Below are 69,128 nucleotides of genomic sequence, written 5' to 3'. Positions count from 1 at the left end.
GCGCCTGCTGCACTGGCCGATGCCGCCGCTGGCCCTGCCGCCCTCAAAGAGCCATGGCGGCTAGGGGAGAGGAGGCTGCTCCGGTCCGCGCTGCGCGGGAAAGTGCTGCGCGCACACACACTCACATACACTGACACAACTCTTGGGGAAGGACACACAATGAGGTGGCACCACCCCCGCTCCGCCTTTATATTGGAGCCGCCTCAAGCAAAACAAGATCCGGTTGTGATGTGTCCTTCCGCTAACAGTCACCTGTCTCTCGCCAGTGGCCCCTGGATTGTAGCCTTCTTTCTGTGCTTCTCTCCTACCATTCTGCTACAGAGTAAACACAGGAACCGTTGACAAAAAATACGGCTCCAAGACAGACGGGAGCCGCGGGGACTATATAGTCTACATCCGCGGTCGCCTCCCCGTCCGGAGAGGCAGCATCACGTGACCGGAGCAGCTGAGGACGCTGCCCCCTCCCCTCCCGTGGGGAGTGCTGGCGCGCGCTGTTGGAAGGGTGTTCAACCGCCAGCAAGACGAGGCGCGCGCACAGGAAGCATCACGCAGCTCGCCACGTGGGAGAGGGGGCGCTCATTGGCTCGGGGCTGGCTGTTCCCGTGCCCTGTGAGCTGCCATTGGACAGGGCCCGGAGCGGACCGATGCTGGGGCGGGGGAGGGGAGGGGGCGAGGAGAAGCTCGGGGAGGGGAAATGGAGTTGGGGTACGGCAGGAGGTGGCTCTTGCCGCCCACTTGTACATCTCGAAGCAGTATGTGTGCCTTTCCCTTTGATTTTCAGCATCCCCTTTTGTTCTCCGCGCAAAGCCCTGCTGGGGTCAAGCCCAGCCGGCCGCTGCTGGTGGGAGCGCCTGCCCTGGAGCGCTGAGGCGGCTGGCTGCCCTGGCCTCCTGCTCCCGCAGATAATGTGTCGGCCCAGGGCAGTGGCACCTTCCCCCCCGAACTGCCCTACACGTGGAGACCTCAGATTATGGCTGATACGGGGCATGGGTTGTGTGCGTATGTACGAGGGTGCCTGCGTCACTGGCCGGAGCCTGTTTGCCTTGCAGCAGCCATGGTGCAGTATCGGCATGGAGTGGTTCTTGCAGAGCTTCACTCTGCTGCTGCGCATCTCAGAGCACGAGTCTTAGCTACTGCCTTCAACCTATGCAGGAGTTGAACACGAAGTTGGTTTTTCTCCAGCTCAGGCTCTTCAGCCATGACGTTTCATGCTAATACAGTTGCTTTGCTGTGCAGGCATTACTCAGATTGATGTGGGTATTAATAGATCACCTACACATAGCCTCACAGCGGTAAAGGACAGTGTCACCTTGGAAATTTACAGTTTCACATTGGATTTTGCTTGATCTAAATCAACTTGCTGCTAGGAAAGAAAGTAGCCTCCTTCCCCCATCCTGATCCTGGCTCTACAGTTCCACCAGTTGGTCTGTGAGCTCTCTGTCCGTCTCAGTCAGCTAATCCAGCAGGGAATTCAAGGACGTCAATAGTTTGCTGCTGCTTTCAGTCCCTTCATCATTCTGCTCAGGTCAGACAAGTGTCATCCATCTCTGGTGAGCTGGGAGGATCAGTACATGTGTGCTTCCTCACTGTGTCCGAGTTATCCAGCTTCAAACAGTTTTCCATATAGCCAATGTCACAGTGTGCCATCAACTCTGAGCTGCAGTGAGTCCTTGCTTGTTCAAACATCAGCATCCTGCAGGTCAAATTGCTCTTGGCTACTTCTGTTAGAGGCTCTACCATTCTCCAGTTAGTGTTTGTGTAAAGCCTCCAGAGCCTTCACTGAGTTTGCTCAGGTGGAACTGCCTGAAACTCACTAAACGACTGATCATTTGCAAGGACAGGCGTGACCCAGTTTCTGCTTTTAACAGTCTGGTGTTACCATCGTCACTACAAAGCAGTGTATGTCACTCCACATCTGTTGACTGAACATTAGCTGCTGAATGAAAAGGGCAATTTTTCTTCCAAGTTAAGTTTGTTGTTGTTGTTGTGGGGGTTGGGTTTTTTTGGGGGGTGTTTGCTTGTTGGTTTGTTTGTGGTTTTTTGTTTGTTGGTTGGTTGGTTTGTGTTGTTTTTTCCTTCTAGAAGCAAGCACAGGTTTTGGAGTGACTCATTTTGAAATGGAGGAGGCAGAGAAGAATGTCCTCCAACGCCTGAAAGCACTGCAGTAGCAACCAGGCGATCTAAGATGACTGTTCTGATAAACAGACCATAAAGCAGGCAGGTCTTCCTTCAAAGCAAAATGTGGAGGGTTGCAGCAGCATTTAAGGAAACCAAGTGGGTGATTGGGTGATTGGACAGCATCTCCATGTCCTCGCTGGCTAAGGGAGAGTGCTCTCATCCCCTGCTGTGCCTGCTTGCCCCTCCTTTTAAGCAAAAAGGGTGATTGTACAGCCCTAATCCTAGCTAAATAAACAGAAATGCTATACACACCCAATCCTTCATCTTGAAAAGATAATTATAGATTTCTTTGAAAGGACTCTGGGTATGTGTGAGCAAGAATCGGGGAGGCAAAACTGAAATAGGCAGGGAGGAACTTAACCCAGATCTGCCTGCTTCCTAGCTGCCTGCTTTCCATTTTGTGTGTCATCTTAGGTGGGAGTTTGTCTGTCACAAGGCAGATGTTTTGTAAAAGCCCCAGCCCATAAAATGAAATCAGGAAGCCAGGAAGCAACCATTTAGTGAACAGCATATTTTCCCCTTTCCCTGAAGGACTGCAGAAACACTGCTGGTAGAGAATTTCATGGGCTACATCCTCAATTCCTTTGTAAATCATCTGTCTAAATTTGTCCAGATTATGTCAGAAGTCTCTCCTTTGTGGCTAGGGTTCCTGACTGAGGAAGGAACAATTCCTTGGGAGTTTTTGTACCAAAAAATTCACTAGAATCTTCTAAGCAGAGAGCTACTTACTGACTCAAAAGGGTCTAAAAATACGTCCTTTGTATATATTTGTGGCTCAGAGATTGAGAGAAGCCTGGCAGCTCTGAAGAAAACAGCACACACACGAAATGGGGCTTCTAAGGATTAAATGGTGTGCACGGACAATGAGCTGCTGCTGACACATTAACAGCTTCAGCACCGTGGATGTTTTTTGCCTGCCCTGGGTACCATACCAAGGCAAAGAGAGCTCCTGTGACAAGATCCATCCTGATCCATAAGTGAAGGACCAGCTGCAGGCAAAATGAGCACCTCCTGCAGAGCTTGCTGCAGGACAGAGGCCGAGGTGACCTCGTTGGCATGAGCTGCCCTGATAAATACAGCACTGCAGAAAGCCACCTCCAGCCAAACAGCAGCACAGGGAGGTGGAAAACTAATGCTTCATTCACCTTCCTCTGTCATTAAGATGGAAGATCAGTACATGAGCTTTATTTCTCTTTTGCTGTTGTTTTGGGGTTTGGGGTTTTTTTAAGCTAACATTGCAAAGGGAAAGAGGTTTTCTTCTTCCACCATCGGGTTGACAGGAGATAAACATACTGAATGCGGTGCTGTTAAGTACACAAAAGACAGGGAGGATGCAAATGTCTCCATAGTAACATCTCCTCCCACAGTCTAGACTGTCTGTATAGGATGCTCTCAGCGACTGTCAGTGGTAGGGGGGCAGACGCCCCTCTGTGGGCCTCTGTAGCAGGGGACTGAGGAGTAGGGGAGGGAGGAGTAGGGAAGTATGGATTACTGGGGCCAGGAAGGGGACTAGGAAGAGTAACAGAGATGGAGATTCTCTCCTGGGGTGTTGGGAAAGCTTCAGCCAGGCAGAAAATTGGGCAGACAGTGCATTGGGAGAACACTGGGCACCAGGCTTTGGGCCACAGATGAGCCTCAGTACCACAGAGAAGAGGCAGATGGACTTTTGGCTAGCCCTGGACCCTAGGCATTGCCTGCTCTGCAAAAGGAGTGAGGACAAGACCCCAAGTTTATTTTGTGGTAATTTCTGTCCTTTGAACCTTCCATCAGAAAGGACAGGAAGCCTCACCCTGCACTTCAATGAGTAAAGCATTTCCAGAGACCAGCAAGTGTTCTTCCTGCAGACAAGAGTGGCTAGGGAAAGGACAACAAAGGAAGGAGGCAAAGCAGCTAGACAGTGTGAGCAATTTAGGGGGAGAATTACCTACAGCTTTTATGGCACAGGCTAATTCACAGTTCTCAGTTGCTTCTCTCCTCGTGGGGCCCAAACAGCTATCCCAAAGATCTTCTCTGCCAGATTCTCATCATAAGCTCTTCAGGGATTCCTTTACAGCCATTCAATCTTAAAACTAGATTGAAAGGCAAATGTATGTGATTAAAGATCAGGCTGGGAGGTAGTGGTGTCCCTCTTTTATTGCATACAAACAGAAAAATGTTAGCCATATGCTCTGCCTCGTTTGTTTTGGACTAGCACACCAAATGGCTTCTCTAATAAATCCCTCATTGCTTTACCCCTCCTCTCACTGTTTTCTGCTCCCATGCTGTTAGCTAAACACCTCTGATAGTTGAAATGAGACTTGTTATTAATACATAAAAATAAAGAAAAGATTAAATCTGAAATTTCCATTTGCAACCTACAGGTCAATTATTTCAGGCAGATAAGGAAGCAACCCTGGCCATCCACCTACATTTTTCTTACTGAACAAACATGGGCATGCCAAGCACACGCCGACGGCTCACAGCGTAGGGCTCTCCAGGGGCTTAGTTACTCAGAATCAGGCAGGCTGTGGCCAGCTGCCACAGCTGAGAACATTGTGCAGATCTGGGAAGAGGGAGGTGAGGTTTTAGCTTGTAACCTGCCCAAGCATGAATGTTCTGAGCAAAGCTACAAGGGGCTGAAAATTATGTTCAGCAAAAAGTATGCGTGAAGGGAGGGGGCGGCGGTGGCGCAGACTTTTGTTCAGGCTCTCAGGGGATTTTTGTTTGTTTTCTCATCATCCAGCTTTGTTTCATGATTGCTTGGACATGATGATCTTAAAGGTCTTTTCCACCCAGAATGATTCTGTGATTCTATGGTGATAAAAAGACTGAGTGTTAGCACCCGTGGGAGCAGTTTAGCACACAGAGCCTTCCAGCTGTCCAAGCAGCAGAAGAACAGATACATATCTTGTGGCAACTGTTGTTCCTCATGGAGCTGTAGTTAAGGTGGATCCCGCTGCAGACTGTGTTCTGTTCTTATCTGTGCACTATCAGCATCTGCTGGAGTCACACTTGTGCCTCCCTGTGCAAAAGGATGAAGATGGGAATGGCAATGTGCATTCCTTCTTTTGCCAGCAGTGTAAAGCTAGCAAGAGCTGTGGCCTGGTACAGATACAGCTTATGAGACTGCAGGATCTCAGACAGCCACAGACACTGGGGGTGAGGTCACATCTGGCCACCACTTCAGTGTATTTCTGACTGTCTCAATGCCCTCTAAACTTATCAGAGTGAGAACTCCTTGCTCTACCAGTCCAGCAGCAACTGCAGTGCTCTCCTGAACTGGCAGCTGAACTAGCAGCTTTGTCAGAAGAAGGTGGAAAAGTTCTTTTGAGATTGAGTTATTGCAGAAAGGGCAATTGAGTTATTCAGTGAGAGGGGATGCACAACGTAAGGCTGATAATGCCAGACTATGTCCTGTGTGTGAAAGGATCAACATGAGCCCTCAGTGTGCACTCACAGCCCAGGCCAGTTGTGTCCTGGGCTGCATCAAAAGAATCATGGCAGCAGATTGAGAGAGGTGACTCTGCCACTCTGCTCTGCTCTGGTGAGACCTCACCTGAAGTACTGTGTCCAGCTCTGGAGTCCTCAACATAAGAAGGACATAAACCTGTCAGAGCAGGTGCAGATGAGGGCCACAAAGATGATCAGAGGGCTGGAGCACCTCTCCTGTGAAGAAAGGCTGAGTTAGGGTTGTTCATCCTGGAGAAGAGAAGGCTCTGGGGAGACCTTACTGCAGCCTTTCAGTACTTGAAGGGGGCCTATAAGAAAGATGGGGACCAACTTTTTAGCAGGGCAATAGTACAAGGGGTGATGGTTTCAAACCAAAAGAGGGGAGACTTAGACTAGATAGGAGGAAAGTTTTTTTACAATGAGGCTGGTGAAACACTGGCACAGGCTGCCCAGAGTGGTGGCAGACTCCCCATCCCTGTAGGTTGTGTGGAGCTCTGAGCAACCTCATCTTGTTAAAGATGGATGTCCTTGCTTACTGCATGGAGTTGGACTAGATGATCTTCAAAGGCCTCTTCCAACCCAAACCATTCCCTGATTCTGTGATTGTTTTTAGCTTCAGAGTGTCTGGACGAGGACAGCAAGAGAAGCTGTGACAGGATGTACTCTGTTAATGAAACAATCCTGGGGACATCATGTGTGTGAGAGAGAGATCCCTAATGCTAGCAGGCAGCTTCAGCAGGCACACTGACAAACCAGGGAGTTCAGATGATGCTCTCAAACTCATTTGAGGATAAATCAACTGCTGATGTGCTGTAGCTCCCCAGGTCCCTAAGGAGGAATGCTGCAGACATTATTCAGTAGTATTTCTCCACTCCTTGCAGGCAGCAGCTGCTTTGTGGCTGGAATTTACCAGCAGACTTTGCTCTGCTTTAGTAAATACTTACTTACAGAGGAGAGAGGAATTCGTGCCGGATGGTGACGTGGTTGTGATACTGAGTTTACAGCTTTTTCCTGCATGACTGGCTTTTTCCCTCCTAGGGCATTTGGCCAACAATCCCAGAGAGACTTTTTTTCAGAAGACTTTGAGGCTGCTCTGCTCCCTTTTCTCTTGCAGGGGCTTCTGGGTGGCCTCAGCAGAGCTTCCTCAGATGCGTTACAGGGCGACTGGGCACAGGCAAGCTGGATTAAATTCTTAAAGAAGAATTTGTCATCAAAGTATTGAATTGAGTAGGTGCTGTGGCTTCTCAATCTGCTGCCCCTCTTACTGTGGTGCTTGGTGTGGGAGGTTTGCAGTTCTCTTAACAGGAGGAGTTGTTTGTGCTTCACTGTTGAGAGAGCTGGTTTGAGACTAAAGCCAGGTCTGTCTGAGGACCAGCCTCTTCTGTTGGGGAGGTACTGCTGGCCTGCTCTTTCAGCACCCAGAGGGTGAGACTTTGTTGAGAGCTTGTCCTTAACAGCTTTCCCTTCTTACATAAGGGAAAAAAAAGGAGAAAGTTCCCTTATCCAAATCACTACCCCATTGTTCAAGAGAAGGCACAGGGCTAGATGCTTTCTCCTGCCTCTCTCTCAGCCACAGGCAGTGATTTTAGAAAAGAGAAGGTTTGTGCCTTGGTCCCATGCTTGCCTCAGCAAAACCCAACCTCTCCTTGAATGGCAGGTAGCTGGGACCTTTGCCAACATGCTCTCTAACAAGCAACATGGGAGCTGCAGCTCGGTGGCCTGTGGGATTACTGCATCTTATACTACCTTTGCTTCAGCACATCTCAGGCCTTCTCACATCTCACCACTGCTATAAACAACCAGGAGTTGAACATAATTCAGGTATTATCTAGAGAAGTGACTGTAGTTATTATGTCCAAAGCCATAACTATCCTCTGTGCTAAACAAATGCCAGAATTTGAAGGCAACAAAGGTCTCTTTGCCATACTTTTTCCCAGAAGATTCCTTCTTGCCTTTCAAAGCAGGCAAAGAGCCTGCCAGGGCACGATGACTTTTGAAGCAACATCTGTCACAGGACAGATAAAGAGCCCAACACAGTCCATCACCTGGCATCTATGCCCTTGTGTCTCTTGCCAACTAGGTCCTTGCCCTTTGCAATGCTGAGCAGAATGAGCCAAGAGAGTCTTGCAGAACTGGAGTCATTGTGGTGGGATGTCTGATGGGGTGCTCTAGGAGCCCTGTGCTTCTGTGGAACAGTGACCAGTCTACCACAGTGAGAGGCTGGGGAAGGGGTGGGTGTGCCCTGAACTGAGGGGACTGTTGCCTAAAGAAGGACAATCCAGAAGAAGAGCAAAACCTCAAGCAATTTTAGCCCATTACTTGTATGGAGTCTTTCATGAAGACTGTGGTTAGAAGTGATATGTATATATCATCTGAGAAGCTTAGCACTGAGTGCTAATAGTCAGATCAAAGAGCAACTTAGCCACTGGAGTCAGGGAAATTGACCCAGGGCAGCAAAACAAAACCCAATTTGTCTTTTAGTATGTTTGAAGTGAATTTGTTCAGAACTGACTTCTGCATGAGTACTTAGGAAAGTTTACAATCATCAGAAGTTTGTGTTCCACGAGCCAGACTGTCTCCCACTCTCCTGCTGTCTGTGAGATGACAGGAACACTTTCTATCTACAGAATGATTTTAGGTGTTCCCTGCCTTACCCACTGGTCTCACCACCCTCTTTTGCCTCACCATTTGCAAGATTATTCCACATACTATAAAGATGTTGTTAAGTCTGCTCACCACCATGTTTCTGCCTCTCTGCCTTTTGAATAATGCTGTCCTTCTCATGCCAGTCAAACTTCTACACTGTGCAGGGGACACACCTGTTGCAGGAGAGATGTTTTAAGGTGTTGAATCTTAACAAACAAAAAAAGAAGGGGGAATGAGGGGAGAGAAAAAAGGGAGGGAGAGAATGTTGCTTTAATCCCTCAGATCATAGAAAGATTTGCTTCACAGGAATAATGAAGATAAAAATCCATGTACCTCAGATGGTTCCCCAGCTGTCTGAACTGTGGCAGTTGTCCTAGCATTGGATTTCACTACTGGGTTTCACTGTCAGGACAGAGAATTTCCCACTTTCTGCTTGCTGAACCGTGAGTAAAGCCAAACATTTCAGGATCCACTCCCAGATTCAGAGCGCCATGCTGCAGCCACCAAATCACACCCAGTGCAGGGGGGGCAACATAGACCCTATTACCATGGACCAGTACACAAAGGACTACCAGGAGAATGGAGACTCCCTTTTTACAAGGAGTCCCATGGAAAAGACAGAGTGATGGGGACAAGCTGCTGCTGGGGAAATTCCCATTGGAGTCCAGAAAGAATGCTTCCCCATGAGAACAGCCAGGCATTGGAATCATCTCCCAAGGGAAGCAGTGGAGTCCCCTCTGTTGGACAGTTTGAAAACTCAGCTTGACAGGGTGCTGGGTCAGCTCATTTCAACTACACCATCACCTAGAAAGGTTGGACCAGATGATCCTTAGGGTCCCTTCCAACCTGTTGTTCTCTGATTTATATTTTAACTCACCTGGAAGAGAAACTCCTCCCTTGGAACAGGCTCCTCTCTCCCCCCCCTCTCTTTTTTCCCCTTAAGAGTGAATTTAAAAAGCAGCAGCTGTTTCAGGCTCTCCTGGAGTTTAAAATGCACCTTAAAAAAAAACCCAGAGGTGATTAAGGGTAAATAAAAACCCCAAACAAGCAACCATTCATCATACAGTGGATCACTTCAGCGTGACAATCTCACATTTGCAGTGCATTCCCCCTCCCTCCACCAGCCCAGGATTAACCAGGCTGGAATTTATTGCATAAAAAAAATGAAAAGATGCAAAAATAATGAAGTGAAAGCTTGGCTACAGAGTGAGTTTGGCTACATTCATTTCCAGGACAGTGCTGTGGTTATGTAACGAAGCACACAAAAGGTTTTGCTTTCCAAAATTCCCTTTCCTCCTAAGCTGATTGTTCCTTAGGCTAAGAACAAAAGAAAATGCTGAGTCCTTGCAGCCTGGAGAACCATTTAGGCTCTCCTTTGTAGCAACCTTTTCCATACTTGAGCTGATGATTGTGACTCCCCTCAATTATGTCTTCTTTACATTAAATAACCCCCTATCATTTGATCTTTCCTCTTTATTCATGCCCAGACAGCTTTTATGCAAAGCTCCAACCCACTGGATACATTAAACATCTACTGCAAGCTCTAAGCTTTCCAAGGGCATTAACTTGAGAAGGCACTACCTGGCACAGGTTCTCTGAAGCAGCTCCTTTTAGCTGTTCCCATAAGACCCTGTGTGACATGAAGCGTACTTGGATCTCATCTGATCTGTTTCTAGCACAGAACAGACTAAAGGAAAAAAACAAAACAAAACCAAAACAGAAGAAAACAACACAAGAAAAAATTGAATGCAGGCTCCCTTTGTGTCATATGTCCTCCAAAATAGTCACATGTTAATTGCTGAGTCCTCGTGAAAACAAGTCTCACAGGACAATGTTGTCACCATAGCGTGTCTTCCCAGATGAAGCAGCCTGGGACTGATCAAAAGTGGCACCACTTCATGCTTTACTCGACATCCAACACTGCTGCCCCACCTTCCCAAGCAGGCACATAAAACTGGGTCCTGCTGCAAAGAAATTCAGTACACCAGACACAGGCCCCTGGCACCACGGCTTCCTTGCTGCCTCAAGGCTGATGCCTAGATAAGAGAGGAGTGCATTTGGCAGGGGAGAGGATTGGCACGTAGAAACCAACATGTGACTGAGCAAGGGCAGGGGTGTCTGCACAGGAAGGCTTGATTTCAAGAGACATGGAAGCCTGTGCAGTCTGGGGAGCTGCATGAAAAGCAGGCGCCTGCCCGGGCACGCAGGCTCCAGAGAAAGGATGGGAGGCTCAGCACCAGTTACACATCATCTTGTGACTGCTGCAAAGGCTGCCAGGAGACAGCAGGCTGCAGTCCCCAGCTGATTGCTCTCTCAAGACAAGCTGCGGAGCACTGAATGCCCAGAGCCGCCATGGGAAAGCAAATGAAGCAGCAAGGAGCACGTCAGTCCCCAAGCACTGGTGTGGCACAGAATTATGCCAGCATAGAAGTGATGCCAAGACAAAAGCGGAGAGACTCTCTTTTGTTTATAAACACAGCAGAATCAACCAGGTTACTGTGGAAAGTCCTTTTATTTCATAATTTCACACACTCTGTCACAGACCATGCACATAAGACTTTCCCCTTTGCAAATCCACAGCCTCCAGGCCTGGGAGAGATGGGGCATCACCATCTCTTCACTTCTCACTGTGAGTACCCACGTGCTAAGAGTGAGGGGCCTGATGGCAGCTCACCAGGAGGCAGAATACAGCCTCTTGTTTCCATACTTACTTTTAAACACAGGATAACAGAACCATCTGACTTGAAGGATTAGCACTGGAGCTCAGCAGCAGTGAAACCCCACAGCTGAGCAAGCTGGTCCTCTCCCTGTGGTTACAGGCAACAAGAAATCGATCTCCTGGGAAGCTCACAAGAGCTAAGCTGTAGCAGAACACACTGAGGCATTCTTGGAGCCCAGGCAGCAACCAATCTAATGCATGCTCTGGGCCTCTTACAATCAATTTGTCTCTGAGCTGCTCTGCCAGGAAGGTAGCCAGGAGCTGCCCTTTTACATTCAGCTTTAGTTCCTCCTGCTCTGTGCTACAGCTTTGACTAGGAAGGAGCCTGCCTGTAGGCAGGACAGCCCTCCAAGCTGTACATCAACATGTGTACTGCATCTAATACTGAAAAGTGCCAGTTGGTTTGCCACTCTGCAAGTCTGTTTGACCCACAGGTTGGGTACAGCAATAGTGTAAGTTTCCTGCATACCTGCCCTACTCCTTCTTCCCTGCCTCTATTGCCCCTGATCGTGCTCTTGAAATACTCCCTAGTTGCAATGTCTCTGTGACCCATTACATCTTTGGCCTTTGCCAAGGCTGCCACTGCCAGGGCAGCTGTTGCCCACTGGGGTGGCTGCCTGTAGAAAGTGAACATTTGCCTCCTGAGATGAGGTTTGTGGCTAGCTCAGAGGAGGGCAAATCTGACGGGAGAAAAACGATGGAAGTGATTCAAGTGAAGTGGAGCAAAGTCTACAGAAAAGACAAAAAGGCAGCTTCAGTCTCCGTTTGATGAGCTCAATAGCAGCAAGAAATGGCCATAAAATATTAATGAGTTAGGTTGCCAGGAAGAAGTAAAAGCATCCACATAAAAAAATTCTATATACAGATATGTGTGTGGCAACTGCTCTCAACCCAGCTCAGGCAGTGGCTTCCTCCTGTTTGTGTCTCACCTTTTTTGTACCTGTAGTGTTGATCATTCCAGACCACGCTGCTGCTCAATTCTGTGTGAAGACCATGCCACTGTAGTCAGCAGCAAGTAAGGTGTGACATCACACTGAAGAAATGAACTCATGGGGGAACTCCTGACAACCCAGATACTTTAATATTTTTGTTGACCTTCAAGTAATTAAAAGAAAGGGGAAATTCCCCCAGTAGCCTATAGGCTCCAAGTCTCACCTGTCTGGTATGAGGGTTGGAAGGCTGATATCAGAAAGGCAGTGGAAAGCAGGGAAAGGAAGAGGGGGGGAGTGGGGTTAAAAATCTGGGAAGCAGAACAAAGAGCAATCAACAGCTGACCAACACTGACTGCTGCAGAACTTACAAAACACAAAATCATATAAATGGAGTTCCTGTTAACCTTTGAGAGACTACAGACTTTATATACACACACAAACTTCAAAGTATGCATCTGGCAGTCTAGAAAATACCAGTACCCTAAGGATTAAATAATTTAAAATGCAATGTTGCCTTATTACTGTGTACAGAATCCTGTCTGAGACACTGCCCAGCACGGACGGATTGTCTGAGAAAGATGCTCCCTCCCTTGTCTCACCAGCACGGCTTCTGAAAAGAAAACAAGGGCTAAACACTCCCCTCCGTGGTTCCACTCCAGAAATTCACCTTGAAACTTCCCTGTCAAAGGCAGAGGAAGTCCTGAGGAGAGAATGGGAAGGGAAAAAAGGATTCTTGCTCCCTACGAACTCTGCTGCTGCAGTTCCCCCTCCATTGGCTAGGGAGGCTGGAAGGCAAGGGGGAAAAAGGTGCAAAAGCTGGGCAAAGGTGAGTATGTTTCTGTGACAATAGCTGTGCTGGTCTCTTGAGAGAGATGCTCTCCCTCCTCCCTTTTGAAGACAGGAGACCAGAAGGCTTAATGCAGAGTACACAGAGCCTATGTGGCTGCTTTAGGAGACACACAGTACAGCAGCTGCCCTACAAAACCCATTCTGCAGTCCAGCAGCAGATGGGAGAGCAGTCAAGGGAGAACAGCCTGAATGCAGGCATAAACAGGACTGGGCAGAATTGCATTACCAGAAGGTCCAAAGAGAGAGAACGGAGAGGTGTGCCCTCAAAGCAATTGTAAACCGGGAGCACTGGAAAGTCAGTGCATGGGAATGAGGAAGGCAATGGACAGCCTCAGTTCCAAGATGGCAGGGGAGGGGACTAAAACACACACTGAGAGCAGATGGAAAAGCCAACTTACCTCTACATGTTAAATTTGCATGTGTACCCTGGCATCACTGTATGGGACAGAAGCTGGCTCATCACAGCAGTTCGATCTTATCACCTTCACAGGCTTACAGCTGGTGAGAACCTGGTTTATATGTGCTTATAACAATGCCCTTTGAGGCACACAGCCTTGCTTCCACCTCCTGTAAGCCACAATAGCCATAAGCTCTTGGGGAAAAGATGAAAAAAAAGCCCCAAACCCCAGTTCCCATTTGTCTCTCACCTCTTCTCCACAATCAGCCTCTTCCTTTAGGCCAGAGACATCTAAGGAGCCACCCTGCACTGCGTTCCCACCAGCAACACCCAGCAGATCTGGCTAGGCAGGAATGGCAAGCCCTGTTCCTTCAGCCTCATCACCCAGCCACACCAGAAAGGTTTCCTCCTCCCCTACAACAGCCTCAGTGGGAACTGCCCTTACTGGAGGTTGTGTTGAAGCAGACTGGGCAGGCCTCAGCCCTTATCCTCGAACCCAGCTTGCAAAGGATGAGAAGGCTCCAAGGAGCAGGAGCCATGGCTTTCTCCAATTCCAAGCCCTGCAACCCTCAATACTGCCAGTGTAATCATTATCCACTCAGGAATACATAAACCCAAACCATCTCCCTTAGTCTGCCCTGCATGACTGGGTCAAAGGGATCCAAAAATCATAATTAAAAGAAGAGGAAAGGGAGGCTGTGGTACAGCAGAGAAAAAAACACAAGAGGTAAAGTCAGACTGGAGGAAAGGACCACAATGCAAGTCTGCTAAAACCATCACTGGATTTACCAGCCCAGTTCCACCTTCTTCAGACCAAAGTGGACTCACTGCAGTGAGTGTACTGCAGGGGAAAAGAAACAAAGTGCATAGTTTGGGTTCTCTCTTTTGGTAGACACTTAAACATCAGCAGAATTTATGTGAAGATCTTAGAGCTGCAGTTTTAGCCTCTTTTCCCTAGCCAATGGATATTTGTCGGGGCAGAGATGGTGGAAATGGACCAGTAGCACCAAGAAATTCAGTGGGAGCACCAGCTCCAGAGCAGGAAATAATAATGAACCAAAAGGAGACAGAAAGAGAGAGAGAGAAGTGGAGGAGACATATTTCGCAGTAATCGAAGTCCACCTCAGCTAAGCCCTATCGACACCTCCCTAGGTAAGGCCCCATTATGTCTGCAGCAAGACCTCTGGCTCTGACAGAGAGCTGTAGAGGGTATAGCCCAACTCATCCACTTCCTCAGGGGTGAGTTCTGAAAACAAGTTCACCTTGGGGCTCAGAGCACTAGGGAGGACACCTGCCTCCAAGTAGCGGATCAACCCCTTCAGCGCCTGCAAGAAGCGATCAGCCAGCATGTCCTGGGACCAGTCGGACTCCTCTTGGGATAGGTGCAGGATGACATTGGTGAGCTGGCTGGCAGTGAGGTGACCCAGGGCTGGGTTTGACTTGCATATTGCTTTCAAGATCTTCAGGCACAAGCAGCGGCAGCCAGAATCACACTGGTCCAGGGCCCGGAGGCGAGCCGTCTCTGCTGGCCGCAGGCTCAGTCGCCACAGATTGTCGTTCTGGGCCAGGCGGTGGGGTTTGGCCACCAGTATGATGTCCCCCAGGGTCAGGGATGGCAGGAAGTCGATAAAAAGATGCCGTTCAGGATCATACTGCACTTCCAGCGTCAAGTCTGCAGGGGGAGCTGCTGGACGGATCACATAATCCAAGAGAGACCCAATTGCTGGCCAGTTAATGGAGCCAGCTACGACCTTCTCAAAGGCGTCTGCTACGGCTTTGGGGGAGAGGTAACCTCCCACCACACAGCGGTCCCAGTAGCTGCTCCCACGGGGAAAATACTCTGGGTTTTCCCGACGCACCAAGTAGAAGCCAGGAATGTTCATGATAGTGTCCTCACCGGGGATGCAGGACCACAGGTTCTGCTCCAGCATCAGAGGCACAATGAGCTGGATGTGATCAGCTGTCACTACCTTTCACAAGAGAGAAAAGTCGGTAAGAGCAAGCTTTCTCTCTCCACGCTCAGTCTCATTCACCACCTTTAGACAGCCTTCTCTTCACAGGAACTCAGAATAAGGCTTCAGCTGTTTCACTCTCCTCTCTGTGCAGATGTCACAGCCTCCTTTTGTCAAAAGACATTCTGAATAACTATTTCCCATCATCAGTAGGGCAACTCCAAGGTACAACCTCAGCTAGTGCTTACACAGCATGTACTATTTAGAGGTATTCAAAAACTTCAGCACTCGACAGGGACTGCACATACATGAAGCATTTTGTCTCCTACTGCTCTAAGTCCACTTCTTGCATGCGAGATGCAGCTGGCCCAGGGCACAGCAACACCACATGGTAATTTAAAACAGGATGTAGACTCTTAGGTTTCTAGACACGCTTACGTTGCCATGGTTTAATCATCCCACACAGCAGCTAGGTACTGCCCTCACCTGGTCTATCACTTTGCTTGGAAAAAGGGCCTTAAAGATCCCTTTCCACCAATGTGCTTAAGACCCTGTATCTAAGTTTTACTGGACACTTGACACTTCATTCCAGAGCTCTGACTCAAATGAAAAAGTGTGTGCCTCTGAATCACTCACTATAGCCATGGGCATCTTGCCATCAAGGAGATATGCAGCAGGGACTGCTGTCCAATCCAGGTCTGTCATGCATTAAAAAGAAACAAGAAAAAACAACAAAAAAGGTAGGGAAGACCTACATGAATGTACAGGAGTTCTAAGGGAATATCATGTATTTGGAAGGAGATGGGAAGGACAGACAGAAAACTTCCACTGGAGAAACAGCAAAGGCAACTAAAGGGTAAGGCAGAGGGAAAGGAAAGAAGGGCTGACGTCACCTGGAGAAATGAACCAGAAAAAGCAAATGCTTTGCAGACAACAGCAGAGGAGCCTGGTCATGCCTGTCCCAATGCTACTGGAGCAGTCAGTGCCTGGCTCCATGGTGAGAAAGGCGACACTAGGAGCCTTGTTACAGAGGAATGCGGTGCTGAGCCAGCACTGCCAAAAGGGAAGCCTGAAATGCCCCTGCCTAGTCAGCCATCTGAGTAATGACCCATCATGAGGCCCCATGAATTACCTGCAGGTCATCATAAAGGCTGCCGCTGAGGTACATGTCACGCAGGGGCATGTCCGGGAGCTTGGCACGTAGGAAGCTGCGCAGCTCAGCGCAGATGTCCACAGCTGCCTGCTTGGCCCGGGCCTGCTCCTCCGCCGGGATGGCCACCTTCCGCCGGTAGTAAGCAAAGAGCTTCTCTTGCAGAGACAGGCGCAGGCGGGATTTTTTCAGCTCCACTTGACTCCTCTTGGCAGATGGCTTGGGCTTTGTGGGCCGGAAAAAGTCTGCAAGCAAGAGGTAAGGAGAAAGAGGTAAGGAAAACTCTTGATCGCCTGCAGGGTTTCACTGAGAAGCGATCGGCAGAAGGAAACCCACAGCACGGATACACAGCCTCCTAGGTATCCTAACAGCTTTCAGCAGGCATTTTGCATGCTTTACAAGGGTACTGGTCAAAAGGGAGGTGCTGAGAAACTTCAAAAGGTACTACAGCAAGCATCAAACCTGATGAAAACAGGTCAGTAAATATGGAATTTAGCCAGAACAAGACTAACATCATGTACAAGACAGTGATTCTAATGGCTGTGTGGGCAATTCCATCCAAACTTCATCACTGTTAACCAGCTCAGAAGCTTTCAACACGATGCCAGACCAACCAAAGTTCCAACAAACTTTGGAACAACCATCATGATCTCAGTTAAGCTTTAACATTATACTGGTTTTCACAGATGGTCAGCAAGTCAGGCCTGACTAGGGTATGAGATCAGAGAGCATCACGCCAGCTGGAAATGAAATGGTTGTTAGGAGTCTGATCAACATGTCTCAGGATGGAGAGCTGACAGAACTTGGGGGCCAGTAAAGCTCAGGCAATCATAGTCCAAACTAAAAACCCCCTCAAACTTCCACTGGCCAATGAACAGAGAGCACACTCTTAGGCAGAAGACAATGCTTCATGTTGTTGTCTGCCTTAAGAAACATCTAACCTGCACAGATCCTCTAAGCCTCTTTATTTTTCTCATTGATTAATGTTAATGCTAATATTTCCCACCTGTCTTTCACACTTCTTGTAATCTGGACCCAGAGTTTCAGAATTTATCAATGAGAATTAGGGAAGAATTAAAGACCTAAGAGATCTTTGGAAGGGCTATAGTACTCAATGGGTACAAGAGAAAGCTTGAAGTCAGTAGCTCCATTAAGGCATCAGCTGCTGCACATCTGTTTGGCAACAGGCATTTGCAGCACATGAAGAGCTGACCAAGCTGTGCACAGACCCAAGCTGTGCAGAGACCCATCTCCTGCTCAACCTCAGCAGCTCCTGTCTCTTTTCCCACTGGGGTCTTCTGGAGAAATTTGAGCTTATAAAAATGAAATAGCCCACAAAGCCACAGGGAATCAAACTTCATTCCTGCTCCAGAAAAAAACTAGTCTTTCAGGGCCTCAAATCAAATTATCTAGATCCCATTTAACACAGCTGTGTAGTTATTTAACATTTCCTCAGCAGAGTATCTACTGCTAGCCTGAAGCTGACTGTCTTGCAGATAATATGGAAATTAAATTGCAAGTTTCATCTTGACTTTTGTTTTAAATCTCCTGAAGGCATGCAGGACAGAAAGTAAAACTGGTGAGAGAAACACACCAAACACATACAACCAACACAGGCAGACTCCCCAGTCAGAAGGGAGACTGTAAATGACTTTTGATAGCCTGACAAAGACTAACTCAGTGATAAGCAGCACTAAATAGGCAAACAGCACTACAGAAATTATTAGGGAAGTGGTTGAAACAACATTAAAAATATCTACATGAATTGCCAGTACATTCACAATTCAAATATTCCTCTCTCAAAAAGAAACAAATAAACTGGAATGGTCCAAAGAGAGGCAACAGACAGTCTGAAATCAATGAAATCAAGAAAGATTGCACAGGTAACTATTGAAAGGCTGAGAGAGAATAAAGCTGAAGACTGTGAAGTCATGAGAGGAATGAAGAATTCAAATAGATGACTCTCATTCACTAGTGCCCAATCTGACTTCTGATTCTTGAAGTCACCAGCAGACCTGCTAAAAACCAAATCCCACATCAAAATCCCAGCCTACAGCGAGTACTTCATTTTTCCTGTGCTCCTTTAAGCTAATGCAGAGTTTGTGGGTCTGGATGATTCTGTAAGGCAGGGCTAGCAGCCTGCTGCTTACCTGTGTCTGCAGACGAAGGATCGGTGGGAAGGGTCTGCAGGGAGCGGCTGAGGTTAGTCCTCATGTCATGGCTCAGCAAGCGTGAGGAGGAGCCCAGCCAGTTCGGCTCTTCCCAGCTCCTCTTTCCCGACTGGCTCAAGCGAGTGGGGCTGCTGGGAGCGCTGATTGCCCGGTCGTACATCTACAGCAACATCAGCAGGCAGAGTTTGAGTTGTCAGGAGCCCATCACCTGCATTTTACCCAGCCTACTGCCAGGTCCTGGGTCGTTTTGTGCCCCCTCACTGCCCCGCCGGCTCACTCACCCGCTTGACGGCCAGCGTGGCGATGCCCAGCATGGCTGCTCCGCCCACGCCCAGCACCAGCCGGGCGTTGGACAGCACGAAGTCGATGGCTGTGCCGATGCCGTTGTCATCCTTCCTGCCCTTGCGTGGCCCAGCGCCTGCCATCTCACCTGCAGGGAGCGGGACCCGTACACAAACAGGGCAAGACACACAGCCCTAGCAGTTCACTGCCTTCTCCTCCAGCACAGAGCCATGGGACAGGACCACCTAACCCTGCAGCCTCTTTATCTTCCCTCAAGGAGCTGCTTATCCCCAGACATGCCAGAACAGTACTGGCCAAGCTCTGCAATTTCTTTGCTTCCAGTTCCATCTATCACCTGAAGAACAACTCTCCAAGTTTGATGTGAGACTTCTAATCACTGGAGCAGGTTTAACTGTGCAATCACATCAAGCTTTTCAAACCAGAACTCCAAATTCACTTCAACAATGCTTTTGCAATAAGATCCTGGACATTATGTAAAACTCTGGAACTAGATCTTTTCCTTCATTTGTGCTTCTCACCAAGGCATGGCTTTTGAAATGCAAATTGATTCTCTTAACCTAACACGTGTAATTTTCCTCACAGACAAGGTGGTGCAAGGATGGTTAACTTTATTGCCCATGACAAATCACAGTCTTCCCAAGAGCCGACAGGCAGCCTCAGAGCATCCACTCCCAGACTCATTTGTGGAAAAGAGGCTGGTCCCAGATAGAATTATAGAATAGTTTGGGTTGGAAGGGACCCCCAGAGGTCATCTAGTCCAATTCCCCTGCAGTGAGCAGGAACATCCTCCACTAGATCAAGTTGCCCAGAGCCTTGTCAAGCCTGACCTTGAGTATCTCGAGGGATGGGGTCTCAACTACCTCCCTGGGTGACCTGCTCTTGTGTACCACCACCCTCACAGGAAAAAACTTGTTCCTGACAGTCTAAATCTACTCTTCTCTAATACTTCAGAGACACCCAAGAGGCAACATCAGAGACCACAACATACCACAAAGAGAACAGTTCTCTTGCTTTCACTGGACATTTATTCCTACCCTTCATGCTGGTGGGTTTGACTTTTACTCAAGTTGAGTAGAACACAAACACTAAGACTTTCTTATGCAGGTAGTCTTGTTTCCTCCAGTTCCCACTTAACCTGATCATGAGATTTTAAGTCTCCCTGGCCAACTACATATGTAAAACACATTTTGCCACCACTGTATCCATAGCTCAGTGAGCCTATATCCTACATGAAAACACCAAGGAACTCTTCCAACTTGACTTGTTTTCCAATTTCAAAGGTTTGGTGCCTGCCTGGATTGGGTGGTTTAAAAGCACCCTTAGGTTTTTCTAAGGTAAAGCTGCATTTCAGGAGGAATGTTTCTGCCTTGATGAACCACAATCCAGTAACTGTTTATCATGAAGCAGGGACAAAATGGACTTTCATAAACCTAATTGTAATAGGAGCATGAAACCCATAGTTATATCACTGTAAATGACCTACCTGTGACCTAATGCATTTGTAAAGAGAACAGGAGAGCCCTCCTGGTGTGCCTGTGGAAGCACCTTCCAGACTTCTTCAAGATAGTGTTGGGCAGGGAATGTTAAACATCTCTTGGTTAGCGAGGGGATTTTGGAAACGAAAGGGCAGTGGAGCCAAAAGGATCTATGGGGAATCTCTAAACAAGGCCCCCCAGTTTGCTCTGCAGGAAAGCTTGTCCCTTCTCTAACTGTCTTTCTTTGTCCTCCAGCCGCTGCAGTCCCCGGTTCTTGCGGAACTCTCGGCGGATGAAGGCGAGGTAGAAATCGCGGTCCGTGTAGCGCAGCCCGCGGCCCTGGCGCAGCAGAGCCCGATAGAGGGTCAGGACAGCCTCTCGGGACCACGCTGCCATGAGGGAACGGAACGGGGGCGTGGACGGGCGACCTAGGGAGAGGTGACGACGTAAGGCATCCGAGCCATCCTTTCCCTCCCCGAGGGACGGACCGGCCGCTGCCTCCCACTCCGTGCCTGACCCCACAGACTGCCGTCCTCCGCAGCCCGGGAAGGGGTGGGACAGCCCCGCTAACGGCGTACCCAGCATAACGGGCTCTCTAAGGGCGCAACGCCATAAGCCCTGTTGCCCGGACACGGGCGGGCCCCGCGGCCTGCGCCTTCCCACGGAGGGCCGCCCCGGGGTCGCTCTCAGCACCCGCTCTCTGCCGGGATTCCAAGCTGGGGTGGAGGCCGCGGAGGCGCCGCAGGGCCTGGCCGAATCACACTCACCGGGAAGGACCGGGCTGAGGAAGGGAGAGGCGCTCCGGATCCCTCACGGCACCCGCTTCCCTCCAACGGACGCCGCCACCTTCCTCCCGGCACCGCTCCCGGGGTCACCCGGCAACATGGCCGATCCGCTTCCGAGTCGCGACCTCGGCCCCGCCAATCACAGAACTCGCTCGCCCGGGCCCGAACCGTCCCTTCGGCGGAGGACTTCCGGCTGGCGTGCACCCGAGCGGCGGCGGCGTAAGCGTAGCGCTGTCTCCCCCTGCCGGCAGGGTGCCGCCGTCGCTCCGCGCTGCACGCCCGCGCAGGCAGGCTGCCACCTGCCGGTGGGGAGGGGGAGTCCTGACCGCCGTTGCTCTCAGTTGAGACTGGGTCGGGGGAGGTTGTATCCCTTAAGGGCTGACGACTTCGATGATCAGCCGGCTTCTTCACTGGGGCAGGGCGGAGGGGAGGAGGGTCGCAGTGGGACTCCCACGGTGTGGTCTAGAGGAGCCCCTCGACAGTCCAGGGGGAAGCAGCTGCTTCCCACCTGGGCTTGAGCTGTCACCACAGCAGAGACAGGGCTGTCCCCTTTTCCTTGAACTTGCAGCAGCCCTTGAGGCCAGGACAGACACCCGTGCTGAACCCAGCGCAGGACGCAGGGCTTGTCCCACCATGTAAGGTCTCCCTAGCAGCTTTGTGCGCGGTGGTGGAGCCGGCTGAGCTGTCAGCCTCGGCAGCTCCACGTGCCTGCCTGCAGGGGTGCTCCCCGCAGCCCCGGAACAGCGGCAGCCACTCTTTGGTATTTCCTTCCATCACTCTGGCTTTGAGGGCCCTAAATGCCATCAAATGGCTTGGTGTGACAAAGAGGAGAGTTCGGCACGCTGCGAGCCGCCATCCACTGTCAGGGGCTCAGGCTGTGCCCGCTGGCTGACTAATGCTGGGATAGACAGAGAAGGCTTCTTGGGTGCTTCAGGCTAGGCAGGGAGCAGTGGGGTCGTGCTTCATGACTGTAGGTATCCCTGACTACCCTGATACTTTTTACAAAATAACTTACCAAATTCAAGCTCCTCATCTTTATCTCCAAGGAACCTTGGAGGGGGCTTGGTCTGGAAATCTCAAGGTCTCTGGTAGAAGGGCAGTAGTGGGCAGGCTCTCCAGGATCTGCCTGCAGAGATGGAAAAGAGCCTCCTGAAGGGAGGACCTTCCACCTCTGTGTCCAGGTGCAAATCCCTTTTCTTTCCATTCTCACCTTCTCTACTCTATTCCTATGCTGGGTTGTAATCATTTTTCCTTGCCCTTTCTTCCTCCCCAGATCCTATCAAAATATAAAACATAACTGCATATGCTGTGCCTCCCCTGAGGGAAAGGGTGAGAGAAAAAACAAACTACGTGTGGCAGAGGAGAGCCACATCACTTCATGCACTTCTCAGTGACACCAGATATGACAGTGATAGAATTGAGCAGGAAGAAAACCAGAAGCTCTGGACTGGCTCACTCTGTGCCAATCTCCTCTTGTTCATTTCCTTTCCGAGATAAACAACCCAAATCATTTTGATCTCCCTTTGTGAGCGAATTTGCCATGCCCCTAATCAGCCCTTTCTGAGAAAGGCTTACTTGAACTGCAGACAGTATTCCCAGAGAGGCTGTGCTGGTGATTTGCATAATAGCATTATCATATTTTCCATATTACTGTCCCCTTCATCCTTCTGCATGCTAATATTTTGTGCGTGCTTTTCTTCTTAACCTGCAGCTACTCACAGAGCCAGAGTTTGTGTGACATCCAGAGCCTTTCCTGACTTGCCACAGACTGTCTGGAGCTGTGTCATTCTTCCATGCAATTTGTTTCTTTTCAGATGTTGCATGTGCCCAGCTAAGCCCTGGCAAATGCATGGTGCTGCCCACTTGCCACATTTGCATTTTACTTGCAGCCCTTTCTGATGTCCTCAAAAGCCAATAGCTTTGAGTCATCTCTTAAAAATGTTTGGTATACTGCTCTTCTTTGTTTCCAGATCGCCAGTTCATACACTGAGCTATCTGGGACCTGGAGGCAGCATTTGTATTCCCTACCCTTAACCTTCTGCCAGAATGAAAATCGATCTTTGAATCTTCCTTGCAGCTTCCTGCCTCCTCCTCGGGTTGCTGATCCACAGAAATACTTCTCTCAACAGGGCTCTGTTGCCTCTGGGCAGGTGTACTGATGAGCCCACTCCCCAAAATTCTGATGTCTGGGTCAAAACTTGCACAGCTACCTGCAGCAACCCCCTGATGCTCTTGTGTGGTTGACCCAAGGGGCTTTCCTTGCTGCCCTCCTCCCATGGCAGCCAAGGACTGCAGGCCTCCATAAGCACCCCTTCCCCAGCCTGGCCCCCCTGAGTTGTGCTTGTGGTAGTGTTTCTCTCTGGTTTTTCCCCCCTTGGGCTGGCCTCCAGCTCCTGGGCTCTTTGCCAGCAGCTTGTGTGTGCATGTTGTGAGCTCCTCTGGCCATGCCATGATATGTGCCTGCAAACTGCCCTGACCCCTCCAGGGAGGGCACTGGCTGTGCCCACTGCCTGATGTGGGCTCCCCATTGCCCACACTGTGCAGGCATGGGTGTTCCACCTGCCCCTTCTGTCTTGCAAAGAGAAGGGCAAGTGCAACACATGAGCAGTGCCATCCCAGCTTCTGTGCAAGTGCCAGACCTCTGGTGACATGCTGGGAGTTGTACACATGAGTTCTGCTTTGAGACACTGAAGCAATGTCCACCTCTCTGCCCAGTGTTTCCCACCTCACCTGGCTCCTCTGTGGACCTGCTGCACTGCAGCCACTCTCATGGGAACCCACCCAGCATCCCCAAAGACTTAAGTGTGCTGCCCACGTGAGATACTGGTCCCTAGCCTGCACAGCCTTGTTGTTTCGTGGCTTCTTTGCCAATGCACCCACTGGGAATGGGGTGTCCCTCATGACTCTATCCTGCATCCCTGCAAGGAAGGGAATTTAGTTGTCCCAGTGGGGCAGGCAGAGAGGAGGGACCACACCTTAGCCTGTGAGATATCGAAGGCAGCATGGGTGACGGGGCACAGTGACCCATGCTATTACCCAGGATGAGGCACAGACATCCTGTCTTCCTGGGAGTCTCCAGCACAGGCTAGGGGTTCACCTGCTGGAAAGCAGCTCAGCAGAGAAGGCCCTGGGAGTGCTAGCAGACAAGTTAGCCATAAGCCAGCAGTGTGCTCTTGTGGCCAAGAAGACAAATGGTATCTGGGGTGTGTTAAGAAGAGGGTCAAGGGAGGTTCTCTTACCACTCTGCACTGCCCTGATGAGGACACTCTGGTGTATTGTGTCCAGTTCTGGGCTCCCCAGTTCAAGAGAGACAGGAAACAACTGGAGGGAGTCCAACAGAGGGCTACAAAGGTGATTAGGGGACTGGAACATCTCTCTGACAAGGAAAGGATGAGAGACTGGGGCTGTTTAGCCCCAGAGTAGGCTGAGAGGGTTTCATATCAATGCTTATAAATATCTAAAGGGTCATGAGGATCATCTTCAGTGTTACCCAGTGATAGGACAAGGGGCAACAAACAAGGGGCACAAACTAGAACACAGGAAGGTCCTTCTGAACACAGGGGAAAACTTTACAGTGAGAGTGATGGAGCACTGGAGCAGGCTGCCCAGACAGGTTGTGGAGCCTCCTTCTCTGGAGACTTCCAAAACCTGCCTGGACATGTTCCTGTGCAACCTAATCTAGGCAAACCTCCCCAGATGTCCCTTCCAACCTCTATAATTCTGTGTTTCTGTGAAAAGCAGCAAACCACTGCCTCTGAGCCTGGCTTGCAGTCTCTGCTCCTAGTAGTGAAATGCCATTCCCAGGGATTCCCATCAGACATTTTGCAAGGGCAGGGCCACTCTCAGCCAGGGAGACATCCCTGTGCTGCCCACCACCAGCCAGCAAACCTTCCCTGGGTGGCAGGGAGGTGAAAGTGGCTCACAGTGCTGCAAATGGCATCTTGGAGGGGTGTAGAATAAAACTCGGGGCTTGGAAGCAGAAGACTGGCATCTTACAGGAGCCAGAAAACATTCCCAAAGCACAAGAGGGGAGATGGGTAGTGACCATCCAATGCCATTTGAGCTTGGGATGGATAGCCTTAATATTTTCTGATAAATGGACTTTGCAAACTCCGTTCAACAGCCCTCCTTTCCATCTCAGCCCCAGTTCTTTACTTTTCTAGAGCAGTTGCAGGGAATAATGGCTTTTGGAGTCCTGCTCTCCAACTGAGATGAGCCAGGAGGAGCAGAGGGCCAAGGGTGGTGCAGGTGGCTTCTTTCCCTGAACCCTCAGCAGCTTTGATGTTGAACACACTTGGGAAGGAAGACGGGTGCAGCGAGAGGACAGACCACTGGTACAGAGCCGCCTTTCAAAGGCCATTCTTGATTTACAGCCATGACTCAGATGTTAGTAACAGCCACTCTGGGGAGCCACACAGGCTGTGTTTTTGCCAGGGGAAAAGAAAGGATCGGTTCCCAGCCCCACTGCTGCTAAAGTGAGGCTTTTTAGCTGCCCATACTCCAGCCCTGCAGCCCAGGGAGCTGCAGACACTGGCAGTGGCGAGCTGCCTTCTGCTGCTGCTGCTGTGGGAATCTGCACTGGTGGTCACTGAGGAAGTTCAGTTTTATTACCTAGCAAATTGAAAATGCTGCCTTAGTATTTTTGCAGTTGGTCTGAGCACACCTTCGTTCTCAGCACCACTCATGTTTCTTTAACCCAATTTCCCTGTGGCTGGGTTTCTTGGGGGCTTTGTTTTTATTCCCTGGCTTAGTAAGTTTCCCCTCCTCCATGTTTTGCTTTGCACCGGCTGTGTGTTGCAGGTTTCCAGAGCCACCCAGCCCTTGCCTTCGTGAGCACCGTTAGCCATGCCATTTTGCATCACTCTGACAGCCTCCTGGGCTTTCTGCAGCAGAAGTGTCTGTGAAGAGCTAGCTGAGAGCTTGCAGCTGGTGGCACCAGCCCTCTGAGCAGCGCTGCACATGCTGACCTCAAGCTTTTTGTATTCTCCCACTCACTACATGCTGCAGTGAAGTCTTCCCAGCATACACATGGGGTTTGGGTTTGTGTAAGGGGCATCTGGACTCTCAGTATCATGTGGGTTTGGTCCCATGCACGTGTTCACAACCTAAGAAGAGTGGAGCTGCTGTATAATGCTGTTCCTTTTCCTAGGTGAAGGCACCTATTGCACAGCTTCTCCCATGAAGTTACAGGCCCTCAGGTAAATTTATTTCTGTGCCATTTTGGGGAAATGTCTGGCTTTGGAGTAGTTCACTCTGGGTAACAGAATCACAGAGAGCTTTAAAAACCCTGGAAGCCCAATAGAAGTGGGTAGCTGTTTTCTACATCCTTGTATTTTTGTGTTTGTGCCTGGTTCTTAGTAAGTGTCTGAAGCGAGAGGGGGGGTGTGGGAAAATCACTGTTGATTTGTTGCTCTCTCTTTGGGAAAAGTCCAAAGTGCAGAACAGGGCTAAAATTCCAGGCAAGAGTTTGCAGCATAGAGGCAGGCTGGTACTTGATGGCATACATTCTCTCTGGGCAACATATTTTCTTTAATTCAAGACCCTGCTGAAGTCATTTTAGAGCTTAGTTGCTCTCCTTCTCAATTTTTCTTTATACTTAGAAAGGTGAAGTGTGGTTCCCAAATTAAACCATTACTGGGATGGACTTCAGCCAAGAGGATCCATGGTTCAAGCTGTAAAGGCACAGGAAGCATAAGAGCAAAACAATAGAGTTTTATTTTGTGTTTTATTTTGGCAGGGCGAGGAGAGATATGGCCTTGAAAGATTTGTGTTCTTACATAGCTATAATGTATTTCAAAGGATGGTGAGGGCTGTTTTCCCAGCTCACTCTGCTTAAAAACAAACCAAAAAGCATACCAAGAAACACTGGAAAGGTCAGGAGTGTTTGGGGTACTTGGAGATGCTCACAGGATCATCCTGAATCAAGACAAAGGTGCCAGTCTCTTTCTGGTGGTGCCCAGTGACAGCACAAGGAACCATGGGTGCAAGCTAGAACATAAATCCCACCTCAACATGAGGAGACACTTCTTTATGGTGAGGGAACAAGCTGCTCAGAGAGGTTGAGGAATGTCCCTCTCTGGAGACTTCAAAACCCACCTAGGTGCTTTCCTGTGCTGCCTGCCCTAGGTGATCCTGCTTTGGCAAAGGGGTTGGACTCAGACTCTGGAGGTCCCTTCCAACCCCCAACATTCTGTGATCCCAAACATCAGCTGAAGTGGGCTGATCCTTTACTCTTTTGCTGATGTGCTTGTCCCTGCTGAGCTTACAAAGGCAAAGCTTGTAGCAGCCTGGCCCCAAGCCAGGCTCCTCTCCCAAGCCTCCATGGGTTGTATCACTCCTGTCAGCCTCTCCCTCCAGTGACCTGCAGCCCTCTCTCTGTACAGGAACGTTTTGCATGGCTCCTCTGAGGCTGTTCTGCAGCAACCCAGCAAAGCCCTGCAAAGCTTGCTTGCAGGTGAAGGTTTGACACAGCTGGGGTTGGAGTGTGCTTGTGAGCCACAGAAACACGTGCCACTGCCAGGAGCAGGAACATGCCTCCTTTCTGCCACAGCTGCAGCCAAATCCTCTCTGTCACAGTGCTCTGGAAAGCAGGGCACCCACCGCCTGCAGCTGAGGGCACGTGAGCATGAAGCCATTTGCTGGTGACACTCTCCAAGGCTGAGGTGACTCTTTCCCTGGCTGCTCCTGACAGCCAGCTGAACCACTAAAGCAGCAGGATTCCTGAAAAATAATATACAATGGGACTAAATAATTGAAAATTAACTGTCCCTGCTAAACAGCTCATGAAGCTGTGCCCTTACACAGGGAACAAATGTATCCAAGCAACAAAAACAAACAGCCAGCAAGCCAGGCTCTGGCTATGCCCTGTCCAGCTTTCTGAAAGCTGCTGTAAGTTTATATTGAAGCTGCTTTGTGTCCAAGCCTGTGGAAAGAGCACATCCATCCCCTGATCACGACATTACTAGCAAAAAGTTGATGTATCCAAGGGAGAGACATGGTGACAAGAGATCATCTCATCAGCAGTGATGCCAGTTCTCACAGCTATCAGCTTTTCTCAGTTTAGGAAGGAGGTTGACTTGCTGGAACATGTCCAGAGAAGGGCAACAAAGTTGGTGAGGGGCTTGGAACACAAACCCTACGAGGAGAGACTGAGGGAGCTGGGGTTGCTTACCCAGGAGAGGAAGAGGCTTAGGGGAGATCTTATTGCTCTCTACAACTACCTGAAGGGAGGTTGTAGACAGGTAGGAGTTGGTCTCTTCTCCCAGGCAACCAGCACCAGAACAAGAGGACACAATCTCAAGCTGCACCAGGGGGGGTTCAGGCGGGAGGTCAGGAGGAAATTCTACACAGAGAGAGTGATTGCCCATTGGAATGGGCTGCCCAGGGAGGTGGTGGAGTCACCATCACTGGAGGTGTTCAGGAGGAGACTTGACAGGGTGCTTGGTTGCATGGGTTAGTTGATTAGGTGGTGTTGGATGATAGGTTGGAGATGATGATCTTGAAGGTCTCTTCCAATCTGGTCTGGTCTATTCTATTCCCATGCCTTTGGGTGCTTATACTTGCCCAACATGCAGAAGGTTAGGTCTGACCAGGGCCCCACACACTCAGGAATCATTTCCCAAACCTGCTGGGCTCCCCCCTCCTCCCCCCCTCACTTTCCTTCCTCAAGAACACCATGCTGCCAGGGCAGGGAGGCAACTTCCTTCACTCCCTTTTCCAGCAGCTCCCCTGCCAGGCACTCAACAAGAACAGCTGCCCCAAGACACACACAGAGCCTGCTTTCCTTTCAGACTTGGTAATTATTTTTTTTTATTTTTTTTTATTTTTTTTTTTTAATTTATTTTTTATTTATTTTCATTTTTTTTTCCTCCTCCTTTTAAGCATCCCTTTAAGGGTGAAATGAAATCCAACCATTTACAGAGAAAATGATTTCAGAATGTACAGTTGATTTCTCCTTACAAAAAAAGTTCATTATTACTTGCTGTTTATAAATTACAGAGTGGAAAGGAGCTGTACAGACACTTTTTTTTTTAAACCTTTTATTTTTTTTCCTTTTTCTTCCTTTTTTTAATTCTTTTTTCCCTTTTCTTTTCTTATTTGGCAAGTCCACATATTCTTTTGCCAAAGCAGGGTGTTCTGGAGTCACCCCGAGGGCAACACAACCAGCAGGTCCAGGTAGACACACCAGGTTCAGAAGCGGTGCCTGGACCACCTCCAGGATGATACTGCAGCATCATCATCATCATCCATAGAGGAAGGAAAAACCCAGTGGTTTGAATTCTTCATCTGAGTAATTCAGATCCCTTCTTAATCCATTATCTGTAGTCCCCAGGGCTTTAAATGTCAGTGTATTGCATTAGAAACATTCCTCCTTCCTTGGGGCTGCATCCAGGCCCCTTCTCCTGCCACCCCCTCACCTCCACAACTCCTCCTCTTACCATAATAAGGAGCAAGTTTGTCCAATGTCTCAGAAATCAGAAGGGATGTTCTTTTGCAGGGGTGGGAAGAACACAACAATGGAGGGGTTTGGAACCTGTTCTCCCACGTGCTTCCCTCCTTTCTCATGAAGGTTTGAGGTCAGTGAAGCCAGGATGAGCTATCCCTTCCCTTTTCACCACCAGTGTTCACTAATTGGACCAGGAGTGACCCTGGACATGTGTCTTCACAGTGCAGAGGCATAGCAGCCACAGAGATTGCTGGCAGGAGCTGGGAGACAAGGACAATGCTCAGAGGACATTTGGGATACATCAAGGTGGGTGGAGGGCAACAAATACCCACTCTGCTCTGGTACTCTCCCTCCATCCTAAGTTGTACCTTACCTTGCCTGCCACTGACATGGAAAGCAAGCTAGCCTGAGCTGCACACAGCAAATGCCTCAGCAGGACACAGGGTTCAGAGGAAGAAACAGTGAGAGCAGGTTTGCACATGTCCACATCCTTCATACCAACCACACAGGCACAAAGCTACCCCATCTCTTTGGGCCATCACTTGGGTGCAGCTTTATCCCCATTTCCTTCAGAGGGGCAAAGACAGCTGACCTGCCCTGTTCCCACTGCTTGATCAAGGTCACCTACTGCAGGTCCACCACAGCCCATGTCTTCCCTTTACTTAGGGTGAAGGAGAAAGGAGTTGCTCAGTGTAAAGCCATGCATGGGCACACAATCCCTTTTTAAGGTGGGAAGCACAAGGAAAGGCATGAACAGAGATGGGGAGACAGAAAGAGAAGAGCAAGGCTTGGGGATGCCACATACTGCTTCACCTACCACCTGGATCTCCCTTGTACCACTTAATTTGAAGGTGGAAGTGTTCTGAGGAAGAAAAAAACCCAAAGAGCTGAAGAGGGCTGTAAGGAAAGGCTGGTGATGTTTTCTCTCCTTCCACTGGACAGCTTCACTCCCAGAAAAGTAGTGGGTACATGGCTTTGCTGATAAAGGCCACAAGAGCCAACAGACATTGGGCTCTGGTGCTCTCATCCCAGTTCCAGCCCAAGGGCAGGATGTGCTTTTTTAGTCCCTCCCTCCTCAAATCTCAGCACCTGGTGCAGACAAGATCAAAGGTTCCTCAACTCTCTCCTCAAAGTTCAGCATTGGGAAACAAGGATCTGATACAAAACTGCCTCTTCCTTTGCCTCTCTTGACTCTCCACACCTTCACAGGCTTTGAGGGGGCTGGACAAAGGGAAATCCATCAGCTTGGGAAATCACTGTGCTAAAGTCAGCTTGCTAGTCCCCATCACCTCCAGGGACAAGAAGGAAGATTTATAGTGACAGGCACTCTAGCTCCCTAAGGATAATAAACACAGGGTTAGCCAGACAAATTAGACAAAAACATTGACTGCTTTGGACTTAAATCAAAAAATGTCTAAATGCTTCTTGAGAAAGCAAGAGAATGCATTTCATCTGTACAGCTCCTGCTTCCCACCACAACTGAAGTCTGGTTTAAATTTGATTTCCTAAGAGCAAGGAAGTGAGTAAGTCCAGAAGGAGGACAGAGCCATTAGGGTTCCAGTGCTGCTCTTTCAGCAGGACCTTCTCCTCCTCTGGGAAGGAGGTGGAAAGAGGCATTTGGAGGAACAGGTGGAGAATGATGGAGCAAATAATGGAGGAGAGGAGAGGGGAGACATGGCAATGGGCTTTACTTCAGGAATAGGAGATCCAAATGTCGCAGCTGCAGGCTTATCTGAAACTCCCAAGGGACAAAGGCCATACCTCAGTGATGACAATGTGACTTGCAGTGCACTAAAAATCCCCAAGGCCTTGCAGGGATGGGAATGGCTGGTATCAGAGGTGAGGCCACTCTCACTTTGGAAGATAAGGAGGCAGCCCCAGCAGGCAAGCACTTGACCCCTGGTTCACAGGGCTCTGGTGCTGCCAAAGCACCCATGCAAAGACTGAACTGTGTTTCTCTCCTGTCTTCAGCAATGCCTGGCACTGGGGTAGTGCTGTTATCACCATGACAAGGCAAAGCCAAAGGTCTGAGAGCAGATATCAGGCTCTGTTCTAAAAGCAAAAATGAGAAATACTTCCTTCTTCCATACTTCTCTGCTACTGAATCCCATAAGCCAACATAACTGCTCTCCTCCAGCTGCCCCTGGGGAAAATATGTTCTCCTTGTGCTGCAGTCTCAGTGTTACTGTTCTCATCTTGCTCAGCTCAACTCCTCCTCTCTCACTTGGGTGCTGATTTCTCTACAATCTCTCTACACTCAAGACCTTCACACAGCTCTTTGGCACAAGGGCCCCAGGACTATGACAAGACTCCCTCCTGCTGCATCAACAAGTCTAGACTTAGAGCCACAGCCTCCCTTTGGGAAAGGGGACTCTGCCTTCCAAAGCTTCTCCCTCCACCCATTTCCCAAATGGGCTTTCCTACCTGTAGGGAAGACACAGCAGAAGTGAGAGCAATGATTTTAAAAAGCCAAACCCAAAGAGGATGCTTCAGTTTTGCTAAGCAGGCATTATGGCATGAGATGTGGAAGGAGCTAAGATGAACCTAATCTCAGTTTGATCAGAAAAGAAATGTTTATCTTGATGCTTTTCACTTCTCTAGAGAGAAACAGAGATAGGAATGAGGCAGAAGGGTGGGGATGGAGCAAGTTAACATCAGTAGAAATTCTGCTTCAGCACAGCTGGTCTTTCCACTGCAAGGCTAACAGTGAGTTTGTGGGTTTTACCCTCTGCAGTCCAAACTCTGGGCACCCCATGAAGCCATTTGCTAAGGAAGAGTGGCAAGGGTGGAGACATGGATCTGCCTCCTCAGTCAGCTGAATCAATCCAATACAATGACAGGCCAGATCCTGGCTACTCATCACTAGTAGACTCTGAGCAGACACTGGCACAAAAATGCTGCAGCTAGAGTCCCAGATACCCTCCCCTCTGCATGGTCTTGTCTTCGCAGCCCAGGCTGCACATGCGCTCTGAACTGCATGATGGCCCCAGAACAGTCTCTTGGCCTCAAGGAAAGTCTGTCCCTGGCCCACTTGTCCACAAGCTCCCTCACACCCTAAGAGCAAAGAGATGAATCCTATGGCTTGACAGGCTGTTTCCCCACAACACCCACTGCTGAGTCAGAGCTTTGCCCATCTCCTCTCCCTTTTCCCCCACAGCAAGAGGGAATAGTCCACACATGAAAGCAGCAACCCTGCAACACTCACAGCCCCCGGGGTTGCAGAGGCAGCCAGAGGCACACCATTCTCCCATAGGTGTAGCACTGCTATACAAAGCCAGTGCTCTCCCTGGCTTTCTCCTATGAATTCTCCAAACAGTCATCCATGCTGAGGCAGAGATTGCAGCTTCTGGAGCCCACCATTTCCCAAAAGCACACACTCCCAAGCCCAACTCCATCTCCTTACCCCCAATACTGGTAACAAACGCCCACGTGCATACCAAAACCATGCATGTTAGCACTCATGCACATAGGAAACCATGCACTTGTAAACATACACTCCCACCATCCGATTAAGTCCCCTGCAGCTTGTCCCAGCCCCCAAAGAAGCATGTACTGCAGGGAAGATGCTTCTGTGGCCCAAGGCAGTGCAGTGTTGTGGGGGCAAAGGTGAAAAAGGAGTTAAAAAGAAAAAAAAAAATATATATATATAAATAAATTATCTTTTTCCTCAGCTTTCAATTTGTCTGCCCCAGGATTGGTAGAACATCCAGGCAAGGTACAGACCAGGAGAGATGCTGCATCCTGGGGAGAACACCTTGGAAGCAAAGGATTTCCCTTCCCCGAAGCATTCATTGAATATAGAGGTATACCAAAATCAAAATTAAAAATGCACACGGAGATGCTTTTGCACATTCACTCATCCAGAAACTGCCTGTGACACACATCTGCACACGTGACCACTCGCATCACTTTGTGCCTGCTGACTCACACTCGCTGAATAGCCCAGGCTCGCGTCTGTGCTTGCTCCCATCCGCAAAGGACACAGTGGACAGGAACAGCTGCCTTCCCTCCCTGTGGAGACCCTCCCAGCCTCCCCCAGAGGCAAATCTGCCAGCTGGCTGCAGAGATTCTTCTCCAGCAGCAGGAGGGGTCCAGGAGACGCGGGGAAGTCTTTATGCTACTGCCAGAGTAGGTCCCCACCATCTCTCCTCTTCCTGCCCTTCACATGACTGAGGAATTTGTGTCCCCAGGGTAACCATGGGACAAAGGGAAGAAGAGAAGGAAAGGAGGGAGGGCAGAGACCCCAGAGGAATGGCACATCCCACCCAGAAATAAAACCAAAGAACAGAACAGATGAAAAGACTCAACTCTTTCCCTTTGTTGTGAAGTTCCAGTTTCCTACACAAACCACAGCGGCCTCACCCGGTGCCCTCTGCTTTTTGGTAGGGGTTCTCCAACAAGTAGCGGAACCGCTGGTAGTTCTTGAGCAGGTACTTGGGAGCGTACATCTGCTCTTTGGGGTCGGCAGGGGGATACTCCTGCGTAGTGCCATCAAACCAGCCACCAGTCCGGATCAGCTCCCGAATGTAATTGAGGTCTCGTTTATCCTCATAGTCCCCCCAGCGGGGGAAGTCCCCATTCTGGGCTGACACCAGTTTGAAGTAGATCCCTTCTGGGGTGAAACACCAGGAGCAGTGCCAGCCAGCAAAGTGGAGGGGGCTGCCCAGCGACCACTGCACCAGGATGTGTCCTGTGCTGTTCTCGTACTGCCGAAAGCCAGGCATGGTGTAGTACTCGCGGCGCCGCAGACGGATCCCGTCTGTAGCATAGACGGCCTGGAGCATCCCCATGGTGCAGCCCGAGACCACCTCCAAGGTGCCCGGCTGCTTCCAGAAGAAGCCGTAGAGCGACTTGCGCATGTGGAAGGCGAAGGGCTCCGTCCAGCCATCGTAGAGCTTGAGGAAGAGCACACCGTCGCGGGCAGGGATCTCATCGGCATCATCGATGATGAAGACGTCGTCCGGGCGCAGGTTGCGCAGGCGAGAGATGCCGTCCCGGGTGAGAAAGGTGCGCAGGTAGTCGTCAGCGATCCAGCCGTCCTGGCGGCCCCCGGGGGGGAAGTGGTCCAGGAAGACGTAGAGCACCTTGTGGCGGATGTAGTCATAGGAGCCGTTGAGGAGCATCTCGCGGAACTTGAGGGGCCGCGGCTCTCCGTAGGCAGTGAAGTTTGACTCGCACACCACGAAGGTGTCCACCACGTCCCCCAGCTCGTGGAAGCGAACATCCAGCAGGTCGAACTCGTGGTTGACATTGATAGCGTTGATGACCCGCCGGGGGATCTCCCTCGGCACGAGGCGGTCCTTGGTGGGCAGGTTGGAGTACTGGACCACGGTGGGGACCCCGCAGCTGGGGCCGTGCCAGCCCGGCAGGCACACGCACTCCACCCACTTGCGCCGCTTGGTCCCGCCGGCGCTCAGCGGCTTGCGAGCCGGCCGCCCGGAGGCTGCGCCATCTGCTCGCTCCTCCGGCCGCCCTCCCACGGGAGGCTTCTCCAGCACCTTGGTACCCGGTTTAAAGCAAACGCCGCCAGCTTTGGTACGGACGAAATACTCTGTGGTGTCTTCTGGCAGCACAAACTCGACTTTGTGTAGCTCTTCGCTGGCTCTGCTGGGGGGCAGGGGCTGGAGCAAGGGAGAGTGGGAGTAGAGGGGCGTGCGGAGGAACTCTGCACCCCCTGGCTCAGGGCTGACCTGAGGTGTGACGGGGGCATTGTTCCAGAAGAAGCTGGAGACGAGGTTGGGACTGAGCGAAGCCAGCTCCCGGGGGAAGGTGACATAGGAAAGGGCCTTGAGGAAATGCAAGAAGGAGATGAGGCAGAGACCAGCCATGCAGAGAGTCAGAAAGAGCTTATGGCGTCTCATCTTCATCCTGTGGAAAAGCCAGGAAAAGGAAAGTCACATTCAGCAGTTACTGAGAAGGCAAAAGTTTACCACGGGTAGAAAGAGGCTGGGATAGCAGAGAGCTGGTCCAAATTTAGCATGCATCTTTCAAGAGCTGAATCTAAGAGCTACTCCTCCACTCCCTGCCATCAGTGGGTCTTTTGGCTAAGCTGTGTTATACCAAGCTGAACCTCCTCTACATCAGTCACAATCTTATAAACTCACAAAGACAATAACAGTGCTGGTGACAGGGTACAAGGGTGGGAAATCCAGAACAACAGGCATTCAGGACCCAGTGAAGTCACTGCACTTGGCTAGTTTGCCCTGTTCGTTGATGGAAACAAAACAAACAGAAGCCTCCTCAGGTCTTGCAACACCAGAAAGTTGGGGGAAGATGAAGAGAGACGCAGAAAGCAGGACGGACAAACCAGAGTAGGGGGCACACAGTTGAAACATGTCTGGTGCTGTTCTAGAGGGCTGAAATCATTAGCCAGGCAAACACTTCACTCTTTGGAGTGTTTGCTCAATGCACACCCTAACCCCCACCTTTGTTACAAGGAAATGTCACCCAAAATGTCACCCAAGGTCACACTGGGATGAAATAAAAGCGGGGGGGGGGGGGGGGGGGGGGGGGGGAAGGGGAAAAAAATTATTCTGTCACTTTTACTCTTCTCCTGTCCCTCTCAGGTCCACTGTATCTCCAAGTGTTTGCCTTAGCTAGTCATTTTCTGTGAATCTTTCTGAGGATTTTTTGCATCTGGATCCCAGGGGCTAACATGGATGCCTAGCTCTCTGCACTGGTAATGCTGTGCAGTCACGACAGCTTCATGTCAGGCCAGCAAGAGGCAAGCAGTGTGGACCCCTTCACCTCTTCCCTCCAAACCATATGATATATTGCCTTCATAATCTTCCCTCCTTCAGCCCAGGCAGAGAGCACAGAGCTGCTGTCAAGCAAATAAGTGATTGAAGACTATAGGCCAGAAAAAGGACACCAAGACCAACCAAAACAACCCCCCCCAACACAAAACACCAACAACAAAACCCGCCACCAAACAACCCCCACAAAAACAAATAAACAAAAAACCCAAACACACACCAAGCAAACCCCAACAAACCTAAGCTCACCCAGTGCTTTGCCAAGAAGGACAAAAGGTGCTCGTCTTGTGCTGTCCAGGGAAAGGAAGGTTGGAACAAAGCTGAGCAGGGGAACACGGTCACCCAAAAGCCCTTTGCAATGCAGAGGCTGTTCTCTCCTCCCTTGAGCATGAAACCCTCCAAGAAGCAGCACATGAAGAGGCAGAGATCTGCTCTAAGGCCCACACACGACACACAGTCCGCAATGCGCTCCCCCCCCCCCCATGGTGGCTCTCTGCCCTAACGCCTTCCCTCTTCTAGGGCCAAAGTTCCTTTGAGGAACTACATACACCATGCTATGACTTATAAAACCTCCACCCAGCATGCAACAGTGCTGGTGACACCTTTGCAGGAGGCAGGGTCCCCTCCTGGGGAGCACAGTGGAGCTGCCCCAAGTCACCCACACAGGGGCTGCCCTGCTCCTCTGCCCCAGGGGCTCCTCATGTGAAAGCAGAGGGAAGAAGCACCCAGCCCAGTCCCACTGCTTCAGAAGGTATTAAGTAAAATACAGCAAAGCAGGTTTACTGATTAACTTGGAGAGAATCTAATACTAAAGTGAAAAGCCATAAAGCATTTAGACAGATGGCAGCTGCCCAAAGGAAAACATATCCGGCGCTCTGCAGATGGCTCTGACAGGCTTTGATAGAGAGGTTGTCCATGATTACACCTTACAGCTCAGCAGCAAGCATTTGTGGATGCTTTGCTGTCATCTTTTTAGTGAGAACCACCATCCACTGATGCCATCCTCCATGCTTAGGTGGCAGGGAGAAGGGTGCTACATCCAATTTTGAAAGGGGAAACTGAGATGGTAGAAAAGTTGCAGCGTTGCTATGAAAGGGGAGGGAAAGGAAAAGAAAAAAAAAGATAGCCAGATCCTATTTGTTAATGTTTAATGTAGTTTTTATATACTTTGACACAACACAGGTCAAGAGAGGGGCAGGGTCCTGGCTTTGTGCATGCCCAGGAGGCTGTCTTGTCAGACAGGCTGCAAAGGAGAATTGTGGCTTTCCTTGGGTGGCATGGCCAGGCCAGGCACTCACCCCCTGCACCCACCTGCCACAACCCACAGCCTCATATGCCTAATCACAGCCCTGCTGATGGGAGGGCATCTGTGTGGTTGCCTAGCCATGAAATGGTTGGATATTCTCCTGTTCAAAGCCACAAAGGATGATCTTTGAGTTTGCTGTCAAGCCTCCTTCATGGGGGCAAAAGAAGGGGCTGCAAAAACCACCAAGAGCATCTTTTTGTATGCAGGGTATTTCTTTTTCCTAAAGCTCGTTTAAGGTCTTGCTACAGCAACAAGGTCACTTGCAAGGTAGAGAAGCATCCAGTGCCTTTTCCTTGCACATCACCAGTTTTTGCTCTCTTGAAGTACAAAGAAGAGGGCAAAAGGAAGCTGAAAATACTAAATTAGCAGCAACTGGCTGTCAGGAGAAAGTGTCCCTTGTGGGTAAATTAATTCAGCTTTCTCCAACCAGGTGTTTTGTACTTTCTCCAAGGCATTACCGCCAGACATCAGGTTGTTCTCCAGATGCTGAAATCTGGGCAAGATGAACTACTGGCTTGCTCCAACAAGGCAATGCCAGCGGCTGCCAGGTAATGCTGGTTTCACTCTAGTTCCTCTAGGACATACAAATGCAGGGCAGCCACTTTCCTCTGAACCAGCCCAGGACGTGCTCATGGAGTCACATCTCCATGTTCTTCCCAGATGGCTGATGCTCTGCATGTCATGGCAAACTCCCAGACAAAAGGTTCTAACTCTTGACATACAAACTGCTTCACTTTCTGGGGTGGGGTGTGCTGTGCCAGCATAGCAGGACACATGCTTTTAGGAGCTGGAGCATATTTCCCTGACCTGATAGTTGCATACATCAATATCTGTCAGGCTCTGCAGCTCTTCACCCACCGGCAAAACTCAGGCCGTACACAGCTGTGTTGCCTCCCTGCTATTGCAGTCTGTGCTGGGGAGATGGAGCTGGGCTGCTGTGCACAGCCCGCCCCTGCAGCTCTGCCAAAGCAAGCTGGCCCTGCAGTACCCTCTGCTGTTCCACTGCTGACATGTCCCATGAGGCAATTTTTGATGCTCAGTTGCCTTTGTTAGGGAATGGGAACATGAAACCATTTCCTATCCTCTTCAAAAAGCAGGGAAAGCAAAGCAACTTGCATCCTCTTCAAAACCTCTTATCTGGGAACCACCTCCGTTCTCACATGCCAGGGACTCCTCTGCTGGGAAGTAGAAAGCACTCATGCACTCTTGGGTGGGCTGAGATGCTAAAAACCACCAGTCACATATCTCCCTTCCCATATCCCCTGATCAGTGCTGCAGTGGAAGAAGTATCTGAGTGGTAGCTAATTGGAGACAAAGGCCAGCAGGGGAGGAAGATGTTATTACCCACCCTTCCTGTCCAGAACATTTACATGTGGTGGAAATGAGAAAGGAGGTACCAGTCAGGCAGACATCTCAGCTTGGCATAAAAGAGCCCAGCTGCTGCATCACAAATCAGTTCTCAGTTATCAAGAACACAGAAAACAGCAAGAAAATATATTTCCCTTTGACAATTTTGAGTGAGGAGGAGAAAAGAAGTCAACTTGATCTCAGGGAGAGTGATCAAGTTGCTGTCAGGTTAAGAACAACAGCAAGAAAAGCTTGAATGTCAAAGCAGAAGAAAAAGCCAGGAGTATGGACAGTCAGCTCCATTAAGACAAAGCTCTTTAGGAAACATACAGTTATAAACCACTTCACCAACATTCAGTCTCAGCAAGACAAGCTGAAAGGTTCTTTTTGTAAGGGATCCCTTTGATATTTTCTTGCTTGAAGTTGTGTCTCTACCATGCAGGGGAAGGGCTTTCAGAGAAGGTGGAAAGCTACAAGTGTTATGCATGAGCTATCCCCAGGCACCTGTTGGCAATTTTACTTCTGTGTTTTCATCAAGTGACCAGCTGATTTATACCATCCTGAAATCATATCCTTATTCTTCAAAGAGTCAGAGAAAAAGATATGCACTGCTAAGAGCTGGCAGTTCAGCAGTCCTAATGGTCTGTTCTGGAGGATGCTGGCAAGAGGCCACACAGCAGGCTGCTGGATGCATGATACCCCACACTCCATCTTGTTAGGGTACAGGACTCAAGACTCCCTAGACCTCTTCCATGGTTACAGGGGAAAAACTGCTGTGAAGGACAAATCAGAGTAGAAGTTTCTGGTTTTCCCCTTATACAGAGATACTCATCTCCTCTTCCTAACTTTATCGCATAGCACCCATACAGTAACATCTTTTCCCATCACTCAAACACTTCAACACAAAGCAACTATTCAAATTAGAATCATTTTCACACAGCAGATTAAAATCCACAACTTCCATCTTCCACCCCAGTGAGGGCCAACCTTTCTCTCTCTGCTTCAGCTCGAGACAAATGAAGTCTTCACACTTCTGAAGGAGGAGGTCTACCTGCCATCCACAGGGCACAGGAATCAGTCAACAGGGTCACAGTACCTCAAAACATTCAAAAAATCTCAAGTTCCTTTAGTCCTGCAAACACCCACAGAAGGAGAAACTATAAAGTCTAGTCTTTGTCTACAACTGAAATGTGACTGGCTCAGGGACATCAGGTCTATGCTTTGCTTAAGGACAGAAAGAGAAGATTACCCTGCGAAGCTGGACAGCAGGGAAAGTGGAGAGAAGTAAGATTACCAGAAGCTACTTGGGGCTCAGCATTTCTCTCCCATGAAGGATGTCACTGTGTTTTCAGGGACTGCAAGCTAGAAGGACATCAGCAGGAAGTTCTGGCAGAGGCACAGGACAAGGTGGTTTGAAGACAATCAGGTCCCCATCAGCTTCCGTTCAAGTTTCAAGGACAGAATACAGCATTCTTCCACGACCTTCATCAAGAGCTGCTGCCCACAGTGCCAATGCAAAACATGATATGCAGTTCCCTTGCAGCTTCGAGGCAAATGACCACCAGGTGACACTGACTTGCTGCCAGCACCACCAGCTGGAGCAAGTCATCCAGCACAGCCGCTCTTCAAGAAAGGTCAGGCTAAGGGAGAGCCAGGCTCTGCCCTAAGCACATTCCCTCCCTTTCAACAGGGAGGTAAGCAGAGATACAATGTGAGCACGCTCAACAGGGTGCTCCATAATGTCCATTTGTTTTTCAGAGGCACCAGCCACACGCCACTAATGGGTGTCATCAAGCAGGAAGGAAATGGGATATAAGGTTAAAGAAACAAACAAAACCCCCAAAGAAAACAAAGCAAACAACCCACAAAAACCAACCAAGCAAACAAGGGACAGATAAAGGGTGAATCTACAAGAGACTAAGGTGAGGTTGGCCAGGGAAGGGTGAGAGCACAGCTTAAAACCACAGGCGTTGCCTTCCCCTTCCAGTGAAGGCAGAAGCATGATGTGCACATCAACCACAAGCCTCTTGATTGTCTGCAAAGCTTCACTAGGCTCCAGCTGACCAGTGGTCAAAAACACACACACCCCCAGATGTCTCCTCTCCTATGTGCTCTTGTAGGAAACCCAAGTGCCAGTAGCTATGATCTACTGCATACAGAAGCTAAGATGGACACAGTACAAAGCCTCCAGCTTTAAGTACGGTGGCTGCTCACCTCTTCAATTCCTGGAAGCACCCTTTGATTCCATATTTTCCATGAGCTTCCACTGTTTTAGATGTTTTCAAGTGTCTCATCCTGCTCTTTGGTGGACCAAGCCACTTTTGGTGGTTATTGTAGATGCCACATCTCCAGCCACTGCGAGATAGCTGTACACTTTGGGACAAAGGAGCTCTTAGCCTGCCATGCAGAGCACATGGGGCCAGAAGACAAAGTGGTCTTTGTCAGCAAGATTTGGGCTCAAGACTCGTCTTCCAGAAGTTAGCAGCACAGACCAACAACTGAACACCTTCAGAGTCCATTATAAAACCCCTCCACTCAGAACAGATTGTTCTTACTGTAACTACCATAATACTAATAGCAGCATAATTATAGAATTCTCCAGCCCCCAGTTTGAAAGATCTGCTCAGGGAAGTCTAGAAAACTCTACTGAGATCCAATAATGGCCTATGAGACACCAATTTAATTTTATCCAAGAAGTGCTTGGACATCATGAGGGTACAGTATTGCATGCTAAAGAGACTCCAGTGGAGGTGGAAATCCAGCCGGAAGTTATCAAATATTCTCAGTATCCTTTAGCTGTACTGGGGCTGCCTTGTAACTAATGTCCTCTCTCCAACTAAAGCCAGTCTCACCATGGGAATCTGCATGGTTCCAGAGATGCCTCAAGCAAACTGATCCTTCAGATGCTCTCAGAAACCAGTCCTAATTCTTTAGCAGCAGTAGTCTCAGCACTCTTTACCCGAAAGGGGAAGCAGCACTCCTCCCATCCTTTTCTCTCCTTCAGCTATACCTGGTATCCTGGAAGGGCTCTTCCTCAGCTCTGCTTACTTGCTCTTGAAAACATCTGGTTACACAAACAATACTGTGATGGCTCTGGAGACTGCATCACCACTTGCCTCCAAGATCAGGAGTCTCTGGACATCAGAAGGTGAGCTAAGGCATTGTTCACTGCACTCTGCAGTACACAGACACCAAGGCTGCAAGGCTTTTCTCCCAGCCTAATACAGTATTGCTGCTGCTCGCTGCTTCACGAGTGCCAGTGGTTACAGCAGGGCAAAATGGAGCTGGCTAGTTCTTTTGCTTCTTGACTTCAGTATCTTAAAGGGAAGAAATGCTCCATCACAAGACAAGGAACAAGAAAAAGGGACTTATATCCTCAGACAGGCCATGGAGTCAAAGTACAGGAAAAACTCCCAGCTGGTCTCAGTGTCTTACAGAGGGGGACAGGACAAAACCACTTTGCCCAAGGATGAAAGAGAAATCATGCTTTCAGAGACCTCAAGTGAGGCATGTAGTAACACAGGCTGTTGTTTAATAGGCTCTCTCCCCTCACTCACCACCTTCACAGCTCACCACCCCTCAGTTGTCAGTTGTATGAATTCAAGTTGTCAGTTGTATGAAAGTCTGCTTTGTAAAGCCAAATCAGCAGAAGATCTAACAGAGTTAAAAATAAGCTTCAAGAAAAGTGCCTAGGCATGGAAGCCAGCAGCTGACCAGCAGGGACTTTCTAAACTATTCCCCCAGTTCACTTCTCACCAAAACTGTGGTATCACATAGGTACACCCTCAGACACATTACATGGCTTTTTAAAGTGCTGCTCATCTAACCAAATCTCCAGTAAGGCTCACTAATTCCTCCCAATAGCATCAGGGAAGGAGCATATCACAAGGAGGGATTCAGAAGAAGCAGTAGGAGGTAACTGCTTTCAAAGCAAATCCTGGCAGGCAGTCCATGTATGCCAAGCAAGTGGAGTATAAGTCACAAATCCTGAGAACAGCACCAAGATGAGCAGTCAAGATTACCCTCAGAGCTGAGGGTCCATGGGTGACAAGCATACGGCAGACATGCCAGACCACATGTGCAAAGGAAAGCATGAAGGTTCCTGGGGACCACGTAAGAGCTCGAGCAACTGGTAGATGCAGGTTGAACAGCCCAGAGGAAGGTGAGGTGGGTGCCCTGTAGGCTCAGAGAGAGGCAGTTAAAGAAGGAAGAAGGCAAGAAGAGCTTGATACCATGGTGATGGGTAGAGTGCATAGACCCACGCAGGCAGGCAGAAACCACGTTGCCTCCAGCTATTTTTGAAGCAGGTGGCAGTTGTTTGTGCATCCCCAGGATAAAAGCTCTCCAAGATGGATCGAGAAGGGGAGTAATTAAACCCCAGGAAGACAATAAATAAAGAGAGGCCACAGAACAGCAGCAACATCCTAGTGGCCATGGAGAAGAGCTGGCCCTCCATCCCCACCCTCCTTCCTCCCCCATCCATCACCAACCACTTGGGGTTTGGCAGTGTGCTCACTTTCCCACAGTAGCCAATCTATTACTGCTTGGAAGAGCGTTCCCAGCCTCCTCCTTCCCCTCCTCCAAGGCCACAGGGGTCCTGCTTGGCAGGCCCCGAATCCCCCTCTCCCCTGAATGTCTGGTGACCAGCCAATCCTATGCGAAGAGCATTAACCCCTCTTCAACAGGAACAGCCAGAGAAACCTGACTCCGTGCTGAGAGGCTTCTCTAGGGTGTCTCTCTCCCCCTCCTCCTCTCCTCACCATCCCCAATGCCCCCTTCCTCATTCTCTCACCTTTCCCCTTTCCTTTTATTACTCAGAAACTGACTCCGGTGCTGGAGCATTGCATCTTCCCGGGAACGCTACACAAACCCATGGGAATGTGTCTTGGGCCAAGAACAGACCCTTATTTATTTGTCTCTTCTGCCTTTGTTCTTCATTTCCTCTTTCAAGGCTTAGGCAAGACCTCGACACAGTGCCGCCTGGATCCCCCACTGCCACTTCACTTTGTTATTATTTTTGGAAAGAAAGTGCTGATAGGCAGAGAGCTCCTCGATGCCTTGCCCCAAGGCAGAAGTAAATCAGCCCAGACTCTCACCTCTGGGGTGGACAAAGGGCACAGGCTCAGGGGCTCTAAAGAACACCTCAGGCTCCAGTGCAGAGACAACCTCCTGCTTGTGGTATCCCTCTGATGGCAGCGTCACAGCCCCTCAGATTAAATCCACACGAATCAAATCTTCAGTCACAGCTCTATGCCGGTAGCAGGCATATGGCACCACGAAAAGGGGCAGTTTCCCAGAATGAAATCAAAAGCCTCCTAATGCACTTAGCTCAGGGTCACATAAATCTCTTCTGCCTCCCACAGACGGCTGGATCTTGTTTACAGGCATTGCAGCAGGCCTGGGTCTCAACAATATGTTTACTTCTTCCGTGCAAACATTCCCTCCTTTCGCTAAGCAGAGCGGCACCCTGATCTCCAGAGTGAGCCAAGAGGAAAGAGCTAGGAGCAGGTCTGTGGGGAAACAGGGAGGGAACTAGTCTTCATCAGTGAAATCAAATGCCCTTCTGGACATCACATAGGTTTTGGGACTGTTTGTCTTCACATTACTCCCTTGGACTGCCTTATTTCTGCAGAAAGGAGAAAAGGAATCTTGCATTTAACCAGTTGCTGACATCCCTGACAAGGCAAAACTATTCCATGAAAGCACGGGGGCTTATTTCAGGCTGAAGTGCCCACAACCAGACCAGGAGGGACAGCACAGCTGGTGACCGTCTCTGGCCAACTCTTCCCCAAATGCAAAAGCCACAAACTGACTCTGTGCAGATGAAAACCAGGAGGCTAAGCATTTCTGTTCAACAGGAGAGTAGACAGAGGAGTTTACTGCCACAATCACTTGATTACAGACCAAGCTCCTTTCCATCCCCTTTCAGATATTTGGTAACAAACATTTATACTGAACTGTTTTGGAGAAGTCATCTGCTACAGCCAGGTCAGAAAGGAAGGAGAGAAAGAAGACAAAACCAATGTGAAGCACACCATGAAAACTGGTGATGAAGGAGAAGGATGTGCAATGCAGAGGAGGGAGGAGCACAGTCACGTTGAAGTTGCCAGGACAAGCAAAGCCAGAGTGGATCAGCCCAGGGGTGAATCAGCCCATCCTCATGGAATACCAACCTGCCACAGTGATGCAGAGGGCCGAAGGGCATTAAGCTCATCTACAGCTGAGGTAGGAGCTCAGCTCGCCCAGCATCTTCATGATGTTCCTCTGGTGCAAAAGCCTATAAAAAACTGCCCCAATCTCCCTCTGCCCTCAGATGGTTGCTCTTCAGGGTCTAATCACTGAGAAATGATGGGAATTTCAGCTGCACAGTTTGCTGCTCAACCACCTGATCTTTCAAGTGTTCAGGACCTGATGATCTCTTGTAAAGTCCAATGGACCGTGTCACGCTAAAGCTAAAACACACTTTGGCAGGACAAGATGCACCTTCAAGAGGAAAAAATGCTTGAAGCATCTGAATATTTTGGAGAGCAGTCCTGATGATCCCTGCCCCAGATTCAGCACACAGCTCTGTAATTGAGTCAGGGACCAAATCCAAGCACCAGATTTGCTGTCTCCAGCTTGACACCATCTCTTTACTGCAAAGGCAAGACTCCAAACTCAGGAGCCTCTTGCACAGTCCAAAGCCACAAAGATGCTCTGCAGTACCACACACCTGTGAAGCAGAGAAAAGAACTGGGACTTTCAGGGCACAGAAAATATGAGAACAAACACAGGCAGAAAGGAAACCCACAGCACTTCCTCATCACTAAGTGATAGACTCTGGATGCCTGACAAACTCCCCTTCCCTCCCCCCCAGCACTCACAGAAAGCGAGAAGACTCTGTTCCAGAGCACAACTGCACTATAAATAATTCAAGACACTACTAAATTATGCAAAAGCAATCCCATCGTCCCCCTGGCCAAGCTGAATGCAGGTGTGGTCATACCTTGCTCCAAAAGTTGCTGCCAGATGAAGATTTTGAGGCCACAGAGGCTCTGTGCACAGACCCGAGAGCAAAACAGCTACCTGCTATCAGTCAGGCCCGCACCAAAGTACAGCACGATAAGAGGTATCTGGGGACACAGGGCTGATGGGGAAACAGCAACTCCTTCAACCCACCTCTTCTCCAGAGACCTCACATGGCCTCAGGTGAAAAAGCAGGAAATCATGTCCCCTTCATGCGAGGCTGCTTGGCACATCTTGCCTCCATCGATCGTGGATAGCAGGCGAAAGCCGCAGCTGGACAGCACTGGCACAGCAAGGTGAGGAGGGGAGGACAGCTGGGGCAGGTAGGAAGGAGAAAAGGGAACTGAAAACACTCCACAGGCAGTAACGAAGGAACAGGTTTGCTAGCACAAATAATGTACGGGGAAGGCTAAGCTGAAAGCAGGGGAAAAATCACTGGCTGATTTTCTGCCCCACTCCTTTAATTCTGAGAGATGTTGCTTCCCTGAATACCACCAGGGCCACCAAGGGTCTCCTCAGCAGTGGGGTCATTAAATAACAGCACACAGCTCACACTGATCACTCCAGGCACCATTCTCCCCATTTATCCTGCCCTTTGCTCTGCCTCAGGGCCAACCCTCACACCGCCAGCTCCACAAAAACAGACTTCCTCATACACAGCAAGCACCACCAGCTCACAGCCCCTACGCAGGCAAAACCTTATTCCAAAGCCCTACCTTGCCTGGCTCCCACCACCTCCAAGATCTGTCTGTGACCAACATGCTCAGTCTGCACAAGCCTGTCTTCTTCTTTTTCCCCTGCTGCCCAGATAGAAACATTTGTGCCAGAGGAAGGAAAGCACTACCATAGCCTTCTCTCCACCCTCAGCACAACCAGCTTAAAATCTCAGGGCTCTAGCTTACCTTCCCCTTCTTTCTTAAAGGGCTCAGCATCTAGGAGACAGACACCCTTTTATGTCTCTCTGCTATGCTGTCTCTCCTGCTTTCTGTTCAGTTTCAGTATCTGCATGCAGAACCAGAGGATCCTAACGCAGATAAAGTCAGCGTAGCAGATACCTGTGTTTAGATCACAGGTTTCACGGTGGCTGAAGCCGTTATGCAGCAGGTCTAATTTGCATTAGTCTTTCGCTATGCTTCAAATCTGCTTGCTGCAGCTTTGGTATCATGCAAGACAACATGCAGCAGTATCTTGAGATAAGAACTACCCCCAAAGCCTTAAACAGATGACAGAGTTTGATTCTGCTCACTAACCCTGGCCCAACCTATAAGGATTTACACATTGAGGGGAAAACAGCACTCCCAGGGAAAGGCAGCAAGGAGCTGGGACTATAGATTAGGCAGCAGATCAAGAAAGAGGTGGTATCTGTGATGAAAAGGGCAGCAGGATCCAAGCACTGATTGGAAAGTTATCAATAACCCTTGGCTCAGCATCTGCACTCAACCATTCTCTATGATTTCTGAGACTACTGGTGGCAACGCAAGTATGGGAAGTGCTGCTCTCCTGCTGAATCCCTCTGTGTCACTGGGCAATTTGTGGCCCTGCCACATGCCTCAGTTTCCCTGTGTGGAAAAGAAACAAAGATGCCTTTCTACTCCAGGTAAGGCTCCTGCCTTCTTAAAGGAAGCTTAATAGGTTGTTTCAAGGCTCTAAGAGAGAAATCTGTCATAAAATGCAAGCCACAGTATTCTCAAAAGGAGGAGCTGCCCCCGTGACCTCTCTCCCTCCAGACTGCCACATCCACCTGTCCTGCTGCTTGCAGCTTATGCATTACGGACTGAAGACGACTGCTGGCAAAGCTCAGTTTGGTCATATCACACAGCCACGGCAGATTTCTTGAAAATAAAGCCAATTGAGAGACAGGCCTGAGTAGTCCTCTAGCTGGGGAAGCAGGGAATGTTGACTGAGCTCATCAAGCTGCCTATTAAACCAGGGGGAGGTTCTCAGCACACATGGCCAAAGCCCCCAGAGTGAACAGCTCAGGTAACTTTGGCAATCCTAAAGCAGGAAATAATCACTTCCTAAATCCTGAGTCAAAAACAAGCCCTTGTTTCGTTGTGAGGCAGACAGTTCCCTTCGTGCTGCTTCTTCCTCCAGCCTGCCAGATGAAAGCTCAAAGTGCAGTGCTGCACTCCCTTTCACCCATCAGCCTAACCAGGCAAGTTTGTGAGCACAAAAATACACCCACCCTGCTCAGGGGTTTGAAGAACAGTAGGTACCTGTTGTGCTTCAGGAAGAGCTTGAGGGAAGCAGAGGGTTTGCACTGCAAGGAGCTCAAAGAATTCAGAAAATGAAGGTAAAGAAATCCTGCTTCTGCCTTCCTGAGAGCTGCAGCCAGAGTCCATTTCACAGAGAGGCAGGCATGGAATGCTCTTGTGTGCTCTATAATGCTGCTCCCAGCATCTCTTCCCACCTTCTCCTCTCCGCTAGAAGGGGGAACTCAGCAGCTATGTGATTGCAACTCTGCCCTTGTCCTGGCACCCTGCACAGCATTGATGCTGGAGCACAGCCCTGACCTGCACAGCCCAGTCTTAGCAAGCCACTTGGCCGGTTCTATCAAAGCACCCCAAACCCGACACAGCTGCCCTGATCCCAGGCTCTCCCCTCCCATATGGCTCTGCCAAAGCTCCTCAAGGCTAGCCTGCAGCACTGACCTGACAGCACAGTCCCCATGGGCTCTGCAGGTATGTCACCACTTCTCCAAGATCATGCAGGATGGAGAACAGACATTCCTCAAACATCCCTCCACATCCCTTTGTATTGCACTGCTCCATGTGCCTACCTTCCCCAAATTTCAGGTCCCACTGTAACTCTTTGTTGTAGTACCACAAGATGCCATCCTGTCATCAGGTCAAATGCAATGCAGCCTGACCTTGTTTTGCAGAACTGATCATGACAGTAGGGAAAAGCAGGTGGGGACAACTAACCACACTCCTCTACTTTTACAGGCAGGGCTGGTAACATGAACCAGCCCTTCGAGGCACCTTACACTGACCTAAATAAGTGAAGACATCTCTTGTGCCAGTCAGTGCCCCCTCTGCCTTTCTCTCTGCCAGAGTTATTGTCAGCTGTACCAGCCTTTGTTAGCACCACCTCCTACAGCCACATCCCACTGATTGGGTCACAGATTCCAACAATGTACAAAGGGCTCATTTTAGAGCAACTAACCCCACCTAAAACTTAGAGATGAATGCTGATCCAGCTTGCCCCATCACCAAATCCCCCCCACTTCCTTCCTCTGCCTTTGTGATCCAGTGAGTCTGTATAAGATGTCAGTTTGTGATAGGGGATCCAGCTTAAAGATGCTGTTCAAAACAGGATAAAGTTCAGACACAGCAAACTGAAAACTCTGCTATGAACCCTGCCATGAGACTCGTTGACAGGTCAGAATGAAGGAGGGACAGAGAAAGAAACTTGTCTGTCCTAAAGTGTCCTTTGTTCACTGAACGTGCCCAATACCATCCATGTGCATTGTGCTGAGCAACTGCTGTACCCGTGGCTGCTTATTCACACCACATTTGTGGGCTGAAACTCTACAGAAGAGCTTGTGTTCCATGGGTAAGTGCAACCAGCAGGACCTGTGTGCATTGCTATGTGCACCCAGCAAACATCCACCTACGGCTGTCACACGCAAGCATCCCTTAAAGACATGCAGCAAGCACGTTCCACCGATCTGGCAAGCCACAAAGTCACACCGTACCCAGCCAGTTGTGCGTGGGAGCAGGGGAAAGGTAAACACAAGGTGTATGGGAAACACACGAGCACAGCAACCTCGCAGGTTTGCCCCCCACGCAAACATACTGAGTGTAGCTGTGCTTGCTGCAGTGCAGCTGCCCAGGCTGAGCAGGCTCTGAGACCCTCCAGATTCAATATCCCTATCTTGTGTTGGGAACAAGTAGTACTCTGGGTATCTAAAGTGCTTGCAGTTGTGAGCATCCCCTGAAGCTAACACCCTTGCAAATATATGCTGTTTTCCACCTCCTCTTCCTGACCTCCTTGCCAAGGCAACCCCTGTGTGCCACACAGGCAATGCTTTCTAACCTTATCAGGGTTTACAGGGAGGGAGGCAGGTAGCAGCTCAGCCCCTGAACCCAGTTTGGAAATGGTCCCTCACATTCTGGGCACCTCTGATGGAGATAAGCCTCAGAAGCACCTCAGACCACAGGTGTACCAACATAAAAGACAGCAGCTGGGCTCCTGCCTTAGGAATGGGGCGAGAAAATTCGCTCCTAAGGATGTAATTGCCTATTAATAAACAAGCTATGCAGGTATAACAGAGTTCCCACATAGAGAAAACATGATACCTTGCAGTGGATTTCTTTCCACTACTGCAAAATCATCCGAGGGTGCAGAGGAGCTATAAATCTTCGAGGAACTTTTATGACATGCAGTGGCAGTCACAGATTCGCTCCTCTTCTGCACTGCACAATGGTTTTCATTCAAAGCTTGCTTTCTAATGCTACAGGGAGGCTGGAAGCTCCCCAGGAATAGCTCATAGGACTGCTCTTCCCCCAGCCCAGTTTGCAGGATGTGTTCCCAGCACTACTACTGAGGCTGAAAAATCAGCACAGGTGCTGCAGCTGTGTTTAAGGGGACTTTGGAAATGGGAGGTGTGCTAAAGGATGGAGAGCCCACTGTTTTTCCCCTCCTGTCCAAGATGGCTCTCCCCCACATGAGGGACATGTAGTGGCAGGTCCTGATTGACTTCAGCTCTTTTTAGAGAAGCTGTCAGCAACCAGGCTTCAGCAACAGGGACTTGGAAGTGTTTCCTAAATCAGACTCCAGCAAGACTCAAACACCACTTCTGCATAAAGGATCTAGAGATCAGAAGAGCCACCCTTTGGGGAAGGGGACTGAAAAGCTCCTGCTGACTCATACCGGCTGAGGTGGGGGAAGATGGGCAGGAGTAGGCAGGAATTTGAGATTGTTTGCACAGGGCTGGGGGGTCCTGGTGACTCGAGTCATATTTGTTAGCAGTGCTGCCACTGTGTGTTTTCACGGGCTTGAACTTCCCACTCAAGGGGAGGGATTTGGAGTTAACTGGAGGGCCATTCTCTGGGAGGGGAGGTGCTCGGCACCCACGCTGTGTGCTGGAAACAGGGCAGGCTCTCTCCTGACCCAAGCTCTGCCCTAGGGTGGAATGAAGAGGTGCGAGACACCAGCTTCAGCTCTGGAAAACAAACAGGGCTCCCGAGTGACCCAGGCACGGCTCATAGAAATGCAGCCTAGGGTAATCCCCAGAGGGGCACTGAGAGAAGCCTCTTTCCCTTCTGCACTGTGCTCTCTCCCTTGCTGAGCTGTCTGAGGGAGTCTAGGGCTGCAGCAGATACCGTGCTCCCCATCACCTTTGTCACACTCACGCAGCGAGCAAAATTCACACAAGGGCAGAACGATGCTAGCTCGTACCGCTCCAAGCAGGACGAACACCAATTTCCAGCCCACAAACAACCCTCCAGCCCTGCACTAGCTGGGATCACTGGGATGCCCACATCCCTTGGCGGCCAGCCCCCAACGGGGGGATTGTAGCTCTCTGACACGGAGATGGAACAGGGGGACGTTTGATGATGATCATACACATATTTGTATGTATGTTTTCCCTCCCACGCACACACTCCTGTTACTCCTTCTCGTTTGCTGCAGGCTTGGCACACATCCCCAGCCCGTGCCCTCCTCGCAAGCCGAGCATGGGCAGCAGATGGGCCTTCGCTGCAGTGCCCCGGCCGGAGGGTGCCTCCATCCTCGGCGAGCCCGCATCTGCGGGCAGGGGGCTGGCAGCATCGCCTCCCTCCTCCCCACCGCCGATGCTTCCTAGCAGGGGATGCCGGGATTATTGGGGGGGAGGGGGGAGAAGGACGGGGACGTGAGGGGGGAGAGAATAAAAATAAATAAATTTAAAAAAAGGACTAATATAAATAAATAATGAGTGGGAAGGTGGGGGCTCGGCGGGGGAAGCCTCTCCCGCGGTGCCCGCAGGGGATGACGCCGCACCCCGGGGCCAAAGCACAACTTGCAGGTGGAGGCAGCGGTGGGTGGGGGACGGAACGAAGAGGGTCCCACCGCCGCTCCCGCCACCCAGAGGCGGCTCGACCGGAGGGCAAGGGCTGCTGTACGGTGCCTCTCGCCGCCCCCAGCCCCACTGCCCGCCCGCTCACTCACTCACCCCCAGCCGGCGCAGCGTCGGTGCCCGCCGGGCCCCCGGCGGGGCGAGGCTGCCGCTCGCCCCCGGCCCGCCCGCCGCCCCCCGGCATGGCTCGGCGCCGGCCGCGGCGAGGCGAGGCGAGCCCGCAGCCCCCCGCCGCCTTCCTCCTCCTTCACCGCGGAGCGGCCCGGCACCTCCTCCCGGCCGCGGGAAAGGATAGGATGCGATACGATGAGATGAGATGCGATGCAGAGCAGAGCCGAGCCCCGCCGGCAGCGGCGGGCAGGGCTGCAGCAGCCCCTTTTGTGCCGCCCTCCCCGCCTGTCTCCTCCCCCGGCGCGCCCGCCCGCCCCCCCGGGCCGCCGCCGCCGCGGGCCGCCGCCGCCCGCCCCCCCCAGGGCACAGCACGGCCGCCCCCCAGCCTCCCCTCACAAAGGAACTCCTTGTACAAGCGGCCCGGCGGGCCCGCGAGTGGGGCCGGCGCTCCGTGGCCAGGCCGAGGGTGCTTGATTGAGCTGGCTGCGGTAGCAAGCGCCGGGCCAGGCAGTGCCCCCCAAGGATGCTGCGGGGTCGGAGCAGAGGCTCGGGGCCGCCCCGCAGCCCTACGGCAGAGCCGGCCTCCACCGGCTGTGGGGAGCATCCCTCCCCGTGCTCCGGCGGCGAGGGAGGGCAGGAGCGTTCGTTGTTCGGCGGGAGGGTGGCAAGGCGAGGTGGAGATGGATGTGCGAGCTGCCTTGCCCAGCGACATCCAGGAAGTTTTGCTGCGGTGCCAGAAATAGAACCTGCGTCTGCTGACTCTGGATCCCGCGCCCCAACCGCAAAAGCTGCTTTTCTTAATTCAACTTTTCCCTACCTTCTTCCTCATCGAGCCCATTTTTGGAAAGGAAAACAAAGCCGAACCAAAACAAGCCCCCCCCACCCCCACCCCAAACGGCACCGCTATGTACCCGCGGGACCTCACCCCTTAAAGCCAGCTAACGGGAGGCCAAAAGGAAGCAGATTTAGAGTACACCCTTCCTTGTGATTTGATGGGAATTTACTAAAACACCGCATTAAAAACAAAGCATCAGTGCCAACACCCCTCCAACCTGCCATTTATCAGATGGGCAAGCTGGGCAACGTGCTGGGGGAAAGTGGCTCTGTTAAATCTGCCGCCGCCTGCGCTGCTGAGTGGTTCTTGCGGCAGCCCAGTGGGGATGCACAAGAGTCTGCCCTACGGACTGATCTTTTGGCTGTTCTCCTCATCTTATCTAGGCAGCATCAGAGAGGGCTTCCTTGGGAAAGGGCTGTCCTAATTTTGAGTTTTAAGGCCAAGAGGGAAACTGTGTCAGAACTCGGGCAAAGAGAGAGCACAAGTGAAGGGGAATTATCCCCACTTCAAACTCAGCTAGAAAGATAACTAAAGATAGCCAGCAGTCAGCTGGATTCAGAAGTGCCTTCAGAGTATTGCAGAAGTACTAAAGGGAAGGAATGAAGATGGAGGAGGAAGACAACAATAGAGCAAGTGAAGTTCTCACCATGTGAGGAAGATTATTTTGTGGCAGAAAATACTGTGCTAGCACAAGTCCTTGAGAACATCAAAAGGTGCTCCATGACAGCAATAGCATACCAGTGGGAAAATACTGGCAAGACAACAACATCCCCATCTCTCTGGGTGTGGGATGTGGGATGAAGTCACAAACCCACAGGACAGTTCTCACCAGGAGAGACATGGGTGAAAAAGTGGGCTTGAAGGAAGACCTCAGGTCCTGCACCCCCAAGGGGAATTTGGCAGCTGTGATTCAGTTCTCATTGGGTCCATGACTGCCTTTTTTTTTGCTTTTTCTTTTCTTTGTGAGGGCTGGCAAGTGACGGCATTACCCTTGCTTGTGTGGGTGATTTCAGTTCTGGAAGTATAAAACCTATTAGGGATGGGCAGCAGTCACCAATTCGTTTCCCCCAGCCAGCAAACACCCATCACAGAAGGGCTGGTTGGCGTTAATGGGAAGAAAACATTGCTATTTTGGACCTCCTTTGCTCACAAGACATTATCCCTGTGCTTCACATCTTATCCCTGAAGTGGTTTGAAGACAGCCAACACTTTTACATGTTAATGTGATAAAACCAAAGGCTTGTGGGCTCACCCGGAGATTGCAAATGTTCAGGAACATCAGACCATAAATCTAGAGGCAGAACAACAACCCTGCGCGTGGAGAGGCAGCTGCAATACCGCAGCTCCCCTGTCCTGTGACAAACAGCGTTTGCCACGCTGAGTACTCATAACTAGAGAGACAGGCTCCTGCAGCCTCCCTGGGGGTGTTTGCCCCTCTGTTGTGCACTGTTAAGTGGGGTGGATTTTAGCTTCGTCTTTCAATCTTTGCCTCCTTCCCCAGGCTAACCCCAGTGCACAGCGATGCAGAAGGCTGTTGTTTCGGCATGTGCTGGGATGTTACCAGGTGCAACAGCATGCTAGCACGTCCTTCACCCCAGCACAGCCTTATCTGTACCTCCTCCCATGTGGCACCTTCTTTGCACAGCTGTGCAGTTCTGGCTTTGTGGGCACACACCGCAGAAGTTGTTTTGGTTTGTTTTTCCGTGGTATAATGTGCTTTGATGACACCATCCTGAGGTGTAGATGTAGCATCCAAGCACCTCATAATTTCTAATTTACTTAGCCATCATGCCCTCTCCAAAAAGTAAAAACCTCAAACTTATGGCTCTGTTTTATGTAAAAGGAACTGAGGATTAGAAAAATTATGTGATTCGCTGGAGGCCAAACAGAGAGGCTGTGGTAGGAGAGAAATTTGCCTGTGGATCTGGAATTAGCACCCTAACCATTGCTGTCTGTGCAGTGTATTCTCTCTGCTTTGCATACTTCAGTCTGAGACATGCTGGACAGGCTCCCTTGGGATAAGGAGTCATTTTTAGCCCAATTTCTTACAGAAATGAAGCTCATGCAATCACATTGTCTATCTGCCTGTCTATCAGCCACCCACGATACAGTTTGAATCCACCGGCCAATTTCAAGCAGATACGACAGCGAGGAAGGGATCTTACAGCAAAACAGTTTGGATGAGCTCCACGATGAGCAGAAAATAGGGGAGGGAAGAGAGGGAGAAAACAGAGCGTGCCCCTGCGTGCCTGCCGTGGGGCAGCTGGACACCACTCCTGGCAGGGCATGTGGTGCTTCCTGTCCCTCTCCAGGGAGGGAGGGGTTGAGCTCAGGGCATGAGATGCAGGGCTGGGCAGGAAGGTGCCCAGCACACTGCAGGGATGTCCTGGGTGTGCAGTGACCCCAGGCACCAACGTGGCAGCGACTGTTCATCCCACTGCTGGCAGAGCAACTTCTGCTTTCAGTGCTCCCTAACCCCTGCCGGCTGCTCCTCGGAAAGCAGCTGATTAACATATTGCAATGAGTTAACCTTAAATGGTCTAAAAATCCAAACCTCTGCATGTAAAGAGAGATAAAACACCACCCAGCCACAACTGAGCCCTTGGCTCAGCGTGTTTGCTAACCAAGACACTTCTGTGCTTGCAGCGGAAGCCAAGGTAAGCTCTGTAGTGGTGTGCTCAGCCCTGTGATGAGTTGCACCTTCCCACTCCGAGCTACTGCCTTGCAAGGTGCAAGTCTTTGAAGCAAAACATTGTCCTGTGGGGATGGTTTATGTTTTGATGGCCTGGATATGTGACATGACCCTCTTTTGTTCTCTAGGGCAGCACCAAAAGTGAGTGGCATGGACAATAGCCTGCACACATGTGCCAAGCTTTACCAGACCCAGTGGAACTGGGTAGCTGTGAGCTGCCAGCCAAAGGCAGGGGGTGGAAAGCACATCTCCATCACTTCTGGGTGAGCCTGACTCACATGCAGGCAACCGTGCCTGTGGATTTGCTCCTACGGAAAGAGTTAATTCCACGAGTCCCTTTCCTAAGAGGAGTTATAAACACTTTCCACTCGGTCACTAGTATGCCATATTTTTTTCCCACTGTGTGGCTACTGTTGGCAAGTGGTTATTGGGCTCTCTGGATGCAAGTCATTTGACATTTGTTAACTCCTTCACACCGAGTTACAGAGCCAAGTTATCGTGAGAGAGCTGAACCTTCGCTGTCGCCCTTTCCCCAGAGCACTCAAAGGCTGCCTCTTTTACCCTGCTTTGGGATTCCATAAACAAAGTCCTCCTTTGAGCCGACGAGTCCTGAAATCTGATGCCCTTGTTCCTTTTGCACTGCTGGTGGCAGGGAGGAAAACAACAAAGTGACTTTTCAATTGTCGGTCACAAGGCAAACGGCCTAAGACAATGATATTTATCTCCTTCTTGGGTGCTCTGAGGCCTGAGATCTGGGGGGAAAAGAGAAATTACAGTCACTGGCAATCACCATTTCCAGCAATCAGGAAGATGAACAAGTGTTAGTACAAATGCCCAGAGACTAACCCTAATGACAGGACCTGCCCAGGAAAGATGCCTTGTGTGTAACTCGAAAGAGACAAATGCCTTTAAACTTACACTGGTGTCAAGTAAGTAAAACTGTACCAGATAAGGATTGTTTGCTCTCACTTAGGGGGGTTTTGGCAGCCCTGCTCCTTGGATTATTTGCTGAAATGCATTTGTATTTTTTTCAGTGTGCAATCTTAAAGGCAACCTGATCAAGTTTCATCCTCATCCCCTACTACAGAGCGATTCTGGGCAGCATGAAAAATCCAATCCTTCTGCAGCTGGGAGGGCAAATGAGGGTGGCAGCTGCAGCACAGTTGCCCCTGGTGGTGGTGGTCATGGAGGTGAGGATGGCTGCTGCTGCCAGTGTCCCACTGGTCTGGGTGACACCACTTGTACCCGCTAACACCAAGCCTCTTGAGCCTGAAATCTCTTCAGCATATTTTGCTGTCTGGTTTTAGACCATTTGGTATATCAGAGCTTCTATGACTTCCTCTAAGAACAACTGAAGTGGAAAGAACAGCAAGTCAGTGGTGGCTTGTTGGAAGAAAGGTGAAGAAAAAGTGGAGCAAAAAACCTGACTTGGCAGCAACTGAGAATGTTTCTGCATAAAAGTGATAAAAGAATCACCATGCAGACAAGAGAAAGTACATGCAAAAGTGGCTTCAGAGGAGTTTCTGCAGCAAGGCAGAAAAGGCTTCTAACAGCAATCACATGTAAGCAGTGGAGGGCCCTGAATCCTGGTGTCACTGGATGGTCTTATTCCAAGCCACTTGTTCTGACAGCAAATCCCTTCTTGCAGAAGAAGTGCTGCCTGCTTGGGACCTTTCTAGCATCTTTTCCCCATGTGCAACAGCAAACAGAAAAGGAGAGCATTGCCTGACTTTGTTTCCCTAGCTCTTTTCACTGCTTGAGCTCAGGTTACTCTACACCATGAAGGTTGCAGAGGGGTCAGTATCTGCCAGGTCTCCCAGTGATGGACATGCAAGCCAACAAGTCATCACCATTCAGCCTAGGAAACTAAATAAGCCAGTGTACAGAACTGGCAAAAACAAAGGTAAAGGAGAAGTCAGAAGGAGTGCATCTCTACAAGTGATGGGACAACTATGGGAAGATGCTGGATGCACAGATTTGGGTGCAGCAGCCCTCTTTAGGGGAGGCACAAAACTGTTGCTGTGATCAAGGAGCAGCAGGTGTCCTCTTGGAGAGAGGAGGTTTTCTCCTTCCTTCCAAGGGCTGGGTTTTACTCTTTGTAAACCACTACACTCTTCATACTTAAACTTTGGTCTTGCAAATGTAATTATCACAACATGGAGGGAAAAAGAGCCTGGAGAAAAGTGAACTTGCTTCCCTCTTCTCCTTACACATCTCCACTGCATTTCTTCCCCTTTAACCAGGGTCAGGTCAAACCAACCCACCTGCCCAACCCTCTGAGCTTGCTGCTTCCCCATCTCATGTGCCCCTGGCCTGATGGGAGCTCCTGATTGAGGACTGAGAAGTACCCTGGGGAAAGCAGGGGCAGCACAATGCAGCAAAGGAGGTTTTCTCATTTGCCACTTGGGTATAGTTTCCAAATGCCCTAAAATGGAGCCATGCCCACACATCAGAGAAGGAAGTCCTGTTTCCACGGGGATGCTCAGTGGGAAGACGAGGCCAACATATGCTTTGCCCAGCCTTGCTAGCCTCAATCCTCAGCCTAGGGCCTCTTCCAGACTCGAGTTTCAGCATCTCCATATCACATTACTCACAGGACACAGTGTCTCCAGGCACATCATTCCTTCCCAGCAGTGTCCCAGGCAATAACCACAGCCAAAACAAGGATACACCAAGAAACACCTTCTTCTTTCAAAAGCCCACCCAGCTCAGCAACAGCTGTATGCTTCCATGTACTGAGGTATGGCTTAGAGCCACTTTACCAGGATGGGAGGGAAGGAAAACGGCACACAGATATGTTTTGTCTGGTGGCCACAGTCTAGAGGGGTTTTATTTTGTTGTTGCCATTCACTCTAGATAAATCTTCACCTCCATCATCTTCTGCAGTGACCCTTGGTGCTGCTGATGCTGTCCTCCTCCAGCTTGGTGATTTAGCCATAAAGCCTGTCAGCCAGCAATGAGCTCTCAGCCTGCAGTCAGAGGGATGTGGAGAGTGGGTGAGGCAAGAGTGGTTGAGAAAGGACTGAAGGGATGAATGGCAGCAATACAAGCAACCACAGGAAGCTTGGTGTGGCTACGGTGAAGCAGCACTTAACTCTTTGGTTCATGCTACAGGGCGTTAGGGTGCTCACCAGCAGCACAGAGAGCCAGAGGGATTTGCCCTGGGGCACCCAGGAAGGCATGCTGGGCATTTTCTGCAGGAGTTGTGGTTGTTTGCCAGGACCAGGTGGGCTCTCCTCAGCTGCTGGATTTTCTTTGGCTGCCTGTTGCCTAAGGATGACACCAACACCTGTGAATTGTGACTTTTCCTCCCACAAGTCCAAGAGTCAAAAACCCTCTCACATTAAGCCACAGTCATCCCCACCCACTTGCTCCTGGGATGGTGTTTTCCAGAGTTTGCTTTGAAATATTCCCCATGGTGTGGTTCCCACCACAGCCTCCCTGAAACCATGTCCACACCTCAGTGGTCTCCAGGTGCCAGTCCATCTACCCCTTCTGCTTTCCTTTGCCCTCCCCTCTTAGACCTTGACACCGATCTGAGGCTCCCTCAATTCAGCATCTTTTTCAACATCTTTTTTTGCCTCATTGGGACTACACCCAGCCATACAGAGACATGTTCAGTGGATTTGGGAAGGGATGAGGGTAGGGTCAGGAGACATGTAGCCCCCTGTAAGCACAGCTGCATGCAAGGAGAGGCTGGTTGACATGGTGGCTGGCCTCCCCTGGGAGCAGAGCAGCCCCTGCAGCCCTTGCTATCCCTTGTCCAACCTCTGACACAGGCAAAGGCACGGTGGGACTTGCAGCCAAATGAGTTAAAATGTTGCTGAGTGAATGTGCTTCAACTGGGGATGGATCAATTTCCCGGCCCCTGTGACTGATACAAGCATGTCCAGCTAGGGAATTGTAAAGAAAACAGGCCTGAAACCAATTTCATTGCAACCAGTGCCAGCTGCATGCATTGATAAGGCCTTTGATAACATTGCAGAGAGGAGGTATCAATGTTGGGCAGGGCTGTCTCAAAGGTATGGCTCCCTCATGCTGGCAGAGGGGAGCTGGAGGCAGGCACCAGCAAATACTTACAGCATCTGAAAAATCCCTTGAAAGCAGTGAGAAGCCAGGGCAGCCCTGAGCCCTGTGGCTGAGCTGGGGCAGTGGTCAGGGCCTCAGCCTGCCCCACACCCTGCTGGCGAGCTGTTTGCCTCATCCCTAATAGCACCTGGGCTGTATTGACTCACTCATGGCTCCTCAGTCGCAGGAGAAGATAGAGACATGGGGCAGAGGGACATCCCAGAAGGACAACAGCTACGTCTCCCTTCAAAGGGGACCCCAAAGAGGAGGCTGTCATCTCTGTGTGGCAACCAGCAGCTACGACAGGTGCGCCATTTGCTTTCCCCTCATGTGCCTGTCTCATCAGCCCCTCATTTTATTGATCTTTTCTGAAGTACCCATGAGATACAGAGGCTTACCAAAGCATCCCAGAGAGAGCATTCAGACCATCTTGGGAGGGGTGATGAGCACAGGCAGGAAAGCCAGAGGAATGAGTCATCAGGATTGACCTGATCCCACAGCCTCTGATTGGGCAAAATTTGGCTACAGTGGCTTAACCCTGATGCTCACCCTGGTTGCAGTGACTAAACCACATGGCTAGGGCATGAACTAGATCAGCTCTCCCATGCTCATTAATCTAACCAAACCATAAAACCCTGCTCGGGGTGATAGCTTTTTGCAAGGCCGCTGTGGTTGTGCTGCCGTGAGCTGCTCACCCCGCGCTGCCTGGCATGCTCTGGCAGAGACCCACAGTCCCTGCCTGCACAGGGGCTCTGCACCCCTGCACAGTTTGCTGGGGAGCTGTGAGTGGGCACAGAGCCCTTGGTGGAGCTTTAACTCATCTTGCAAGCTGGAGCAGATTCCCAGTAGCCCAGGAATGGAAAATTAGGAAAACACCCTGAAAGCAAATCGATTCCTGGAACGGAAATGACACCTAAAGGTCTGATCACAACTGAGCTGCCTGCTGCTCAGCAGGGTTAAAAGGTAATCAAGCCCGACTAGCTGTCACCACCAGCCTCCCTGCCAGCAGGCTTGGCCTCCTCCTAGGCACTTTCAAAATTACTGGCTCAGCCTTTCCATAACCCACTTTGCCCAAGTGACTCAGGTTAACTGCAACCATTTCATCAGCCAGCCTTTGCTCACCCTGCACTTGCACCAGTGCAGGCAGGGCTTTTCATGGGGCAGGTGGCCAGAGGCAACACTGTCCCAGCCAGGGGAGAAGGCAGAAGTGGTCCAGGCATAGCTGTCAACAGATACAGTCCTGCAGGTCAGTTAGGATTGCAAAGGACCTTTGGTAGGTGTGTGTGCTCCAAAACGCTACACAGGGCTCCTTCTGCCCTGCCCCCCTAAGATGCAACACCTGAATGAAATGGCATGTTTGTGGGCAGCTCCAGTGGAGCAACACCTGAGAGAGTGCTGCATGTTACACCTCAGACTAGTTCCCATGGGAGGGATACCTGGCTGGGAGCTGCCAGGACACCAGCCACCAGCCTAATGGTGATGAGGTGGGGGTCAGGGCAGGAAAAGTGCTCGTTGCAGCTGCTAGCCCCCTGGGTGTGATGCGCGCCGGCACTGCCGGGCTGCCGCAGGGCCAGGAGCGCACCAAGGCGCTTCCCAAGCCTGAGGTCTAGTCGCCAAAAGGCTGCCGGGTTCGCAGGGGGGCTGCGTGCTCCCGCTGGTGGCGTTCCTGCCCCCCCTGGGGAAGGGCTTTCAGGCTGCAGGAGAGCGCTGAGACAGCTCCGGAGAGGCACGAACAGGGGGAGCGGGACCGGCGCCCTGAGCGGGTGCAGGAGCAGCAGCGCGGCTGGTGGGACTGCTAGCGCCTCCGGATGTAGCACCATGTAACTTTAGCTCTGGGCCATTCCTATTTGTCTCTGCTTCTTGCATGTTGTGAATAGATATTAGCTGAAGCTCAATGGGCTCCATGCAAGTCTTGGAACCAGACGGTTCAAGCTGGGATTTGTTCCATATCTCGGGTTTCACATGTTTTCTTTAGCTGCATTTTAATTGTGGGGTTTTCCTTTTTTGTTTGGTGAGATGTTCCACTCAGGTGGTGTTCATTTACAGCTGGAAATATCCCAAATAAACCTCATCCCTGGATTATGTGAGGGTGTAGAGGAAGTGCCCTACAACGTAACAGGTTAGGGGGGGTTTTAATCACAGCTCTTCATCTGGCAAGCCATTGGGAATGTGTCCCCAGAAAATGTCTGGCCCTAGTCCAGAAAACAACATACAATGTCATCAGAGCCCTAGAGAGAGGAGTGTAACATGGTTAGACAAAGCCTGGATTGGGTTTAGCTCACCTTTATTTCCACCTTGAACCAACAAGCCTCACCTCTGAATGCAGCTGAGCTCAGGGCTTGCTGGGGACAGGAAACAAATTTCTCGTTGCTTTCCTAGCTGCAGGGGTTTGTTTTGGTTTGTTTGTTGTTTGTTGTTGTGTTTTGGTTTGAAGTTCTTTTAAGGGTCAGTCCCGACAGGCTACAGTAACCCGCAGACTGTTTGATACATCCTGAGTCACAGGAGGCCAGGAGGAGGGTGATGGCCAAAAATAGGGTGGTCTGGTCTTATGTGGCACTGTCAAACTTCATGCAATTAATTCCCATTCCCTCCTGCTTCCTGTCCTGTCAGCCACTTGTCCCCCACCAGCTGCAATGGTTGTGTGTGGGTCACAAAGCAGGAAAGGGGCTGATAGACACCTTCATGGGGGGTCCTGTATTTGGAGGACCCACCCCTCCAAACCAGCACCTTTTCCACCACTGCAGGCTGATGTGAGGAACCCTCCTGCCCCGTGAGGAGTCTTGTGCCTGTGAGACAAGGATTTGGGGGGCACCTATTGGCTCCTTCCTTTGGATGTTGTCCAGTGCCAGGGCAAATACTGCTCCATCCCTGCTAGGCAGAGACTGGAAAAAGCTGTTATGTAAATGGTGTGCACACCCCTTGCAGAGAGACAGCAGCGTGTTTGGGTTTTCCAGCCTCAGCTCTGCATTGCTGCATGGGGTCTACATCCCATCCCAGAGCCTGCTAGCAACTTGTTCAGGCACATTAAGGTGCTACTGGTGCTGGAAGACCTTTAGGAGAGACTGGTTTGACAGGCCACTCCTGCCTTTTGCTAACTTCCCCTCCCAAATTAATTTGGGATAACTTGCCACAGGCTGCCCCATCTCGCAGGAGCCCCAGAGCTGGGTTTCCCTGGTGTACTTATGCACTGTTGGCCAAGGGCCAAACCACTCAGTGAGTTATTGCTCTCCTTGCTGCTGGGCTGTTTTAGCACCATCTGAAGCGGTGTCAGGCATGCCGTAGCCCAGGGAAGTAAAGGATGGTCCCATCCCCATAGGTTGCCCCAGAGCCATCCATGCAATGTCATCTGCTTGGGAAATCATGGCTGGAGTAGAGGGGGCTTGGGGTACGCAATTCCTTGCTCCACCTACCCTCGCTGATGTGCCTTTTGAGTGAAAGAAAAGCCGCCTGAGGAAGGTGCTGAGCGAGGAGAGCGCTTCATCCCCCCGTGGCTGCGATGCCCTTGTCAGCCGGCTGGGTCCCGGCTGATGGATAGCTGCAGGCAGGAAATTTGAGCCGCGTCTCGATGCCAATTTAAATAAATAAATGAGTCCGAGTGCTTCGCCTTGCAGAATGGCATCTCGTTCAGCCGCTCAAGCATCAAATACCTCCGGGATTCTTTGGGTTTCAATTTGCAGAACTATTTCCCTTTCTAGTGCTCTTTAGTTTTCTTTTTTTGCTTATTTAAACCTGTTTTTCCTGTAGTGAACAATCCTTGCAGGTGAAAGGAGGCAGGTTTGAGATGTTTAGACCTTTCCTTCAGATTTAAGAGGGATCAGTAAAGTCTATTTAAAAAAAGAGTCTTCCCCAGCCCCTGCTTCCCCAGTTGTGGCTGGGTGGGGATGCAGAAGGACATCCCCCTGGGCTGATGGATCGCTGGTGTGAAGCTCGTTGCTTGCAGCCGAGGCTGAGCAGATGTGCTGGTGCCGAGGGGAAGTGCTCGCCCACCTAGGGCCAAGCAGCAGCTGTGGGAGCTACTGCCAGCCAGGACTGCAACTCTGCTCCCAGCTCCTCAGATGGGTCCCAGGAACAGAGGAGTGTCCAAAAATCATAGAATTGTAGAATGGTTTGGGTTGGAAGGGATCTTAAGGGTCATTTAGTGCCACCCCCCACCATGGGCAGGTTGCTCAAAGCCTCATCCAGCCTGGCCTTGAACACCTCCAGGGAGGGGGCATCCACGACCTCCCTGAGCAACCTGTTCCAGTGTCTCACCACCCTCACTGTACATACCACAAACATTGTAAATATTGTAACCAAAATACCACATATGCCTCAAGGACAGAACAAGTTCAGGCCTGGTGAAGTTGCATTTAGCATCAGCAGGATGAAGGAAACCAGTGAACTGGGGAGGAGACAATGTCCCTGGCTGCATACCCTCTGCTCTGCCCCGTGCACTTCAGCTTCAGGCCATGCAGGTTGCAAAGAACTGCCTGGAAAAGATACCCAGGGCCCTTCAGAGGCTGAAAGAGCAGAACACAAATGCTGGAAAGGAGCTGGTATTATTTTCTTTTTATTTTAAGCCAAACACAGCACTATTAAGGGATCTGATTCATGGTGTTTGAACACCTGGGAGTGATACACAGCTGAACCTCCTTAGAAGCACAAGATTTCGCCTGCACATAATCTGAAACAAATGTCTTCCTAGCCAATCCCTAATCAAGCCCTTATGGATCAGTGAATAAATATAAAGGCTTAGTTAAATCAGCAGGATTCATATTGTTGATGGTGGTTTTATGGCTACCTCATTCCACCCATACAGTCCCTTACAGAGATCCTTCTCTCTTGCCTTCAGGTTATCTATGAAGTGCAGTGGCCAGGTGTGGTGTTCTGCAGGCATTTGGGAGTGAGTGATGATGCTTCAGGGCAGGATGTGCAGAGAGGCTCATGCTCCTGAGAAGCAGCTGAGAGTAGCTCTCCAAGCACCGTTTCCCTTTGCTGGAGCTCTCACCCTTGCATGTTCAGAGCACTGCTCCCGTAAGGCTCTAGGGCCCTTTGGCACCCGTGTAGGAGGAGCGTGGCAAGCGGAGGGCTGGCGCTGGCAGCCTTTCTGAGGGCATCTGGTCTTTCTCTAGCAGCAGTCACCGTGCTCAAAATTTTGCACATCAACCAGACCATAAGTAAATGGCTTGGCCTCAGGTTTTAGACACATTTAGTAAACGCAGTGTAAACTCTGCCGCATCCCTTCAGCTCCTCCATCTTCCTGTCAGCTCTCCGCAAGCCCCCGGCTGCCTTCCCTCTGCTGCAGATAATGGAGAACCAACTCTGTCCCCATTGCAAATCCTCCCTGGGAGATGCAGGTCAATGCCATGGGGAGGATACACTCCCCATGGTGCCTGTCTCCCCTGGTCTTTCTCATTTCCAGCCAGCCCACGTGCCCAGCATAGCTGGAGCAAGGGGGAGTGAAAGCGTCTCTCTGACATGCCTTGGTTAGCAAACAGTGGCACTTGCTCCCTTCTGGGAATGCCACTGCTGCTGGAGTGATAAACTAGAGGTATTTGGGGATTTGAGAGGAGAGTGCAGGAGCTGGGGTTGAGCAAGATGCTTGTCAACAGGCACAGCCAGTGCATGTGAGCTGAGTTCAGGAGACCAGGGAACCTCGTCCTCTGCTCTGCAGGAACAGGGATGAGACTGGTGAGAGGGTCCACACCTCTTTCCTCACATCTTGGCCATTAGAAGGGAACTGATTCCATTTTGTAATCCTCAACCTGCCAAACCCCTGCTAGCACACCACAGCCTTGCCAGCTTGCAGGCAAGCATCAGCTCTCAGAGGCAGTTGTTGGCAAGGAGCTCTGGGCAACTTGGCCATCAGCACAAGTGGCCAGAAACAGTGACAGCAGCATGGGCAGTCACTTTGGCCTTCTGCTTTCTGTACCTGCACTATGCCTCTCTACCCTCTTCTCTTCAGCCCTTTCCTACCCTCAGGGTTGCAAAGTCCAGTTTTACCCACATCCCCATCCTGCCATCCCCCACGCTGGCTTCTCTCCTGTTTCTCCAGTCCTCAGAGATGTGTATCTCACTCTGCCTCCTCCTGCAAGCTGAGCAGAGTTTGCTGCACCCAGCTTGTGTTTCCCAGGCCCTCTTGCACCTGCCCTGCCTTCCATCCATAATACAACCCACCTAACACCGCAAGCAGCTTGGTTGCATGTGAGCCCAGCTGGGGAGCTGATATGGTTGAAAAAAAATCCTTTTCCTTTTTTTTTTCTCTTGGGTTATTTTTTAATCCAGCTCAGCTCCTCGACCTGGTTTCCTCTGGTTCCTCCAAAAGAGCCCAAGGGCTGCCTGGGGGCAGGTAGGAGGATGGAGTTGCTGCAGAGTTCAACCCACTGACAACAAAACTGAAAGATCAATGGTCCAAGGTGAGTTCAAACACCAAGCTCCAGAGCTGCTTCCTTCCCTTCATCCTTGCAGACCAGAAGCAGCCCAGCAGAAGGGCTGATGCCCAGGGAGCTTGCTTGGAGCAAATTGTCTCCCCTCCACTGCTGCAGCCCTTCGAAATGTGTTTGCATACCAGACAGGAATAAAAAAGTCAGATTTTTGCTGGTGTTTGGCTAGGGAATCATTCTGATTTGAAAACAATTCCGTGACTTGGGTTTTTGATTGTGCTAGCAGAAGTAAACACTGGGACTGAAACAGACAAGGAGTGATGTGTCGGGCTTGGCTGAGCTGGAGTGAGCTCTCTAACACACCAGTGTATTGGCTACTGCTGAGCAGTGCTCCCACGGCAGCAAGGCTGTGCTTTTCCAACATTCCTCCTCATCCTACAGCAGGCTGAGGGATGGGCAAGGTCTTGGGAGGGGACACGGCTGGGCCAGCTGACCCAAAGTGACCAAAGGGGTATTCTATACCAGATAGAAAAGCTGAGGGAAGGAAGGAAGTGTGGGGAGCACTTGTTGATGGTATTTGTCCTCCAGAGAAACCACCCTGCACATTGAAGTCCTGCTTCCTGGGAAGCAGCTGGACATTGTCTGCTGATTTTTGCTTCCCTGTGCAGGCTTTGCCTTATTAAACTACTTCTATCTTGATCTATTTGCCTCTTGTTATATTTTCCCTCTCCCCTGTCTGCCTAAGAGGGAGAGTGATGGAGTGGCTTTGATGGGCATCTGGGCCCTAGCCAAGGCAAATCCACCACAAAGTCATCAGCTGATCAGGCTTCTTGAACAGCCCAGCTCCATAGGCTTTCTCACCAGAGGCTGTCCAGTGTGATGTGTCTCACCAAACCCTTCTGGTTTCAATGCCCTTTATATTTTCCTAATGTTTTGGTGGGTCATTCCCACCAAGCCTACATGTCATTGCTTGCTTTAGTGCTGCCTCCTGGCCACGTCCCTGCCCTGCTTAATGTGATTTAGTGAAGGTGCCTTCTAATGAGGCTATCACAACCCCATCCTTGCTGCCTGGGTGAGTTTCTGCAGTGGTACTGTTGCATCTTGAGTCTCTGAGAGCTATTTTCCAGCATGGGGACTTCACTAGCCCCAGATAAGTAAGGAGCCTGGAGCAGCTCCTTTTGCCATCCTCCTTTGAACTCATTAGTGAAGATGCCAAGACTTGACTAGACATTTAGTTTGCTGGCACTTCCTTAGGCCTCTGTGCCCTAAATAGCACTCAGCAGCCATTTATCATCACAGTTCAGGTCCTCCAGGCAGCATACTTTCATATGGTTGTATTTATAGCCATGCCAATTTCCTTTTATTTTCTTCCCAGAAAGACAGAAGTATTATCTGCTGAAATTTCCTAGCAAAGCTGCCATGCTCCTGTGGGTCAATAAACATCAACCACCTCTCAAACTAAGTTTTTCACAACATATTCTTCCATCCTCCCTTGATCTCTGCTAGCTGTGGCAGCTCTTCTTATGGAAACTCCCCTCATTTCTCTGCTGCTGGCATGGAGTTGGCTCTTCCAGTGCATGCAGAGCCTGCCTCACACTTACATGTCTCTGTGAGAGACATCACATCTCTCCCATGTGCCATATCTTGGTTTGTGTCACAGGGTGTTGGCTGCCCTGAGAATCCCCAGATGGGCATGTGTCCAGCCATGGGGAGTGGGAGAGGCTGCAGCAAAAGGCTCTGTGCAGCAGTGTGCCTCTCCCAGCCCCCTTGCATGAGGGGTCCTGCTAAGTCCTGTCCCTCCCTCACCCACAGTGGGTTTGGCAAAGGGCCCACAGAGCCCTCTCTTTCTCCAGGAATCTCAGCCCTGCTCCAGTGTCCCCATTTGAGAAACTGGTTTAACTAAAGTGAAATGTTTCTCCTGCCTGGAGAGCTGCGGGTCTCCAGCTTACTTAAAGCTCCACACAGGGCCAGTAGCACAACTTTGTCTACCCGGAACTACGCGTTTGCTCGCACGCTTGACGTGTGGCCAAGCAGATGAAGCCAGGTGGTCTGGAGGTGCCAAGCATAACAATTAACAGCCACTTTGTGGTGGGACTGGCAATGGCAGCTGCAAATCACAGGCACGTTCAGCTGCCCAACTTGCTTCCAGGCACAACACAGTCCTGTTGCCCCTCTCCAAGGGGTCAAGTTGATGACAGTGAGCATCGTTTGGTGTCAAATGGCTGTAGGACTTCAATGACTTACTGAAAATGAAGTTCTCATGGTGAAGGGCAGCACCTGAGAAGCATCTCTGCTAAATCATAGAATATTGCATCTTATTTCTGTCAAGGTGGTGTATCTGTTTGGGGTTTTTTCATGCTGACTCAAACTGCAGCTCTGCAAACAGAGCAACTTTCTCCAGGTGAACAGCCCTGTGGAGTTTGGGAGAGATGCTGCCATGTTCCTCGCTTGCAGCAGCAGGCACAAGCTGCTTTATTAGGTCTTAATTACTTCCTTGCTATCCAAAATTCTTACATTTGCCACTACAGGCAGATAGGAATAAAAGTGTCCCACTTTTGCAGCTGAGATATTTGCAGCCATGAATAATACACTCACACGCTCATTTACTAATGGCTACACTTCTCCTCTAATTTCTTTCCCCCTCCAGACATTTGCTAAAGCTCTTTTCATTCCCATCACACCTTTAGCAACCAGGAAGCCATTCTGCATTTTGTTGCTCTTATCTCTTCTCTGAAAGCTTTTATTGACTGCATGTTGGTTTTGTCTCCTCACCTTTTCCATTTCCCATCTAGCCTTTTTTTTTTTTCCCCATGTTGTTGTTTCAAGGCTTCAGATCTCTGAGAAGTCCCTTGTGGAGTTACTCTGGATATTTCTCACTGCAGCAACAGAGAACTGCTGGAAGAGCTAATGACAGGAGCAATAAGGAAAGGCAGAGTTGGCTCCAGAAGGTGTTGAGATTAAGGGAGTTCAGTAAATTATTGAACTACCTGGATGAAGAATTCATAACCAAAAGCTATTTTCACCTTGGTGCCTGCCTCTCATTTACATTTAAGACCTGTTAAGTATTTTAGGGGTGAGCTCTGAAGCTGCCTCTCTGCATATTTCCTGCTTCAAACAGGGAAGAGCCTCTTCCCTTTTTGTACAGCACATGGTT

At 50.3% G+C, this 69,128-nt stretch overlaps 4 protein-coding genes across 10 annotated transcripts in view; all 4 read right to left on the bottom strand.

Moving 5' to 3' along the window:
• Positions 1 to 168, bottom strand: part of ATF4 (activating transcription factor 4) — a 3,024-nt gene extending 2,856 nt beyond the window's left edge. The window contains exon 1 of one of the 2 annotated variants that reach the window (XM_068142485.1): positions 1 to 168. This exon is cut by the window's left edge and continues 50 nt beyond it. The gene's annotated coding sequence lies outside the window, so the exon portion shown is untranslated. The other variant, XM_068142486.1, reaches the window with a different exon arrangement.
• A 10,578-nt stretch (positions 169 to 10,746) lies between these two features.
• MIEF1 (mitochondrial elongation factor 1) lies at positions 10,747 to 20,297 on the bottom strand. The gene is made up of 5 exons (XM_068142483.1): positions 20,210 to 20,297; positions 18,705 to 18,853; positions 18,403 to 18,583; positions 16,235 to 16,497; positions 10,747 to 15,120 (listed from the first exon to the last, which is right to left on the bottom strand). The coding sequence occupies exons 2-5, from the start codon at positions 18,846 to 18,848 to the stop codon at positions 14,314 to 14,316; spliced, it is 1,395 nt and encodes a 464-aa protein (XP_067998584.1). The 5' UTR covers positions 18,849 to 18,853; positions 20,210 to 20,297; the 3' UTR covers positions 10,747 to 14,313.
• Positions 20,298 to 20,378: 81 nt separating this feature from the next.
• MIURF (mitochondrial elongation factor 1 upstream open reading frame) lies at positions 20,379 to 21,090 on the bottom strand. The gene is made up of 2 exons (XM_068142484.1): positions 20,969 to 21,090; positions 20,379 to 20,629 (listed from the first exon to the last, which is right to left on the bottom strand). The coding sequence occupies exon 2, from the start codon at positions 20,595 to 20,597 to the stop codon at positions 20,385 to 20,387; it is 213 nt and encodes a 70-aa protein (XP_067998585.1). The 5' UTR covers positions 20,598 to 20,629; positions 20,969 to 21,090; the 3' UTR covers positions 20,379 to 20,384.
• A 5,624-nt stretch (positions 21,091 to 26,714) lies between these two features.
• Positions 26,715 to 52,587, bottom strand: MGAT3 (beta-1,4-mannosyl-glycoprotein 4-beta-N-acetylglucosaminyltransferase). Of its 6 annotated transcripts, XR_010987821.1 has the most exons (3): positions 52,003 to 52,245; positions 33,741 to 35,300; positions 26,715 to 27,706 (listed from the first exon to the last, which is right to left on the bottom strand). XR_010987821.1 is itself a non-coding variant. In XM_068142482.1 (2 exons), exon 2 carries the CDS (start codon positions 35,297 to 35,299, stop codon positions 33,791 to 33,793), a length of 1,509 nt encoding a protein of 502 aa, XP_067998583.1. In that variant the 5' UTR covers position 35,300; positions 52,414 to 52,587; the 3' UTR covers positions 27,745 to 33,790. The 6 variants fall into 6 exon arrangements, 5 of the variants coding, with proteins under 5 accessions (XP_067998583.1, XP_067998578.1, XP_067998581.1 ...); XM_068142482.1 differs by lacking the exons at positions 26,715 to 27,706; positions 52,003 to 52,245 and adding an exon at positions 52,414 to 52,587 and having other exon boundaries at positions 27,745 to 35,300; XM_068142477.1 differs by lacking the exon at positions 26,715 to 27,706 and having other exon boundaries at positions 27,745 to 35,300.
• Between the last annotated feature and the right edge of the window lie 16,541 nt (positions 52,588 to 69,128).

Source organism: Melanerpes formicivorus, unplaced genomic scaffold, assembly GCF_026170545.1.
Source record: "Melanerpes formicivorus ecotype bairdi unplaced genomic scaffold, bMelFor1.0.p_v2 SCAF_8, whole genome shotgun sequence".
In the NCBI taxonomy this organism is placed as follows: domain Eukaryota; kingdom Metazoa; phylum Chordata; class Aves; order Piciformes; family Picidae; genus Melanerpes; species Melanerpes formicivorus.
The sequence above is the reverse complement of the archived record's forward strand: the minus strand, read 5'-3'. Positions and strand labels throughout refer to the sequence as shown.

Bases quoted from the DNA above. Each gene is read 5' to 3' on its own strand.
- MIEF1 (XM_068142483.1), bottom strand. From the start codon at position 18,848: ATGGCAGGCGCTGGGCCACGCAAGGGCAGGAAGGATGACAACGGCATC. The intron at 16,498-18,402 runs GTAAGCAGCAGG...TCTTGCTTGCAG, and splicing joins TCCTTCGTCTGCAGACACAG to ACTTTTTCCGGCCCACAAAG. The intron at 15,121-16,234 runs GTAATTCATGGG...CTCTTGTGAAAG, and splicing joins GCCTTTATGATGACCTGCAG to GTAGTGACAGCTGATCACAT.
- MIURF (XM_068142484.1), bottom strand. From the start codon at position 20,597: ATGGCAGCGTGGTCCCGAGAGGCTGTCCTGACCCTCTATCGGGCTCTG.
- MGAT3 (XM_068142482.1), bottom strand. From the start codon at position 35,299: ATGAAGATGAGACGCCATAAGCTCTTTCTGACTCTCTGCATGGCTGGT.